The sequence below is a fragment of the Pistacia vera genome, unplaced genomic scaffold (genome assembly GCF_008641045.1).
Source record: "Pistacia vera cultivar Batoury unplaced genomic scaffold, PisVer_v2 Contig479, whole genome shotgun sequence".
Classification (NCBI taxonomy): domain Eukaryota; kingdom Viridiplantae; phylum Streptophyta; class Magnoliopsida; order Sapindales; family Anacardiaceae; genus Pistacia; species Pistacia vera.
In genome coordinates, this window is record NW_022196311.1 from 164,254 (window position 1) to 236,342 (window position 72,089).

The 72,089-nt window shown below is 32.1% G+C and overlaps 6 protein-coding genes and 1 pseudogene across 12 annotated transcripts in view; 2 read left to right on the forward strand and 5 right to left on the reverse strand.

Moving 5' to 3' along the window:
• LOC116146527 (probable polyamine aminopropyl transferase) overlaps positions 1-3,432 on the forward strand; it is a 4,739-nt gene extending 1,307 nt beyond the window's left edge. The window contains exons 5-9 of one of the 4 annotated variants that reach the window (XR_004130522.1): positions 484-613; positions 1,126-1,178; positions 1,838-2,005; positions 2,844-3,160; positions 3,234-3,432. Coding sequence is in view for 3 of the 4 variants with exons in the window: in XM_031431939.1 (XP_031287799.1) it covers positions 484-613; positions 1,126-1,178; positions 1,838-2,005; positions 2,844-2,993 (501 nt within the window). In the remaining variant the exon portion in view is untranslated. Of the gene's footprint in view, positions 1-483; positions 614-764; positions 890-1,125; positions 1,179-1,837; positions 2,006-2,843 lie in introns of those variants that run through there. The other 3 variants (XM_031431938.1, XM_031431939.1, XM_031431937.1) reach the window with 3 other exon arrangements.
• Positions 3,433-3,670: 238 nt separating this feature from the next.
• On the reverse strand, positions 3,671-9,094 carry LOC116146536 (CTP synthase). Of its 2 annotated transcripts, XM_031431947.1 has the most exons (22): positions 8,774-9,094; positions 8,530-8,689; positions 8,044-8,123; positions 7,578-7,664; positions 7,396-7,446; positions 7,182-7,299; positions 7,018-7,074; positions 6,852-6,916; positions 6,670-6,753; positions 6,525-6,575; positions 6,363-6,425; positions 6,226-6,272; positions 6,057-6,123; positions 5,913-5,975; positions 5,427-5,516; positions 5,300-5,338; positions 4,970-5,197; positions 4,790-4,875; positions 4,635-4,683; positions 4,475-4,555; positions 4,278-4,371; positions 3,671-4,194 (listed from the first exon to the last, which is right to left on the reverse strand). In XM_031431947.1, exons 2-22 carry the CDS (start codon positions 8,645-8,647, stop codon positions 4,001-4,003), a joined length of 1,812 nt encoding a protein of 603 aa, XP_031287807.1. In that variant the 5' UTR covers positions 8,648-8,689; positions 8,774-9,094; the 3' UTR covers positions 3,671-4,000. The 2 variants fall into 2 exon arrangements, with proteins under 2 accessions (XP_031287807.1, XP_031287808.1); XM_031431948.1 differs by lacking the exon at positions 8,774-9,094 and having other exon boundaries at positions 8,530-8,728.
• Positions 9,095-42,057: 32,963 nt separating this feature from the next.
• Positions 42,058-46,098, reverse strand: LOC116146552 (membrane-bound transcription factor site-2 protease homolog). 2 transcript variants are annotated; one of them, XM_031431974.1, is made up of 8 exons: positions 45,749-46,098; positions 45,255-45,343; positions 44,988-45,135; positions 44,735-44,815; positions 44,149-44,610; positions 43,683-43,916; positions 43,149-43,318; positions 42,058-42,371 (listed from the first exon to the last, which is right to left on the reverse strand). In XM_031431974.1, the coding sequence occupies exons 1-7, from the start codon at positions 46,085-46,087 to the stop codon at positions 43,157-43,159; spliced, it is 1,515 nt and encodes a 504-aa protein (XP_031287834.1). In that variant the 5' UTR covers positions 46,088-46,098; the 3' UTR covers positions 42,058-42,371; positions 43,149-43,156. The 2 variants fall into 2 exon arrangements, with proteins under 2 accessions (XP_031287834.1, XP_031287833.1); XM_031431973.1 differs by having other exon boundaries at positions 43,683-44,003.
• A 1,149-nt stretch (positions 46,099-47,247) lies between these two features.
• Positions 47,248-52,439, forward strand: LOC116146526 (actin-related protein 2/3 complex subunit 2A). Its single transcript, XM_031431935.1, has 10 exons — positions 47,248-47,426; positions 47,576-47,642; positions 48,081-48,288; positions 49,410-49,579; positions 49,752-49,829; positions 50,101-50,233; positions 50,311-50,402; positions 51,630-51,686; positions 51,829-51,900; positions 51,991-52,439. Exons 1-10 carry the CDS (start codon positions 47,365-47,367, stop codon positions 52,033-52,035), a joined length of 984 nt encoding a protein of 327 aa, XP_031287795.1. The 5' UTR covers positions 47,248-47,364; the 3' UTR covers positions 52,036-52,439.
• Positions 52,440-57,214: 4,775 nt separating this feature from the next.
• Positions 57,215-59,078, reverse strand: LOC116146566. Its single transcript, XM_031431989.1, has 3 exons — positions 58,937-59,078; positions 57,769-58,189; positions 57,215-57,619 (listed from the first exon to the last, which is right to left on the reverse strand). The coding sequence occupies exons 1-3, from the start codon at positions 59,041-59,043 to the stop codon at positions 57,584-57,586; spliced, it is 564 nt and encodes a 187-aa protein (XP_031287849.1). The 5' UTR covers positions 59,044-59,078; the 3' UTR covers positions 57,215-57,583.
• A 3,901-nt stretch (positions 59,079-62,979) lies between these two features.
• LOC116146573 lies at positions 62,980-70,429 on the reverse strand (annotated as a pseudogene).
• Positions 70,305-72,089, reverse strand: part of LOC116146551 (transcription initiation factor TFIID subunit 11-like) — a 3,123-nt gene continuing 1,338 nt past the window's right edge. For both annotated transcript variants that reach the window (XM_031431971.1, XM_031431972.1), the window contains exons 3-5: positions 71,623-71,710; positions 70,873-70,972; positions 70,305-70,614 (exon numbers count right to left, since the gene is read on the reverse strand). In XM_031431971.1, the coding sequence (XP_031287831.1) occupies positions 70,487-70,614; positions 70,873-70,972; positions 71,623-71,710 (316 nt within the window). In that variant the 3' untranslated portion in view covers positions 70,305-70,486. The remainder of the gene's footprint in view (positions 70,615-70,872; positions 70,973-71,622; positions 71,711-72,089) is intronic.

Sequence of the window (72,089 nt, forward strand, 5' to 3'; positions counted from 1 at the left end):
ATTGTATGGGAAATTAACTATCTCTTTCTGCTAGATTAATGTGTCAAATTTTGATTCAATTACATTGGTAGTGTTGCTTTTGATCATTTTTGTTTATTGAATGTGGAATGTTGGACTGTCACTCACTCATTGATTTCATGGTTATTTTCATTGTTGTGTCGAGGATCAAGGTGGTTTCTCCTTTAGGGCTGGAGGCCAGATGTATATTTTGAACTTCTGAATACTCGGTGCACAAGTTTTGAAAAATATGGTTCCAGTAACTGAGCATAACTAGAATTTGTTTATACACTGAAAGTTTTATGAAAGATATAATTGGTAATCATAATATGCATGTGTTATAAGGCATCTGGGATTATATATTGGGGTCAGTTATCGGAAATTAATCTGAATGGTTGATGAATCATATGTAGTTATATTAATGATGAATCTGCAGTTCTAGTTCATTTCCCTATTAACTGGAATTTGCTATGTTTGGCAATCTAGTTAATTGACAAAGCAAGAGATTATTTTGGGTTATCTGATCTGGAGAAGCCTACTGAAGCTGGTGGGGTACTTCATGTTTGTATTGGTGATGTGTTTTCTCCCTCAGAAACTGTTCCGGGAGGATATGCTGGTGAGATTTCCATTGAAATCTGTAACGTAAAGATCAGAATTTTTCTAGCTTTCTTATTTTTTACTTTGTTTTTCCTGCTGTGCTATCTATTTTTCTGTCTTCCTATGTGATTGTCTGTATCTGAGATATCCTGGCAATTTTAAAAAATCAGGAAGGAAGACTTCCTCCATTTTACGCCTTGTGAAAGCTATTGTGCTATGTGTCTGTTTTCCTGTGCATTATGTTGCCTATTCTCCTTGGAGTGAGAGGGATGAAGAAATGAGATCAACCAACCAGGTGCCATATTGGAATTATTTTAGTGATTAGTCTCACTTCAGCTTTCAGGCCCATCTTTAGCCACACGTTGAGCTAAACATCATTGTTTCTGCCATGCCCTTTTGGCCTTCTTCAATTTTTATGCAGTTTCGCTTCTTTGGAAAAGCTTATTGCCGTGCGATTTCATTTATTTATTTTTGAATTTTTTGGAGCCATACCAGCTTGTTCGCTAATATGTGTTAGCGATAAACTTTCAGGCATTATCATAGACTTGTTTTCAGAAGGAAAGGTTCTGGAGCAGTTACAAGAGGTATGTTTCTTTCTCCATTACATGAAAATAATAATTCCATAGGCTCTTACTCCTTGTCATGTTCATCAATTATTCATGATTTTGTTAGTAACTTAAGACAATATAGAGTGGCATTGTCATCAACTAAATAATGCGTTGACTACTTCTGATGACTCGTGAATCCTTTTCCACACTCAGTTGGGTTTCTTACTACATGTTGAAGGGCATGTATTGCCTTTCTTATATAAAGTTTATACTTGTATTAGGAATTAATTTTATGAGCAAAAAGCTGAATTCCACCTTTTTATTTAAGATGGTGCATGAAAGAGATTTCAGTTTCATAAAAAATAAAACATGCATGTGTGTAATGTATGTATATATGGTTAAATAGAATCTTAGATTTGTAGATGCAGTGTTTGACAGAAAAGGTAACTAAAGAAACAATTACACTCATTATACTAAGGAGTGAAAGCTTTGTACCGTATAGTTCTCCTAGTTTACCTTATTGGATGAGATTGCTGAGAAAAGATGCTTGAAAAGAGTTTGAGTTTCCGGCATTTGCTTGCTTTGAAAAAGTTAGCCTTTGGTAATCCATTTATTTCCTATTCATCCTTAGATATTAAGTTTTGATGGTATTGGGACTTACAAGTTGCATTTTGTTTCATGACTGGATTTGACAGCCCGCGACTTGGTTGAAATTGAAAGAAAGACTAATGCCCGATGGTCGCTTCATGGTCAACTGTGGTGGCATTGGTGAAGCATCTGAAACAAGCCAGCCAGAATCTGAGGATGACACATGGTTGCAAAATTCTACTATCAAGGCACTATCGGAATCATTTCCAGGCGAAGTATGGTTTCGATGATTTATTCCTCCAAAGAAAAATTAACAGTGTTTATAATCTCACTCTAGATCCTGATAGAGTTGATATTACATGTAGTTTTAAGCCTGCATATAGATTACCATGATACCAAGTAGTACTGCATATTGGCTCTTTTAATACAGTTTCTCAAAACTATGCCTAAATTTATCAAACATAATGTTTTCATGATACAAAAGACGATGTCATGGAAACATAAAAACATAATGGTTACGCTAATGATAATAGGACACCAATGTTCGAAATCCAAGTATAAGTTAGGTATATCCAGTCATCAGTTAATAGGAATGCACTTGACTAGCTGAATCCAATTATTGTATTTCATATAAATGGAGTTATAATATATTTTGTGCAACGGTATGAATGTTATTGATGGAAATAAAAATACATTCATAATTGTTGTACCCTACTAGAAACAAAATTACTTCTGTTCCAACTTTTTAACTTCTCAAATTTTTCATCTGATTATTCAAATCTGAAAGGGATCTCTGAAATTTTCAGAACTTTTGAGGTTATTGCAACAGTTTGTTGTACCCACCCTCCTGCTTGCACATGGTTGCAATGTCAAATTAATATGAGGATTGTGATTATTTCATTTTACTTCTGGATAAACCATCTGTCGACATGAATTCATGGTGATGTCATGGCACACTAGATTTGCTTTAAGTCCATAAGTTATTGGTTATCATAAGTAGTTTTCTCATGCATTTGTCTGATATCTCTTATCTTTCTGCATGTGCTGAACTGTTAATTTTTTGGGGTAAGATTTGATTGAAGGAAGCTGAAAGTTTGTTTTGATTGATACCAGGTATGCTGGAAGAGAATGCCAAAAAGAAACGGTGAAAACTTTCTTGCACTGACAGGACCTATACCAGATTTGAGTTTGTGGTCTGACAATGTACCAGGTCCTTTGAGTGAAAATGTGAAACAATGGAAGCCTTGTAAACCTTTTCCATGACAGATGTTTCTCTTCACATGGTTATTACAGTTCGCGATTTTTTCACCAATTGATCATGAAGCGTGTACCACAGAGAACCCTGATTACAACGATCTTCATTGTTTTTCATACATCTAGCCATACACATTTCTAAAATCAGCTGTGAATGTGAGATGTTACTTGTTCAGGTAAATTTTTCATTGTCTTCATTTTAACATGGTGAGATATCTATAGCCTTCTGATACATGCTTCTGTAATCAGATATTGATTACATTATTTGTGCATTATTTCAACGGGGAACATCAATAACAAAGTCCTTTTCAATCTGGTGCTTGCTTTCAAAGTTTTGAAACTCCATGGAATATTATCCTGCTGCATACCATGGATTCTATGATGACACTTGTAGTAAGCTACAAGAATTTGGAATGAGAAGGTGCATTTACAATTCCCTTTGACTGCATTTCCTATGAGAACAATTTATTAACTTATTGGACATTGTCTTTTGCTGTCGTTACCGTTCAGGGAATGTTGATTCTTTTCTTGCACAAAGCTTAATATTACACATAGGCACATAGCTACAATCGATTTTTTTCGTAAACTGAAAAGGCGACATATTACAGAACACATGGGCTGCTCGGATAACATGTACAAAAAGCTTAAGCTAATAAGTAGGAGTTTGATGGGAATCTTAAGGTCGATAAATGAAAGTGGGGATTTGATATTAACTTTTTCATTGCAGTACAACTGTTAATACAAGTACTTGCCCTTAGCCATGAGGCTGAGAAAGGCTAAAATAAAACAACCATGGGATACAAGTACAACAGGCTGTTCCATTTAAAAAGCTTGGAACTCAGCTCTGTTATGTCTGTCTGCACTCCTTTCACAAGCAACCAATAACACCTATCCTTACTCAAACGGCTGTACAGAGCAATCCTAAGATACTACTTAAAGCCCTCGATAGAATCGGTTTCACTTAAATAAAACTGAAAAACAAAACAAAACAAAACAATCAAAACCAAAACAAGATCCTACAACCAACTGCAGTAATTGCCTTCATCATGCACACCATTGCAGTAACCAAATACAGCACCAGATAAAAATTTTGCAGGCCTTTTAGTTTTTCCGTTTTGGCATCCTTTCTTCATTGCCACACCATTGGCGACCTTCATGGGGACATTCCCAATCAGAGTATCTAACTGCCTACATGACGCTGCTATAAGTCCTGCATTTGACATGATAATTTTGATGATGTCAGGAGAGATTGCATATGAGATCGAGTTGCCTGTAACAAGAAAGAAATGGTACCTAAGAAAAAAGCAGAGGGTTTTCCGGGTCTTGATTTGAACTCAGGATGAAATTGAGCACCAATGTAGTAGGGATGATTAGGCAGCTCAACAATCTGGCAACATCAATGCCATTATTGACTCAGAATCATTAAATACATAAATAAAAGTAATTCAAGATACTTAGAGGTGAATTATAGTTTAAATGAAAACCTATACCTCCATGCGTTGACCAGTTTCATCCTTTCCAGTGAAAGAGAGACCAGCGTTTTCAAAGGTTGCTATCATATCAGGATTCACCTGCATAAGTTTGAAGTGTATTTCGGGAGATCAAATAGTTAATAAGAAGAAAAATTAGGAACATCTCGATGCGACATACCTCGTATCTATGACGGTGTCTCTCATCAATGAAACTTTTGTTTCCATACCTACCGTTATAAATAGCAAATGATTAGCTAATGTAAGACATCTTCATTCAACATGACACCAATGAAAACCAGTTGATCGGCGCATAATTATGCCACTACTACTCACAATTTTGCAGATTTGCAGTCCTTGACTTGGAAATGTGTCCTTCTTGACCCAAGGCGCATGGTGCCTCCCATATGAGTTTTTGAGCCCTGTTTGAATGTCAAGAGGGTTAAAAATAAGTAGGAGAGCCGGGCAAAGAATTTTCTCTCTTCAGTGTAGAAACAAATGCTATGAAGATCAAACCTCGGGCATAAATATAACACAGGGATTTTTGCAGTTGACATCGAATTCAGTGCTGTTAGCATCTCGCAGGCCAAGAACAGATCGTGCATACTCAATAACAGCAATTTGCATTCCAAGGCAAATGCCAAGGTAAGGAATTTTGTTTTCCCTGGCATACTTCGCTGCAAGAATCTTCCCTTGCACTCCTCTGTCGCCAAAGCCTCCAGGAACAAGAATACCATCTGCACCCTGAAGGTCAAGGCTAGTTAGAGGGCTATTACAGAAAGTTTCCGACACAAAAGAGGATATATAAGAAGAACAGCAGGTTGAACTGCATATTATACTACGAACCTTCAACAGTTTCCATGCAGCCTTGTAAGCATCAGGATTCTGCTAGGAAAACATTGTTGTCAAGATGTCAAACAAGGTAAACGATAAATAAAATGTACAACAGAAGGGACTTGGAATAACTAATAACCTCTTTTGCAGATGAATCTTCAAGGTCGCAAGCTGGAATCCAATAGACAATAAGTTTTTTGCGGAGTTCAACAGAAGCATGTAAAAGAGCCTGCATACAGCTTGATAACTTTAATAGCCAGCAAGAAAGCTGCATCCTTTCTTAAGCCAATATGTAGGTCATTATTCAAAAAATAAAAATTAGCGTATATATACATTATGTTTGTGACATTCCGTGCATACGTAGCATATAGAATTCATGCAACACAAGCTAATACATGTCTGTGAGAGCATGTATGTGTATATAATTGGACGGTTCTTATATCCAAATTCATATAGGAAGTGAAAGTTCAGGACATTCACAGAACTTTTTAAGCACCAATCCATCCCAGTATAGTATGTGCAGAGATTCTGAGAGATCTAGAAATCTTTGTTGAAGACAATTAGATTATGAAACTTCCGGTTGAATAATAAATCAGATTTTAGAAGTTATAACAGGAAAGTGTACCTTCAGTACAGAGAGGTAGGAATCTGAAAAGCCTGTATACTTCCCAACCATGGCAATTCTGACCTGTGAATTACGAAAACAAAAAGATTAAACTCTGCCAGCAAATCTTTAAACAAATTTGAAAAAACCTGCTCAGAGACATACCGGCTCATGCAACGTGTCACATAGTGTGGCCCTTGAAGTCCATTCCTTTAGAGAAGGTTCCTTAGTACTGCATGTCATTAAATATAATAGTGTAAGGATCCCAGATACGGAGAAACTATATGATTCAGTCCAAAAGTGAAAGGATGAGAACTGAGAGCAATAGACAAACCTTGATAGGTTCAGAGCTTTAAGAATTCCTTCATGTGCCTTCTGATCCTGACCAAGAAGGAAAAAGAAAATGAGCGCAAGCCTTAAGAATTAGCAGCTATGAATAAAAGTAAATTTCAAAAGTTGCTGCAGAATTACTTTCAAAAGCAAAGGAACGTGCCAGATGTTGGGAACATCATAAAGAGTGACGATATTTTCCAGCTGGAAATCATATGGTACTAGTTAGGTGGAATCTTGCAAGGAAGATAACCAAGTTGAAGTAAACTGCAGACAAATATTTAACCCTTTTAACTAACATACCGCAACATGGCAAAATTGAGAGAGTTTTTCCTTTACATTCTCCTCAAGTGCCTGAAACATACACCCAAAGTTCAGAACCTGAAGCCAAAACATTAAGTTGTGCACATATGCATGTATGTAAGACAAATTAAGGAAATTAATATACCATTGTGCTGCGACAAGCTAAGATATTTGGTGTCAAACCCTGGCCTCTAAGTTCCCGAACACTGTGCTGGGTTGGTTTCGTTTTCTGAAAGTGGTAAACATGAACCATTTCATTCATTAGACTGATGGAGAACTGTCATCTTCCCACAAAAATGTGCAGACAATATACTTCTTTTATCTTACTTGTTCACCAACAACGTTTAGAACAGGCACAAGGCTGACATGGATCAAGCAAAAGTTGCCAGGACCTGAAAGGAGCATTGTTGAATAGAAGTCAACTAATTGTAAAAACATGAAAGCTTGAGGAGTAACTTGTGTCATATAAGAGTTGCAGAAGAAATATTCTTACCTACACGGTAAGAAAACTGCCCTAAAGCCTCAATAAACGGCATGGACTCAATGTCTCCTGCAAGCAGGAAAGTTTTTTTTTTAACACCAATAGAAAAGAAAAAAAAATAGATGGGGAAATAGTTCATGCTACTAGGCACTGAAAACCGTTTGCTGTCAGCATACCTATAGTTCCTCCAAGTTCTATGACACAAACATCAGCTGGATCTTCCTTTCCATCCACTGGTATCCTTGCCACTCGCTCAATCCACTCTTGAATGGCATCTGTAATGTGAGGGACAACCTACAGATTGCAAGATCAAACGAAGGACATAAGTCATACACGAAACCTACCGTATGCAGTACCAAATAATGAAATATAAACAGCGTCAGAACTAACCTGAACGGTTTTTCCCAAATAGTCTCCCTTTCTTTCCTTATTGATAACTTGCTGTAGTACAACAAAAAATGTAAAAATAGTAAATTAGCAACCCGAGTATTAACTTGTTCCGAATGAGTTTTGGCATCTCTAGTAGTTGGTATATAAAATAACCAAGTAAATGTGTAATTCAACCCACTTACCTGGTAAATCTTTCCGGTAGTTATATTATTATCTCTAGTCAACTTAATATCGAGAAACCGCTCATAGTTACCAAGGTCGAGGTCCACCTATAAAACCCAGAAATAAAAAAATAAAAAAAAAGGTCATGCTCAGTTCAGTAACAACCTGTTTTAATCAAATCTTCTTACCTTTTTCTAATTTTTAACCCTTTTGTCTCCCCTTGTTTTTTCTTTTGGCTATAATGAAATTCAAAGTTTTCCTTTATAAAAGAAATAATATTGTAAAAGCTTAGCAGCCCTCTTCTCACATAGTTCCAGTTGCTAATTCAGAACAACATGAGACTGATTCAAAACAACTTTTTTGCAGCAACAGATTTAAGGACTTTGATCAACACAGAGACCTATTCAAAGCATCGAGAAGGAGATATCCCCTCAAATACAAAATTGACGTAAGGAAAAACACATCAAAAGGAGTAAATTCCGGTACCTCGCCACCATCATCCAAGACAAATACTTCACCATGCTCAAAAGGGGACATAGTTCCAGCATCAGTATTTATGTAAGGATCTACATCAACAAACAATGGTGGCCAAAATCAATAAACTAAGGTTTAACAAAAAGAAATTTCAATGTCATGATTTATACAAAAATATGCCAACATTGAAGAAAGAAATCGAGTAAAGTAAAAACGCTCCTTGAAGATTCAGCAAAGAAATCATACAAGCAACAACAAAATCAAAACAAAATTAGCAAAAAGCACATTCATCTAAACTAAGCAAGCAAAAACTCTTCTCAGTAGCATCTTCAACAACAAGACTCCACCTTTCTCAATTAAAGAAGCAAAGAATCCAAACCCAGAAAAGAAAATCGAAATGGAAGAAAAGAAAACTTTTTCTCCCACAAAGGGAAATAGAAACAAAAACAAATCTACAAGAAAAAAGAAGAACAGAAAGAAGAAGAAGAGAGTAGAGACCAATCTTGATGGAAGTAACACGAAGTCCACAGGCTTTAAGGAGCACTCCAATACTGCTAGCAGTGACTCCTTTACCAAGACCACTAACAACTCCACCAGTCACCAAAACATACTTCATTTTCTTCCTCTTCCTCTCTTTGTTTTGAACCAAACCACCCACCTGAATTATCAGCAGCCCTGTTAGAGATACATAGAGAAACAAACATACACAACAAGAAGAAGAGAAAGAAGAAAAAGCAGAAACCTTTAGCTGTTTTTTTTTTTTTTATATTATCTTGGTGCCAACTCGAAGAAACTCAACAAGGGTATTGTTAATTTTGTTAAGTTAAATCTTTAGTTATGGAGAAACAGGTGCAAAGGGCATGAAGAAAGAGAGAAACTGATTCTTGTTAAGCAAATAACAAACAAAACCAACAAGAAAGAAGAGGGTCTTTCTTTCTTTCTCTCTACTAATACTACTACTTCTACTTCAACCTCACTACTAAACTCAAAAGGCCTCAAAATGAAGAAGAGAGAATGCAAAAGCAAAAGATGCAAACCACTGAACAGAATGAGAATGGTTTGTGAGAGTGTTGGCGGCTTTTTATATACAAATTGGTCAAGTATAATGGGGGGAGCTAATTGAACAAATTACAAATATAAATCTTGAAAATGTGAAAAAGATTTTCTCTTTATCCTTATTTTTAAGTAAAATATATTTTTATTTTTATTTTTATTTTAATGTGACCTCGAATGGAAGGCCTCTCTTGCCTTTTGTTTTGTCTATGTCTGTGTCTATGTCTATGTTTATGTCTGGTCTCCTCAGAAACTGTTAGACTCCTGTGACACCACGCACGACACAACGCAAGTTCCCTATCGCTATTTTCAATTAACCCCCATCAACTGTAATAACTAATTTAATGTATCTCTCCGGTAACGGTACCCGGGTATTGGTCCACTAATATTACCAAGTATTTGGTTATATTTTTTGGACTGACTTATTGGTTCTATCGGGTCAAAGTAGGTATTAACTATCTTATATCATAGGATCTTTTGGGATTGTATAAAAGAGGTTTGAGATTTGAAGTACCTACTCGGTAACATTATCGGGTATTAGGTCAATATTATTATCAAATGAGTAGTATTACCAAATATATGGTGATATTTGTTGGATTGGTTTATTACTTCAATCAAAGTGGGTATTAACAACTTTTAATCGATCGGATCTCTTAGGTTTGTATAAAAAGCGTTTGGGATCTGAAGTACCTATTCGATAATGTTACTAGATATCAATTTAATAATATTATCAAATAAATAGTATTACAATGTATGATAACATTATCGAGTATGTGGTGATATTTGTTGAACTGGGTTTTAGGGTTGTATAAAATGTTTTGAGATCGAATTTTGTTTCCAACAAAATGGGAGACTTTTTATTTAAATTTGAATATTGAATATCAAATTAAAATGGGTTCTGTTTATTTCAATTGATTCAGATCTTTTGAGTAAGAATTCTTAGAGGCCAGACTTCTATATTTTCCCAAAAGACTATCGGAGATAACAAACAATAATTTACTATCTATTATTATTGATTTACGAGATTTGCATTTTAAAAACATAACAAATAGACTAACAGTTAAAATTTTTAATAATGTTTTTTTATAAAATTTAATGAGATTTCTTGCTATTAAAATGGGGTTACCCCAAGTTACATTTAGGTTAAAGCTTCATCCTTTAGGTTGAGGTGGGGGTTCCCTCTTTAGGTGTAATTTTTTATTCTTTATAAAATTACCATTTACGGAACAAAGCTTCAAATTATTAATTTCATCATACATGATAATTTATATAATTGGGTAGCTCAAGTCACAAACTCTTAACTTGGTTTCGAAGTCTATAGATTCTAGACTAAGTTATTGTATCCAATTATGTTACTATACCTAACAAAACTACCTTTGTCTACATTTGTTAAAGAAAAGTGACCGAGAACACGTATTATTTCATATTTAAGCTTATCCAATAAAAATTTTCGTATAATATCTTTGTTCTTTCTCGATCTAAAAGAAAGTTAGTACATCTATTTTTAGTATTTGATTGGATAGAAATGTGAGTGGTGTCGAATATTATGTCTCGCCCTAGAATGAACGATACTGAAGAAGTGAAATAAAAGAAAAAAAGAAATTAAGATAAAGATTACTATGTATAGGTAAGGAATTTATTAAATTTTATTAGTTCGAAGACACTTTTTTTATAAAAAAATAAAAAAAAAAAAAAATAAAAAAATTTGAAAAAAAAATTAAAAACCTTAAGATTTATTAATTACCATAAATTTATACAATATAAATTCCACCTTTGAATAATATATATTTGTTTCCTCCTTGGGAGGTAAAGTGTAAACATCATACTTAATGATACGTGCAATCAAGTTAATTAGTCAATTTAACTACATGTCACATTGATCTAATAACGTTAACGAATCAATCATAGTTATTATATTGACTTGAAGTGAAATCCAAGTCAATTCAACGATTGCTACAAAGTTGATAACCGAGACTTACAGTATTCTTAGGTCGTTAATATTTCGATATTGTATCTCCTCAAATTTATTCATAATTTGAAAATTTTAACCTAAATAGTAAAATATAAAATCCTTTTGATAAAAAGCATAAATCTCAGTTATATTGTAGGCCCCTTTTAAATTGGGAAGGAGAAAAGATGCCCAAAAAGAAAAAGGATGAAAATTAGTAAGGCGGTGAAGCTTTTTTGCTATAACCAATTAATAAGATTGCTTAATTAATTAATTAATAATTAATTATATTAGCTTAAGCAAGAAAGTGATAGAGCTTTAGTAATTAATAGAAAAAAATTATTAATTTATGTTTCATTTTATAAGTAGTTAATGCTATTAATGAGATCTAACTACTTTAACAACTTTGTAATTGGAACCAAATTAAAAGTATTTGGACCCATTTAATCGATAAATAATTATTTATTGACACGATTTAAATATGACTTATCAACGTGTTATATCAGTTTTATCTGTCAATAATATTTTGTACTTATGAAAATTCCTATTTTTCATTAACCAACAAAATTGGACTATTTAAACATGCATGAGTTGCATCATGTACTAATATTATATATAGTTTTAATTTTGACACGAGTAATTACGCGACTGTTTAACATATCAATAATTATTTATGAATTTCTCTTGACACGACTCGAACACGACCTGTCTACTTGTTTTGCCATCCTCATTGGCCAATGATGCTTTGCATCTCTAGAAAGTCCTTTCATTTTTTTCCCAAACCAATGAAATTAAGCCATTTAGTTATATATACCTAACTAATAAATCAACAACTTAGAAATTCAACAAAATAAAAAGGCATTAGGACCCCATGTAGCCTTTATATGTACTAATCTCCTGACATAAAACTATAGCATACAATTCAAACATTGACACGTTTAATTTAAAAGACTTACCGAAATATAATTATCATTATGTATCGACATGACCTATCAATCTCATTTTCTCACCCTTATAATGTTTTGCATCTAGAAAATTTCTCATAACCCAATGGAAGTAAGCCATTTAGGTACATAAATTATAGAACTAATGTGTTTATAAATCTCTATCAACACGACATGTGACCCATTTGTAACCTATATCTGTCGATAATGCATCGCACAGGTAAAAAGTTTTTCTCTCTTTCATATCCCAATGAAATTATGGAACTAATCTATTGAAAATTCTCCATCAACACGACCTGTGAACTTATTTTTTCATTCGAATATGCAGCCAATAATGGTTTGCATATCTTAAAAGTTGCTTTCCTTCTCATAACCCAATGGAATCAAATTATCAAGAAAATGAGGTCCATCCATGGATGATAGGAACAAGTGAAGAGAAAAGCAATAGCAATGGAGAAGGAAAGGATATTCCATTGCCAAACAAATGGAATTGGAATGAAGAAAAAAAAAGAAAAAAAAAAAAAAAAAGGGTTTCATCATCTTCTACCAACTTTCGGAAAGAGGAAAAAAAATAAAGAGAGGGAGACAAAGAATGTTATCTATAGAAAAATGGTCAAAGTTGAAAAGGGGGATCCAAAGAGAATCCTTTCGTTTCAAGAAATCACTAACCGCCAAACCAACTTCCAACGAAACACATGACCTCTCCCTCTCTTCTCTCTCTCTCTTATTTCCCCTCCTTCTCTACTAAATACATTAACCATAACTAATATTATTATATAATAATATTAATACCTATATTATAAAAATACGATACAAATATTATAATTAGAATAACAATACATAACAATCTCGCTCTCATAAGTTTTCTTTCATAATAATAACATGACAGTTCATAATTGGTCAGTTCACAACAGATCCCACATAGGTCTCACATGGGTCTCACTAATTAATTATAAACTGACTAATTACACCCTATCACGTAAAGATTGTGAGAGAGGGTTGTTAGTGTAATATTATTTTTATAACAAAGATTACATTTCATTATGTCATATTATATTTTTTAAGTAACTGGTTAATTTTTCACACCCGTTATTTTAAAAAAGTATTATGTATCTCTTTATCAAAGGGATTTTAACTTTTTTATACCTAGTTTTAATAATTTAAAGAGGTATTTAATAAAATTAGAGGATGATAATATTTACTAAAAATATCAACAAAATGAAAGAATCCTACAAATGGGTATAAGTCAAGTTTTTTCATTTTTTTTTTTTTTTATTCTTACCCAAAATTTCAAATGGGGGTTTTTTTTTTTTTTTTAATTGTTGTTGAGAGTTTTAATAATTTTAAAAGGTTTTTAATAATCTCGAAGAATCATAATATTTACTGAAAATATGAAATATTAACGAAATTAATAATAACCCATAATTGAGAGTGTATAATTTTTTTAAAAATTATTTTATTATTATCCAGAATTTCAAATGGTTTTCCATTTTAAATATATTTTTAATAATCCCTTACGTAAGCAGGAAATTCATGATTTTTGTCATAATTCATGCTTTGTTTTGTACCAACCATTCAAAGGGGACCCATGCCTATATAATCACAATCAAACCACAAAAAAGAGAAGATCTTTTAGTCAAAACTCACTGTATGGATAAAGGGCAACATCCAATGAATTTATACACAAAACTTTAATTCTTTTAATTAATTATTCTATTTGTTGGTACTCGGCGATTAGGATATATCATCTAACCCTAATTATAATTTATTATTCACATTTTTTATTTAAAAGCCCAAAATCAGCTCCTGTAAAATAATACAAATGGATTAAAATTGAAGCTTCTATTTGAAAGGATAATATTCTTTTTAATACATACAAAGTTAAAAAGTATTCTTTTATATACATGTCTTAGAAATATCTACTTTATTTAATTATTTATTCCACAAAAAAATAAAATTTTCTTGTAAGCAATGTCATAATCAAAAGGCTTATTTTATATCGCTCTAAAAATTCCTAAACACGCAGAGCGACTAAACTGGATAAAGATGATTTAAAATCTTATATCGAGTAGCTACATATAGTTAATAGAGATAATTAATAAGTGGGTTTAGTTTAATTAATTTTTAACCTTGTTCAACGCTTGAAATAATTGTTTAAATTATCTGAAATTTAATGTAGTGAGACAATCCAATAAATAATGTCATATATGGTGAGTTTTTGAAACTGCTCATCAAGTTGATCGATATTATTATTTTATCAAACAATTTCACCTAACATGTAAAGAAAATAAGTACAATTGTTTCATAAATAATAAACTAAATACTATATTTTTCATAAACTTTCTCTCACAAATCTGACGTGACAGTTCGAAATTGGTCAATTCATAATTAATTAGTATGACTCATATGAGATCTATTGTGAACTAACTAATTACGAACTATCACATCAGAATTGTGAGAGAGAGAGAGAGGAAGTTGTTAATGTAGTGATATTTTCATGTGTTCTAGAAGCGTCAAAATTTTGGATAATTTAAAATTCAAGCATTGATTTTAGTGTTATTTTAATTAAATAATAATTAAAACAAATGTATAGGGGATGTTTCAAAATCAAAACATTAAAAGAAATGGAAGGTAGTTGAGGGAAGGTGAGAGTATACGTGGAGCTGACTGCTGAGAAGCTCTATCTTCGCCTTTCGTTACGCCGCTTCGACGAAATCGGAGGTGGTCCCTCCACTAAGAAATATACAGTCAGTTTAACATGTCACCACGTAAGCTACGGCGGTTGCTTCTACAAGTCAACGTGGAAAACTATGTTTTCCTTTTCTTTTCTTTTTAGAAAAATAATAATTACGCATGCTTTGTTAATTATCAATCTTTAATTTATATAATTATTTATTTACTAGAATAAATCTCCTCTGTCTAATTTTGGAAAAGAAGGTTATTTAATATAAAATGTGTTTAGTAGAATGAGTCACATATTTTCAAAATACTTTTTTTATAAAATCCAAAAATTTGTGTAAAATCAGAAAATGCCTATAAAAATATTATATCAACTATTTTTTAAATATCAAAATTTTGAATCATATATGTATTTAGTTTTGAAATTTATTTTTGAAACTGAAAAACATAAAAATTCTCAAGATAGGGTGATGACGAATCTCATTCTCATAATAAACTACATATCAATTTTTTAGACTTTTAGTGTAGCCATTTATCTGGGACGAATGAAATTACGCTAAAAAGAAAAAAAAAATGCTTATAAGAATTTTTAAAAGTGCTTGAAATATATTAGAGAAAACCATTTCAGTCAAACACATTTCCAGTAAAATGCTTCAAAAATTCTGAAAAGTGCTTTCCCAGAGAAAAGCCGGTAAAAAACACATTGTTTTGTTGAAAATCCCAAACACAAGGTAAGGTTAGTTAGGTTAAAGATTATTTATTAATATTATGACTTTAGAATTGATGTTGTATTAAGTTTGGGAGGCGTGACATAAGGAATCATGGCTTCTATTTGTCCATAAATATAATTATGTTAATTAATTAAGCTACAAATAATCTATTTAATAAATGTAACTATAAATGCTAGTGGGTGGGTAATTAATTAGGTAAGCTAGATGAGTACTAGCATCATTTTGGTGGAATTTAGTAACCCTATTTTATTATTATATTTTTTAAACAGGATGTTTACATAATTAATGCGTATATTAATTGTCATAACACTTACTAAATCTCGAGAGCTAGGAGGATTCCAATCTGATACGTACACCTTAATTACACATTTCAATACTTGCTTACCACTTGAACACCCAAGGGATATATGTTGAATATCTATTTAGTGCGATTTCTATATCTGAGTTATATTATTAGATGTACGAATAATATTTACTTATTTACCTTAATTAAACTTATAAAAACAATTCAATTAAGAAGGCAATTGAAACGTATCAAATAGGTAATGCAAAATGAAAAGAAAAAACAAAAATTTGATAAATACATGTATAGGTTAAGTTAAAGAGGTGGGTGGTGGGGGTGTCTTTGATAATTTAAAATGGGTGGGACGGTTGGGGGGTTATCATAAATGTCGGTTTCTGTCAGTTTGCCAGTCAGGGCACGTGCTTTTCTCGTCGATTTGACGGTTGACCGTCACCTCAACTGTACGGTCTCTTTGGTCCCCACTATCCTAACTCCTGCCGCAAATTTTTATTATTTTTTTTCAATTTCTCGTTTTAAATAAAAATTTTATGACTTAAATTTTTATAATACACGTTTATTTTGGTTTGAGCCGCTTGATATAAGTCGGTGTGGTAATTTGAGGTGTTCGAAATACTTGATGTATGTTTTGGTTTAGAGAATATTATATCAAGAGAAGGATTTTATATTTAAAAATTTATATATAAAATAAAATATTTTATTATAAATTTTTTAAAATAAGAGTATTTTATAAAAAATTAATAATTAAAGATAAAATTGTAACAAAAATAAGATTATCAGATAATCTTAGAGATACTAAAAAAAATGATAATATTTAGATTACTATCTATATAACTAACAGTAATATTATTAGTTTCGAAGATACTAAATATTTTCATTGACAATCAAATATGAAATGTAAATAATATAAAATGATATTAATCACCAATCTCATATCCTTTCAACCAAACGCTCTCTTATGATTTAGTCGGTTACTAATCGATTTATACGTTTGACGTACCTATAAGGGATAAAGTTTTATTGACTAAGACAATATATCAAACCGCTCAAAAAAAGGTAATTCAAGGCATTTTCAAATGTATCATGATTCAATGGTATAGAAGTCAAGATTATTTGACTTCGAAATATTTTGGATAATGAAAAATTATATTTTTTTCTAATACTTTAAAGTGTTAATAATGTTATTTACGGTATTTTAATAATTTTTGGCTAATTTATAAATATCATAATTAAAATTTACACATCAAGAATGTATACCGTGTCCTATTAAAAATACGATAAAATAATACTTACACACAGTCCACTCTAGAGATTAACTAGTATATAAATAAAACTTCTTAATCAATATACGTGTCCTATTAAAATGTACGATAAAATAATAATTTTTAATTTATATTAAATAGTGTATTTTTATGAATATATTTTTTATTTGGTCAAATAAAGTGGGTTCCATGAAATTATTTTTATCCTTTTGCCGACAACATAGGGGATTGACTATTTATTTTCTTTTCACCGAGGATTGTGTGTGTTTCTGGTCTCTTCATCAAGAACATGCATAAATAATTTAATTAATTAATTAATTAGTTTTTTTTTTTTTAAACATTCTTGACAATTTAAAGATGGCTGATCCTAGCAGATTAGGTAAGTTTTAGGTCCATATAATGTTTTGATTTCACATTTGAAATTCCATTGCTTTTTGCCTTTTCAAAAAAAAGTCCAGGTTAAAAGAATCCGGATACGGTACAATACTGGTTTATGTTCCATGTTATGAATCTATGTTTCCATGTTACTCGTTTTGTGCTTTTGTTTTGTTGCAATGTTACGTTCAATCATTACAATATAGGTTTTCAATTAAGCGTTTTGCGTTTTTTATTACTTTTTTTATCTATATATAAGTTATATGAAAGAACTACTTATTGTTGTCAGTTATTTATGAAAGAGAAAATCTTAGCGAAATAGGTATATATACATGATATCCACAAACTGAATGATATACTTTTATTAATCGGATTGATGTAATTAACTTTAATAATTATCTTGCAACAGTATCGTAATAATACCAACATGAATACTTCAACATAAAACATTTTTTTTAAATAATTAAAAAATAAATAAAAAAAATTGTTGATGAAGAAGAAGATTTTGAAACTGTGAAGGGCAGAGAAAATGCCGTATTGAATATTCTAAAAGATTTGAATGGTCAAATTCTATCACATGACCGACTTTCATGACTTGAATTGATTCAACCTCGGTCTCTACTCTCATGTCCCTTTTCCTAATTCAATTTAATTTAATTAATTATATCCATTAATTAATTATCATCATTGATAACTGTACCCTTAATCAATAATAAATTTGCAATATGGTTAGCATTTCCCTTAAATTAAGGTACCAATCCCTCAACTTAAGGGTCCTAAAACTATATGAAACAAAACATTATCACCCTCAGAAATAATTTTATAATCTTGACGTTTTCTATTGCACGAGGACATTTGTATTATTTTAAACCCTAAGTATTTGCCAATGATGGATGACTCGTTGATGAATCAATAACGGATCTAGAAATTCTGTTAGAGTGTGGCCAAAATAAAACTAATTGTACATTAATATTTTTGTTAGGGTAGTATTTAAAAAAAAGAAAATTGAGGGTGGGCCAAAAACTGGCTGAATCAGCCCCTGGATTGAATTGATATTGTTTTTGAATTTCACGCCAATACTTCTTCAATAAAATGAAATATGACGCGTCGTGTGATATTCTAGATTTGTAGGAACATTTTGATTAGATAGAGAATGTTTTAGATTTCACTTATGTCATTCACTAACGATACGAAACTAATAAGTGAAGTCTTTAGTACTTATTAGATTAGTGTATGTACAAAATAAACCCAATAGAGAGATATTTAATTGATTAGCTCAGACAATTAATACAATAAGAGATTATGAAATCAAATCCCTAATTTACTTATTGAAAATTTGATATAAACGTAGGAAAGTAAAACACATGGGGAAGAATAAATTTGAATAATAATTGAAATTCAAGCAACGTTCTTTAATACATAAAATTAATTAATAAAATATGAGAATAGGAATAATTGATGGTGCTTTGTCCGCAACAGCACAGTTAAAACGGTGCCGTGGTTGACTGTTTCATAACCTTTCCTTAATTTCTCGCCACGTTTATCTTCTAATTAAGGCTGCAAATAAAAGTCTTCAAAACCTAACCTTACCTTTTAATTTAGATAATATTATTCAAATAGTCTAAAGTAAGAATCAAAATTTTTGTTCAATTCATGCAAGCAAAAGACTTTAAAAAAAAAAAAAAAAAAAAAATTATTGAAATTTATTAAGGTTAGATGCATGTTTTATTTCCTCCATTGATCTCATTTATCCGTCATTTCTCCCACGAATGTCGTTCTTTTCTTTTTAAGAAAATTGGTGCCAACTAACTTGTTATATAGAATAATATTGGCGTTTGACACGAAACGAAAAAAGATTTTTCCTTTAGATTGAAAATGAAAACTATTAGTCTTAACAACGTTTCTTCATCGTCATCAGGTTATTTAAATAATTAGTTATTCTTTAATGCAAATATTTTTTCCGTGTTCATCATATAAAACTAATTCCACGAGATGAGAAAAAATGAAAACTATTATTGCCTACACGAGCTTGTAAATAAATGTTTATATACTAAAAATAAGAAATTTATTGAATTTTTCCTTTAAAGTAGGTAGACGATAATAACTAAACTCGTTTGGATTTAAAAAAATAATAAATTAAAATATGGATTAATGAAGGGAGAAGTTTTTTGTACTGTGTTGTTATCAACCAGCTAATGATAGAACAAATTTGTTCGACTTGACGTAGATGTGTGACATATTCTCTTGATCGGTTGTAAACTAAGGTAATATAATAAGGTTCAGGAAAATATTTTCGTCGTATAAAATGATGTGATAGGTTGTATTAAATCGAGGAGTAAATATTGGAGTGTTAACTACCATGTTTACCTAAGTACCTAACCCAATCTCAATGTGGAAGATTTATGCGCATCTCTAGGCAAGGCCAGTGGGTATTGATACCCCTTGGTTGGTTTTTTCTGTCCAATAATGCCCCCTTTTAATACATATATCAATACAATACGTACATAAATGATCACCAGACTGCGGATGCATTGGAGTTCTATCTATTACTATCATGTTAAAATTTAGCCTCTCGTGAAGGGCTTTGGACACTTGTAATAACAATAATATAATAATAATAATATGATATTGAAAGCCAATCATGAGGACAAATCCCATTGATTACATACATAATAATGGTTTTTTTTTTTTCTTTTTGTTATCAAGGAGGTGTTAGACCAGTTTGCACGTACATCATAAAATCCGGAGTTCTGGAACTGTCTGTCAGGTAAAAACTTTAGTGATCATTCCATCAATGTCTAACGTCTTGAGAGACTCGAATCACGTAATATGAAACCTCATTCTGTTCTTTTACTATAGACTACCCAGTAGTAGTTGATCTTGGTCATAATATGTAATAGCTAAGAGTAAGATAAAATAATCACAAGATTGCGCATGCATGTGGGAATCTATCTATACTATTTCATGTAAAAATTTAGCCTCTCGTGAAGGGCTTTGAACACTTTGTAAAATAATAATATAATAATATAATAATAATAATAAAATAATAATATGCTTAATTGAAAGCAAATCACGAGGACAAATCCCATTGTTATATACAGTAATAGATCCAGAAATTTGTTAGGGTTGACCAAAATAAAAATTAATTGCACATTAATATTTTGTTTGGGTGGGTCAAGATCTAGATTGTACATATTAGTATTTAAAAAAAAAAAAAAAAAGAGGCTAGGTGGATCTGCCTTGATTACATACATGAAATTGGATTTTTTTTTTTAATTATTATAAGGAGTGTCATGTCAATTTGCATGTGCCTTAACTTATCTTCGAGAGTTCAGAAATTACGACAAGTAAGAATCCAATGATCATTCCATTAGTGCATGAGGAACTGAACTTAATAACTCATAGAATCTTTTTTACTCTTTATTATACATCATTGGTGCTAGTAATCTGGGGTTATAAATATAATTAGCTTAAGAGTAAGATAAAGAATTAATTCTAGATATGTGTGATGAATTGTACGTCTAATTACATGATATAATAAATTCAGAAGTAAATTTCGGTAACATGTTATGAATTAGTTCTTTGTTTGATTCGAAAGCGAATTCTAAGCACATGTATCACTCTAGAATAAAGGGTAGCGAGCATATTGTGGTGTTGTCTCTCTAGAACATGGCTCTAGAAACTGTGTTTAGATTTACAAGAAAGAAAAACAAAGAAAAAAAAAGCATGCCATAGAATAGCATTAGAGAGCATTAATGTGGTTTTTCATGACTCTGAAAGATTGATCTTCGTAAACTGTGTTTAGATTTACAGTTCATACTTTAGCGGCATTCAAATAGGAAAGAACTATATATAATATAGCAGACGGTACAGGTGTCAGACAGCGTTTTCTTCAGAGTTGTATGGTTTAGGATTAATCTCTCGACGATTATTTTAAGTCATCAGTCTTACTTGTCGAGTTTTTGAAGATTTAAGAAAACTCAGAGGTTGGGGTGACGCAAATAACTGTTTAATAAATGTTTGAGGGGATCACACAGGGCATACATAACTACGATTTGTCATACTGTGGAACGTATGATCTTCGCAAACTGGTTTAGATTTACAGTTCACACTTTAGCGGCAGTCCAAATATATGTACAGAAAAGGGTTACAGGGTATACATAACTACGATTTGTCATGACTCAAAACACAATCTCCGCAATATGTCAGAAATTTACAGTAGATACTTTATCGGCGCTCAGATAGAAAAGAAGCATATATATATATATTATAGAGAGAGAGAGAGAGAGAGAGAGAGAGAGAGAGAGAGAGAGAATAAGGTTATAGAAATAAAGAAGGTTAGTGTGGGATCCGTGATGAGTCAAGAGCATGGTCTCCATTGAAAGAGACGAGAGAGGAAGAGATAAAGTGAGAGCATGTGATGAGAAATAAAGAGGGGGAATTGAAGACCATAAATAGGAGTATTCCTAAATTCAAATGAGTAGGTGAGGTGTTTTTCTGTTCTGGGACTTAATTTCTCAATAATATATATATTGAATCCCAAAAGAGATTTTATTACTTTGTGGGTAATAGAAGAGAAGAAGAAGACATTGACGGGTGATGGCAACTCCATGTGTTCTCTGGAACTATCCATGTGAGTTTGATTAAGCTGCCTGGTAATATTGGTAATTCTGCCGACAACTTCATTCATTGTGATTGTGAGTTCTTCTGTGTGGGATTATGCCACGTAACAAAATGGTTTTTTACGTTGTTTTTGTTGTCTAATAAATCTTATCCAAAGATTACACGGAAATTCTTATGTTTGAAATTCTAACGTGAGATCAAAGACTAGTGATTGATTGTCTTGACTTTGATTTTTGTATATTGTGAAGCTAATAAATAGTTCCATCCTTCGACTTACATGTAAAAACTTTAAGATTTTTGCACTAACGATTAATCGTATATAAATATGTACTTAGTCTATATGTATTTTTCTTTTTCATCAACCTGATTTACGAATATATATGGATTTAACTGCAATTCTTGAAAGCACTGATACTTTTCAACGAGTTAGTAATAGCAATCGTTATTTATTAGTACAAGTTCTTGTCACAAGTCATCGTTGTTGTTACAAGATTCAATGGTAAATTTACAAAACAGACACTAATTAGCAGTTTTGCCATTACTTTTTTAGTGAAATCAATTTTACTCAACAAATCGACTGTTTGTTGATACAAACCCATCATTATAATCTTATAAAATTTAACTATCCATGTGAGTTTGATATAAGCTGCCTCGTAATATTTGGTAATTTTGCCAACAACTTCATTCATTGTGATTCTAAATTCTACTATGTGGGATCATGCCACGTAATCGAAATGCTTTTTTTACGTTGTTTTTACGTCTGTCTAATAAATCTTATCATAAAAATTTACACAGAAATTCTTATGTTTTGAAATTTCTAACATGAGACCAAAAACTAGTGATTGATTGTCTTGACTTTGATTTTTGTATATTGTTAAGCTAATGAATAGTTTCCAACCTTCAGACTTACACTGTAAAAACTTTAATATTTTTGCACTAACGATTAATTGTATATAAATATGTACTTAGTTCTATATGTATTTTTCTTTTTTCATCAATCCGATTTACGAATATATACGGATTTAACTGCAATCCTTGAAAGCATTGATACTTTTTCAACGAATTAGTAATAGCAGTTGCTATTTATTAGTACAAGTTCTTGTCACAAGTCACCGTTGTTGTTACAAGATTCAACGGTAAATTTACAAAACAGACACTAATTAGCAATTTTGCCATTACTTTTTTAGTAAAATCAATTTTACTCAACAAATAGACTGTTTGTTGATACAAACCCGTCATCATAATCTTATAAAATGTAACTATCCATGTGAGTTTGATATAAGTTGCTGGGTAATATTTGGTAATTTTGCCAACAACTTCATTCATAGTAATTCTGAATTGTACTGTGTGGGATCATGCCACGTAATCAAAATGCTTTTTTTTTTTTTTTACGTTGTGTTTATGTCTGTCTAATAAATCTTTGAAATTTCTAACGTGAGACCAAAGACTAGTGATTGATTGTCTTGACTTTGATTTTTGTATATTGTGAAGCTAATGAATAGTTTCTGACCTTCGACTTACATTGTAAAAACTTTAAGATTTCTGCACTAATGATTAATTGTATATAAATATGTACTCAGTTCTATATGTATTTTTTTTTTTTCATCAATCCGATTTATGAATATATACGGATTTAACTGCAACCCTTGAAAGCACTGATAGTTTTTCAACGAGTTAGTAATAGCCGTCGCTATTTATTAGTACAAGTTCTTGTCATAAGTCATAATTGTTGTTACAAGATTCAACGGTAAATTTAAAAAAACAGACACTAATTAGCAATAAATCAACTGTTTGTTGATACAACCCCGTCGTCATAATCTTATAAAATTAAACGATAAACTTATAAAAACGACTCCGATCACTGTCTTTTAAAAGCAGAATAATCAACTCCAACAAATTCGCAAAATAATAAGACTCTCATTCATTGTGATTGTGAGTTCTCTGTGTGGATTATGCCACGTAAGCAAAATGGTTTTTTACGTTGTTTTTGTTGTCTAATAAATCTTATCCAAAGATTACACGGAAATTCTTATGTTTGAAATTCTAACTGAGATCAAAGACTAGTGATTGATTGTCTTGACTTTGATTTTTGTATATTGTGAGCTAATAATGTTCCATCCTTCGACTTACATGTAAAAACTTTAAGATTTTTGCACTAACGATTAATCGTATATAAAATGTACTTAGGTTCTATATGTATTTTTCTTTTTCATCAACCTGATTTACGAATATATAGTTGATCTTGGTCATAATAATGTAATTAGCTTAAGAGCAAGATAAAATAATCACAAGATTGCGCATGCATGTGACGTTCTATCTATTACTCTATTCATGTAAAAATTTAGCCTCTCGTGAAGGGCTTTGGACACTTTGTAGAAATAATAAAAATAATAATATCCTTAATTGAAAGCAAACCACGAGGACAAATCCCATTGATTACATACAGTAATAAATCCAGAAATTTCTGTTAGGGTAGACCAAAATAAAAACTAATTACACATTAATATTTTTGTTTGGGTGGGTCAAGATCTAGAAATTGTACATATTAGTATTTAAAAAAAAAAAATTGAGGCGAGGTTGGATCTGCCCCTGTTTACATACATGATAATTGTATCTTTTTTTTTTTATTATAAGGAATGTTCATGCCAATTTGCATGTGCCTTAACTTATCTTCGAGAGTTTGAAAATTATTGACTAAGTAAGAGCTCCAATAACCATTCTTATTAGTACATGAGAAAACTTAAACTCAATAACCCATAGAATCTCTTTTTACTCTTTTACTTTTAAATCATTAATATGGGGTTATAATAATATAATTAGCTTAAGAGTAAGATAAAGAGTTAAATTCTAGATATGTGTGATGAATTGTACGTCTAATTACATGATATAATAAATTGAGAAGTAAATTTCGGTCACATGTTATGAATTAGTTCTTTGTTTGATTCGAAAGGCGAATTCTAAGCACATGTATCACTCTAGAATAAAGGGTAGCGAGCATTATTGTGGTTTGTCTTTCTCTAGAACATGGTCTCTAGAAACTGTGTTTAGATTTACAAGAAAGAAAAACAAAAAAGCATGCAATAGAATAGCATTAGAGAGCATTAATGTGGTTTGTCATGACTCTGAAACATATGATCTTCGTAAACTGTGTTTAGATTTACAGTTCATACTTTAGCGGCAGTTCAAATAGGAAAGAACTATATATATATATATGATATATATAAAGGAGCGTTAGAGATGTCAATCTTATGACGATTATCTTAAGTCAGTCTTGTTCACTCCAGCTTTTGAAGGTTTAAAAGAACTCTAGAATGTTGGGATGACGTACATTAAATGTTTGATAAAATATTTCAGAGATCATATAGGACATACATAACTACGATTTGTCATTACTGTGGAACGTATGATCTTCGCAAACTGTGTTTAGATTTACAGTTCACACTTTAGCGGCAGTCCAAATATATGTACAGAAAAGGGTTACAGGGTATACATAACTACGATTTGTCATGACTCTAAAACACAATCTCCGCAAATTATGTCAGAAATTTACAGTACATACTTTATCGGCGCTCCAGATAGAAAAGAAGTATATATATATATATATATATAGAGAGAGAGAGAGAGAGAGAGAGAGAGAGAGAGAGAGAGAATAAGGTTATAGAATAAAGAAGGGTTAGTGTGGGATCCGTGATGAGTCAAGAGCATGGTCTCCATTGAAAGAGACAGAGAGAGGAAGAGATAAAGTGAGAGCATGTGATGAGAAATAAAGAGGGGGGAATTGAAGACCATAAAATAGGAGTATTCCTAAATTCAAATGAGTAGGTGAGGTGCTTTTTTCTGTTCTTGGGACTTTAATTTCTTCAATAATATATATATATATTTTGAATCCCAAAAGAGATTTTATTATTTTGGAGCTAATAGAAGAAGAAGAAGACATTGACGGGTGATGGCAACTCCATGTGTTCTCTGGAACTATCCATGTGAGTTTGATATAAGCTGCCTGTTAATATTTGGTAATTCAGGATTTCACATTTGAAACTTCATTGCTTTGTTTGCCTTTTTCAAAAGAGATTTCACATTTGTGTTTTTATACTTTTTTTTTTTTTTTTTTAATTTATATATAAGTTATTATGAAATGAACTGCTTTGTTGTTGTCGGTTATTTAATACTTCAACATAAAACATTTTTTGAAATAATTAAAATAATAAATAAATTGTTGATGAAGAAGAAGAATTTTGAAACTGTGAAGGGCAGAGAAAATGCCGTATTGAATATTCTTAAGATTTGAATGGTCAAATCTGTCACATGACGACTTTCATGACTTGAATTGATTCAACCTCGGTCTCTTTCTCTCATGACCCTTTTCTAATTCATTTAAATTTAATTAATTATCATCATTGATAACTGTACCCTTAATCAATAATTAAATGCAATATAGTAGTATTCCTTAAATTAAGGTACCAATCCCTCACAACTTAAGGATCCTAAAACTATATGAAACAAAACATTATCACCCTATGAAATACTTTTCTATTGCATCGAGGACATATGTATATTCAGATAGAAGAGTATTTATCGATGATGTATGAACCGTCTGATTGGATCGATATGTTTGTTGGATTCACGTCGGTATCCTATTCAATAAAATGATTGATGGTCACGTGAATTTCAAATTTCTGTTAAGGTGGCCAAATAAAAACTAATTATACATTATATTTTTATTAGGGTGGTCAAAATCTAGAAATTATACAATTAGTATTTAAAAAAAAAAAATGAGGGTGGGCCAAAATAGGCTGGATCCGCCCCTGGATTGAATTGTATTGTTTGTTTGAATTTCACACAATAACTCTTCAATAAAATGAAAATAATGCCTCATGTGATATTCTAGATATGTATGAACATTTTGATTAAATAGAGATTATTGTTTTAGATTTACGTAAGTTCATTCACTAACTATACGAAGTAATAAGTGACGTCTTTAGTACTTATTAGATTAGGGTATGTACAAAATAAACCCAATAAGAGAGATATTTAATTGATTAGCTCATGTACAATAATACAATAAGAGATTATGAAATCAAATCTAATTTCAACTCTTGAAAATTGATATAAATGAGAAAAATATAACACATGGGGAAGAATAAATTTGAATAATAATGAGAATTCAAGCAACGTTCTTGTTAATTACATATAAATTAATAATAAAATATGAGAATAGGAATAATTTGATTGGTGCTTTGTCAGCAACAGCACAGATAAACGGTGCGTGGTTGACATGTTTCATAACCTTTCCTAATTTCTCACCACGTTATCTTCTAATTAAGGCTGAAATAAAAGTCTTCAAAACCAACCTTACCTTTTAATTAGATATATTATTCAAATAGTCTAAAGTAAGAATTCAAAATTTTGTTCAATTCATGCAAGCAAAGACTTTTTTTTTTTTAAAAAAAAAATTTATGAAATTATTAAGGTTAGATGCATGTTTTATTTCCTCCATTGATCTCATTTATCCGTCATTTTCTCCCACGAATGTGTTCTTTTCTTTTTAAGAAAATTGGTGCCAACTAACTTGTTTAATAGAATATGGCGTTGTTTGACACGAAACGAAAAAGATTTTCCTAATTGAAAAATGAAAACTATAGTCTTATACAACGCTTTCTTCATCGTCAGGTTATTAAATAATTAGTCATTCTTTAGTAAATATATTTTTTTCATAATTCCATAGATGATGAGAATCAATGAAAACTATTATTGCCTACACAGAGCTGTAAATAAATCCGTTATTATACTAAAAATAAGAAATTTTATCCTTTAATAGTTAGTTAGACGATAATAACTAAACTCGTTTGGATTTAAAAAAATAAAAATTAAAATATGGATTAATGAAGGGAGAAAGTTTTTGCAATGTTGTTATACAACCAGCTAATCTAGAATAAATTTGTTCGACTTGACGTAGATGTGTGACATATTCGATTGATCGGTTGTAAACTAAGGTAATATAATAAGATGTAGGGAAAATTTTCGCCGTATAAATGATGTGATAGGTTATATTAAATCGAGGAGTAAAATTGGAGTGTTCTAACTACCATGTATACCTAAGTACCTAACCCAATCTCAATGTGAAGATTTTATGCCATCTCTAGGCAAGGCCATGTGGGTATTGATACCCCACTTGGTTGGTTTTTTCTGTCCCAATTAATGCCCTTTTAATTATATTAATAAAACATACATACATAAATGATCACCAGACTGCGGATGCATGTGGAGTTCTATCTATTACTATATTCATGTTAAAATTTAGCCTTCGTGAAGGGCTTTGGACACTTAAATAATAATAATAATAATAATAATAATAAAATAAAATAATATGCTTAATTGAAAGCAAATATGAGGATAAATCCCATTTGATTACATACATAATAATGGTATTTTTTTTTTTTTTTTTTTTTTTTTTATCATGGGTGTCCAGACCAATTGAGACGCAACTTAACTAATCCTCAAGAGTTTTGGAATGTTTGCTAGGTAAGAACTTCAGTGACCATATTATTGTTTGACTGTCTAGAGAGACTCGAACTCAGTAATTTATGAAACCCTATTTACTTTTTTACTATTAGACTATCTAATAGTGGTTGAGAAAAACATAAAAATTCTCAAGATAGGGTGATGACGAATCTCATTCTCATAATAAACTACATATCAATTTTTGAGACTTTTAGTTGTAGCCATTTATCTGGGACCAATGAAATTAACACTAAAAAGAAAAAAAAAATGCTTTATAAGAATTTAAAAAAAAAAGTGCTTTTGAATATATATTAGAGAAAACCATTTCAGTCAAAACACTTTCCAGTAAAATGCTTCAAAAATTCTGAAAAGTGCTTTCCCAGAGAAACGTTTCAGGTAAAAACACATTGTTTTGTTGAAAAATCCCAAACACAAGGTAAGGTTAGTTAGGTTAAAGTTTGACAAAGATTATTTATTAATATTATAAACTTTAGAATTGATGTTGTATTAAGTTTGGGAGGCGTGACATAAGGAATCATGGCTTCTATTTGTCCATATTAAATATAATTATGTTAATTAATTAAGCTACAAATAATCTATTTAATAAATGTAACTATAAATGCTAGATGGGTGGGTAATTAATTAGGTAAGCTAGATGAGTACTAGCATCATTTTGGTGGAATTTACCTATGATGAGTACCTCTTTTTTTTTTTTTCTTAAACAGGATATTTACACCAACTAATGCGTGTCTTAACTGCCATAATCACTTATTTAAATTTCGAGAGCTAGGAGGATTCGAACCTGATATTGTACACCTCAATTATACATCCCAATACTCGTCTTACCATTTGAACCACCTAAGAGTGATATATGTTGAGTATCCATTTAAGTGCGATTTGCATATCTGAGTTATATTATTAGATGTACGAATTTGACGAGGGGATTTATGAATAGAAAATTTATCTTATGTTAAACGATATATATTTACTTATTTACTCTAATTAAACTTTATAAAAACAATTCAATTAAGAAGGCAATTGAAACGTATCAAATAGGTAATGCAAAATGAAAAAGAAAAAACAAAAATTTGATAAAATACATGTATAGGTGAAGTTAAAGAGGTGGGTGGTGGGGGTGTCATTGATAATTTAAAATTGTGTGGGGACTGTTTGGGTGGTTAGTTCATAATTGTCGGTTTCTGTCAGTTTGCCACGTCAGGGACACGTGCTTTTCTCGTCGAATTGACGGTTGACCGTTCCAACTCTAACTGTACGGTCTCTTTGGTCCCACCTATCCTAACTCCTGCCGACAAATTTTTTATTATTTTTTTTCAATTTCTCGTTTTAAATAAAAATTTTATGACTTAAATTTTCTATAATACACGTATTATTTGGTTGAGCCGCTATGATTTAAGTCGGTGAGTAATATTGACGTGTTCGATAATACTTAATGTATGTTTTGTTCAAGAAATATTATATAGAGAGGAAGGATAATTATACCTTAAAAATTTTGTATATAAAAATAAAATAATTTATTTATAAATTATTTTCAAAATAAGAGTATTATTGTTAAAAATTTTAATAATTAAAAGTAAAATTGTAACAGAATTAAGATTATCAGATAATTTTAGAGGTACATAAAAAAAAAAAATATATTTAGATTACTATCTATATAATCAACAGTAATTATTATTGGTTGTCAAAGATTACCAAACTGTTATATTCATTAACAACCAAATATGATAATGTAAGTAATATAAAATGACATTAATCCGACAATCTCATATCCACTCCAACCAAATGCTCTCTTATGATTTAGTCGGTTACTAATCGATTTATTACGTTTGACCTACCTATAAGGGATAAAGTTTTTATTGACTAAGACAATATTATCAAACCGCTCTAAAAAAAGTAATTCAAGGCATTTTCAAATGTAATCATGATTCAATGGTATAGAAGTCAAGATTATTTGACTTTGAAATATTTTGGATAATGAAAAATTATCTTTTTTTTTTTTTTTTCTAATAACTTTAACATGTTTAATAATAATGTTATTTACGGTATTTTAAACTAATTTTGTGCTAATTTATAAATATCATAATTTAAAATTTACACATTAATAATGTATACACGTGTCCTATTAAAATATACGATAAAAATAATACTTACATACACACGTCCACTCTAGAGATTAACTATGTATATAAATAAAACTTCCTAATCTATATACGTGTCCTATTAAAATCTACGATAAAATAATTAAAAAAAAAATTTGTTTAATTTATATTAAATAAGTGTATTTTTGTGAATATATAAATATAATTTTTTATTTGGTCAAATAAAGTGGGTTCCATGAAATTAATTTTTATCTCTTTTGCCGACAACATAGCGGGATTGACTATTTATTTTCTTTTCACCGAGGATTGTGTTGTGTTTCTGGTCTCTTCATCAAGAAACATGCATTACATAATTTAATTTAATTAATTAATTAGTTTTTTTTTTTTTTAAACATTCTTGACAATTTAAAGATGACTGATCCTAGGAGATTAGGTAAAGTTTCAGGTCCAATATAATGTTTTAGATTTCACATTTGAAACTTCCATTGCTTTATTTGCCTTTTTCAAAAAAAAAATAGTCCATGGTTAAAAAGAATCCGGATACGGTACAATACTGGTTTCATGTTTCCATGTTATGAATCTATGTTTCCATGTTACTCGTTTTGTGCTTTTGATTTTGTTGTCAATGTTACGTCTCAATCATTACAATATAGGTTTTCAATTACGCGTTTTGCGTTTTTTATTACTTTTTTTAATCTTATATATAAGTTATTATGAAATGAACTACTTTATTGTTGTCAGTTATTTATGAAAGAGAAAATCTTTAGCGAAATAGGTATATATACATGATATCCGACAAACTGATATGATATACTTTTATTAATCGGATTGATGTATAATTAACTTTAATAATTTATTATCCTTGCAACAGTATCGTAATAATACCAAACATGAATACTTCAACATAAAACATTTTTTTTTAAATAATTAAAAAAATAAATAAAAAAATTGTTGATGAAGAAGAAGATTTTGAAACTGTGAAGGGCAGAGAAAATGCCGTATTGAATATTCTAAAAGATTTGAATGGTCAAATTCTGTCACATGACCGACTTTCATGACTTGAATTGATTCAACCTCGGTCTCTTTCTCTCATGACCCTTTTTCTAATTCAATTTAAATTTAATTAATTATCATCCATTTTAATTAATTATCATCATTGATAACTGTACCCTTAATCACTAATTAAATTTGCAATATGGTTAGCATTCCCTTAAATTAAGGTACCAATCCCTCAACTTAAGGGTCCTAAAACTATATGAAACAAAACATTATCACCCTCAGAAATACTTTTATAATCTTGACAGTTTTTCTATTGCATCGAGGACATATTGTATACTTTTAAACCCTAAGTATTTGCCAATGATGTATGAACTCGTCTGATTGAATCAATAACGGATCTAGAAATTTCTGTTAGAGTTGGCCAAAATAAAAACTAATTGTACATTAATATTTTTGTTAGGGTAGTATTTAAAAAAAGAAAATTGAGGGTGGGCCAAAACTAGGCTGGATCCGCCCCTGGATTGAATTGATATTGTTTGTTTGAATTTCACACCAATATACTCTTTCAATAAAATGAAATATAATGCCTCATGTGATATTCTAGATTTATGTATGAACATTTTGATTAAATAGAGATTATCTGTTTTAGATTTTACGTAAGTATCATTCACTAACTATACGAAATGTAATAAGTGACGTCTTTAGTACTTATTAGATTAGTGTATGTACAAAATAAACCCAATAAGAGAGATATTTAATTGATTAGCTCATGTACAATTAATACAATAAGAGATTATGAAATCAAATCCCTAATTTCAACTCTATTGAAAATTTGATATAAACGTAGGAAAGTATAACACATGGGGAAGAATAAATTTGAATAATAATTGAAATTCAAGCAACCGTTCTTTGTTAATTACATATAAATTAATTAATAAAATATGAGAATAGGAATAATTTGATTGGTGCTTTGTCAGCAACAGCACAGATAAAACGGTGCCGTGGTTGACATGTTTCATAACCTTTCCTTAATTTCTCGCCACGTTTATCTTCTAATTAAGGCTGCAAATAAAAGTCTTCAAAACCTAACCTTACCTTTTAATTTAGATAATATTATTCAAATAGTCTAAAGTAAGAATTCAAAATTTTTGTTCAATTCATGCAAGCAAAAGACTTTTTTTTTTTTTTTTAAAAAAAAAATTATTGAAATTTATTAAGGTTAGATGCATGTTTTATTTCCTCCATTGATCTCATTTATCCGTCATTTTCTCCCACGAATGTCGTTCTTTTCTTTTTTAAGAAAATTGGTGCCAACTAACTTGTTGATATAGAATATTGGCGTTGTTTGACACGAAACGAAAAAGATTTTTCCTTTAGATTGAAAAATGAAAACTATTAGTCTTATACAACGTTTCTTCATCGTCATCAGGTTATTTAAATAATTAGTTATTCTTTAATGCAAATATATTTTTTCCGTTGTTCAACTCATAATAAAAGACCTAATTCCACGAGATGAGAAAAAATGAAAACTATTATTGCCTACACAGAGCTTGTAAATAAATCCGTTATTATACTAAAAATAAGAAATTTTATTGAAATTTTATCCTTTAATAGTTAGTTAGACGATAATAACTAAACTCGTTTGGATTTAAAAAAATAATAAATTAAAATATGGATTAATGAAGGGAGAAAGTTTTTTGTACTGTGTTGTTATACAACCAGCTAATGATAGAACAAATTTGTTCGACTTGACGTAGATGTGTGACATATTCTCATTGATCGGTTGTAAACTAAGGTAATATAATAAGGTTCAGGAAATATTTTTCGTCGTATAAATGATGTGATAGGTTGTATTAAATCGAGGAGTAAAATTTGGAGTGTTCTAACTACCATGTATACCTAAGTACCTAACCCAATCTCAATGTGAAAGATTTTATGCCATCTCTAGGCAAGGCCATGTGGGTATTGATACCCCACTTGGTTGGTTTTTTCTGTCCCAATTAATGCCCCCTTTTAATTACTATATATCAATACAATACGTACATAAATGATCACCAGACTGCGGATGCATGTGGAGTTCTATCTATTACTATATTCATGTTAAAATTTAGCCTCTCGTGAAGGGCTTTGGACACTTTGTAATAACAATAATAATAATAATAATAATATGCTTAATTGAAAGCAAATCATGAGGACAAATCCCATTTGATTACATACATAATAATGGTTTTTTTTTTTCTTTCTTTTTTGTTATCAAGGAGGTGTTCAGACCAGTTTGCCCGTACATCAATAAATCCTCAGGAGTTCTGGAACTGTCTGTCAGGTAAAAACTTTAGTGATCATTCCTATCAATGTCTAACTGTCTTGAGAGACTCGAACTCAGTAATTCATGAAACCTCATTCTGTTCTTTTACTATTAGACTACCCAGTAGTAGTTGATCTTGGTCATAATAATGTAATTAGCTTAAGAGTAAGATAAAATAATCACAAGATTGCGCATGCATGTGACGTTCTATCTATTACTATATTCATGTAAAAATTTAGCCTCTCGTGAAGGGCTTTGAACACTTTGTAATAATAATAATAATAATAATAATAATAATAATAATAATAATAATAATAATAATATGCTTAATTGAAAGCAAATCACGAGGACAAATCCCATTGATTATATACAGTAATAGATCCAGAAATTTCTGTTAGGGTTGACCAAAATAAAAATTAATTGCACATTAATATTTTTGTTTGGGTGGGTCAAGATCTAGATTGTACATATTAGTATTTAAAAAAAAAAAAAAAAAATTGAGGCTAGGCTGGATCTGCCTCTGATTACATACATGATAATTGTATTTTTTTTTTTTAATTATTATAAGGAGTGTTCATGTCAATTTGCATGTGCCTTAACTTATCTTCGAGAGTTCAGAAATTACCGACCAAGTAAGAACTCCAATGATCATTCCTATTAGTGCATGAGGAGACTTGAACTTAATAACTCATAGAATCTTTTTTTACTCTTTTATTATTACATCATCTGGTGCTAGTTAATCTGGGGTTATAATAATATAATTAGCTTAAGAGTAAGATAAAGAATTAAATTCTAGATATGTGTGATGAATTGTACGTCTAATTACATGATATAATAAATTCAGAAGTAAATTTCGGTAACATGTTATGAATTAGTTCTTTGTTTGATTCGAAAGCCGAATTCTAAGCACATGTATCACTCTAGAATAAAGGGTAGCGAGCATTATTGTGGTTTGTCTTTCTCTAGAACATGGTCTCTAGAAACTGTGTTTAGATTTACAAGAAAGAAAAACAAAAGAAAAAAAAAGCATGCCATAGAATAGCATTAGAGAGCATTAATGTGGTTTTCCATGACTCTGAAAGATATGATCTTCGTAAACTGTGTTTAGATTTACAGTTCATACTTTAGCGGCAGTTCAAATAGGAAAGAACTATATATATATAGATGAATATATAAAGGAGCGTTAGAGATGTCATCTTATGACGATTATCTTAAGTCAGTCTGTTCACTCAGCTTTTGAAGGTTTAAAAGAACTCTAGAATGTTGGGATGACGCATAAATGTTTGATAAAATTTTCAGAGATCATATAGGCATACATAACTACGATTTGTCATTACTGTGGAACGTATGATCTCGCCAACTGTGTTTAGATTTCAGTTCACACTTTAGCGGCAGTCCAAATAGATGTACAGAAAAGGGTTACAGGGTATACCACTACGATTTGTCATGTCTAAAACACAATCTCCGCAAATATGTCAGAAATTACAGTACATACTTTATCGGCGCTCCAGATAGAAAAGAAGTATATAATATATATATATATATATATAGAGAGAGAGAGAGAGAGAGAGAGAGAGAGAATAAGGTTATAGAAATAGAAGAGTTAGTGTGGGATCCGTGATGAGTCAAGAGCATGGTCTCCATTGAAAGAGACAGAGAGAGGAAGAGAAAAGTGAGAGCATGTGATGAGAAATAAAGAGGGGGAATGAAGACCATAAAATAGGAGTATTCCTAAATTCAAATGAGTAGGTGAGGTGCTTTTTTCTGTTTCTGGATTAATTCTTCAATAATATATATATTTGAATCCCAAAAGAGATTTTATATTTTGGAGCTAATAGAAGAAGAAGAAGACATTGACGGGTGATGGCAACTCCATGTGTTCTCTGGAACTATCCATGTGAGTTTGATATAAGCTGCCTGTTAAATTTGGTAATTCTGCCGACAATTCATCATTGTGATTTGAGTTCTTCTGTGTGGATATGCCACGTAATCAAATTTTTTTTACGTTGTTTTTACGTTTGTCTAATAAATTTATCCTAAAGATTTACACGGAAATTCTTATGTTTTGAATCTAACTCGAGACCAAGACTAGTGATTGATTGTCTTGACTTTGATTTTTGTATATTGTGAAGCTAATAATAGTTTCCGACCTTACTAATGTAAAAACTAAGATTTTGCCTAACGATTAATCGTTATAAATATGTACTTAGTTCTATATGTATTTTTTTTTCATCAACCTGATTTACGAATATATAGGATTTAACTGCAATTCTTGAAAGCACTGATACTTTTTCAACGAGTTAGTAATAGCAATCGTATTTATTAGTAAAGTTCTTGACAAGTCATCGTGTTGTTACAAGATTCAATGGTAAATTTACAAAACAGACACTAATTAGCAGTTTTGCCAACTTTTTAGTGAAATCAATTTTACTCAACAAATCGACTGTTTGTTGATACAAACCCATCATTATAATCTTATAAAATTAAAATCCATGTGAGTTTGATATAAGCTGCCTCGTAATATTGGTAATTTTGCCAACAACTTCATTCATGTGATTCTAAATTCTACTATGTGGGATCAGCCGTAATCAAAATGCTTTTTTATGTGTCTTACGTTGTCTAATAAATCTTATCATAAAAATTTACACGGAATTTTATGTTTTGAAATTTCTAACATGAGACCAAAGAACTAGTGATTGATTGTCTTGACTTTGATTTTTGTTTATTATTAAGCTAATGAATAGTTTCCATCCTTCGACTTACACTGTAAAAAACTTTAAGATTTCTGCACTAACGATTAATTGTATATAAATATGTACTTAGTTTTATATATGTTTTTCTTTTTCATCAAACTGATTTATGAATATATACGGACTTAACTGCAATCCTTGAAAGCACTGGTATTTTTTCAACGAGTTTGTAATAGCAGTCGCTATTTATTAGTACAAGTTCTTGTCACAAGTCACCATTGTTGTTACAAGATTAAACGGTAATTTTACCAAACAGACACTAATTAGCAATTTTGCCATTACTTTTTTAGTAAAATCAATTTTACTCAACAAATCGACTGTTTGTTGATACAAACCCGTCATCATAATCTTATAAAATTTAATTATCCATGTGAGTTTGATATAAGCTGCCTCGTAATATTTGGTCATTTTGCCAACAACTTCATTCATAGTGATTCTAAATTCTACTATGAGGGATCATGCCACGTAATCGAAATGCTTTTTTTACGTTGTCTTTACGTCTGTCTAATCAATCTTATCATAAAAATTTACACGGAAATTCTTATGTTTTGAAATTTCTAATGTGGGACCAAAGACTAGTGATTGAATGTCTTGACTTTGATTTTTGTATATTATGAAGCTAATGAATAGTTTCCGACCTTTGACTTACACTGTACAAATTTTAAGATTTCTGCACTAACGATTAATCGTATATAAATATGTACTTAGTTCTATATGTATTTTTCTTTTTCATCAACCCGATTTACGAATATATACGGATTTAACTGCAATCCTTGAAAGCACTGATACTTTTTCAATGAGTTAGTAATAGCAGTCGCTATCTATTAGTACAAGTTCTTGTCACAAGTCATCGTTGTTGTTACAAGATTCAACGGTAAATTTACCAAACAGACACTAATTAGCAATTTTGCCATTACTTTTTTAGTAAAATCAATTTTACTCAACAAATCGACTGTTTGTTGATACAAACCCGTCGTTATAATCTTATAAAATTCAACTATCCATGTGAGTTTGATATAAGCTGCCTGGAAAGATTTGGTAATTTTGCCAGCAACTTCATTCATTGTGATTTTGAATTCTAATGTGTGAGATCATGCCACGTAATCGAAATGCTTTTTTTACGTTGTCTTTACGACTGTCTAATAAATCTTATCATAAAACTTTACACGGAGATTCTCATGTTTCGAAATTTCCAACATGAGACCAAAGACTAGTGATTGATTGTCTTGACTTTGATTTTTGTATATTGTTAAGCTAATGAATAGTTTCCGACCTTCGACTTACAGTGTAAAAACTTTAAGACGTCTGCACTAACGATTAATTGTATATAAATATGTACTTAGTTCTATATGTATTTTTCTTTTTCATCAACACGATTTACGAATATATACGGATTTAACTCCAATCCTTGAAAGCACTGATACTTTTTCAACGAGTTAGTAGTAGCAGTCGCTATTTATTAGTACAAGTTCTTGTCACAAGTCATCGTTGTTGTTACAAGATTCAACGGTAAATTTACAAAACAGACACTAATTAGCAATTTTGTCATTACTTTTTTAGTAAAATCAATTTTACTCAACAAATCGACTGTTTATTGATACAAACCCGTCGTCATAATCTTATAAAATTCAACTATCCATGTGAGTTTGATATAAGCTGCCTGTTAATATTTGGTAATTTTGCCAACAACTTCATTCATTGTGATTTTGAATTCTAATGTGTGAGATCATGCCACGTAATCGAAATGCTTTTTTTACGTTGTCTAATAAATCTTATCATAAAAATTTACACGGAGATTCTCATGTTTTGAAATTTCCAACATGAGATCAAAGACTAGTGATTGATTGTCTTGACTTTGATTTTTGTATATTGTTAAGCTAATGAATAGTTTCTGACCTTCGACTTACACTGTAAAACCTTTAAGATGTCTGCACTAACAATTAATCGTATATAAATATGTACTTAGTTTTATATGTATTTTTCTTTTTCATCAACCTGATTTACTAATATATATGGATTTAAGTGCAATCCTTGAAAGCATTGATACTTTTTCAACAAGTTAGTAATAGCAGTCGCTATTTATTAGTACAAGTTCTTGTCATAAGTCATCGTTGTTGTTACAAGATTCAACGGTAAATTAAAAAACCAAACACTAATTAGCAACAAATCAACTGTTTATTGATACAAACCCGTCGTCATAATCTTATAAAATTAAACGATAAACTTATAAAAACGACTCCGATCACTGTCTTTTAAAAGCAGAATAATCAACTCCAACAAATTCGCAAAATAATAAGACTTTATTAACCGAACAAACGAATTATGGATAACGTGGTACACCTGTAGCTGTATTATCGTCCAAAGACTTTGTGGTGAAGGAAAATAAGAAACAGTCAACAGTAAGTGCATGTGGGGGTTCAAATCAAAACAGCGGTAGTTATGGAAGTTAAGTGTCAACAAATGCCATCATAAAAAGCAAAATATCAAACTGGCCCCACCACTTTAATCAAACAAACAAAATCACTCATAAAATCAATGGAAGCGTGCATAAACATTACTTTTAACTAGCTATATAAATATTTTATATATTTCAAATATTTCAAAAGCAAAAAAGGATTCTTATTTTTATGATCAATTTTATATTCAATTCTTTCTCGATGATAGTAAACATCGTATTACTATCATCTAATATTAAAAAATAGGGATTCCGTCCGAATTTTTTACATCGAAAATCGTAAAAACGATTTATTACTACCATCTAACATTGAAAAATAAAAATTAAAACACAATTTTTTTATTGCAAAACTTTAAAAACGATTTGATACTACCATGTATGTAATATTAAAAGACAAAAATTCAATTAAAATTTTGTATATCGAAAACTGTAATATAACATTAAAAAATAAAGATTTAGTCAGAAGTTTCACACACACCATATATATATATATATATATATATAGACTAGTCATTCTTTCACACGAACGTCTTTACGAAAATTATTATTCAAAGTCTGGAAATAATAATTATTGTTATCGTTATTATTATAGTGGTTGGTCTTTCTCATGAAGAAGCTTGATTTTAACAAGAAAAACGGTTTGAAACCAAAGGAAACTAACAATGGAGTCGTGTGAGAGATAGCCAGCCCACCCAAAGAATTTGATTGGTCCACTAGGATTCCATTCAAGTGATGTGAAAATTGAATTTTTAGTATTGAGAATGTGAACAGATCATCAACAATATTATCATATATAAAGTTTGGCATGCAATTGAGATTAGATAATTTATTCCTTTTTTATCTTATTCTAAACTTGTTTGTAGATTCGATATAGAATAGTTTCGGCTGCTGAGCTAGTTTTCCAAAATCTTTTATCTTTTTCTGGGACAGTAATATCTGATCTGTACTAAAGAATGACTATACATATAAAAAGCTTCTTAGCAGTTCGTTTAATCAGTGTAAGTCGCATCAACGTGTGTGATATACACATACGACGTGATTACTCTGGATATCTATCTAATTAGTATAGATCACGTCAACGTGTGTGATATGTATGCATAATATTGTTAAAAGGGCATGCACATATTAGTTTCGACTGTGGAAAGCTTGTATTTCAAGGTTCGAAACCAGTTTCCAATCTTTATCTTTTTTTGGGTTAGTATTTTTTATCCGTACTAAAGAATGACTATACATTTAAAAAATGTTTTAGCATCAACACGTGTGACATACACATACGGATGTGATTACTCTGGATCTGTTTTTTTTTTTTGTTCATACTAAAAAAAACCAGTTTAATATCCATCTAATCAGTATAGATCACGTAAGCATAATATGGTTAAAAGGGCATGCACATACTTAGTCTAACCGACACTTAAAAAAAGCCTTTGGTATGAATGGAGAGTCATTAGGGTCAAAGAAGATTCAAGAGAGCAACAAAAAAACAAATAAATAGAAACATATCTTATCTTAAAACACTTTGCCTTTTGTAATTTTTTATGAAAAGGACCATGCACTAGATAGCTAAATTAGCTTAGATGAGAGCTTTTGAAAAGCAACAAAGGAGATTGGAGAAGAACCCTAGAAATTCATACAAATAAAACAAACTAAATGGGAGGGGTGTGAGCAAGCAATTGGGGATTTATATAAAACAATATCTTAAACCCCAAATCAGATTCGTTTACATTTTTGTAAGTGTTCATACAGGATTAACTAAAAAAAACATGATATGATATGATATCAAATAGTTGTGTCATCCATATAAGACATATAGACAGTGACCTCAACTTGGAAAACTTTAAAGTTTATATCGAAAAAAGATGAACACAAATCTAGAGTTCTACATGTGTACCCAGACAAAATTTATGATTTACCTAACTTTCACATCAAAATTAGTAGAAGGAGCCAACTAGGTTTCAATAGACCTTAGAGATTAGTTGAGATACACGTAAACTGATCCAGACACCCCAATTAAAAAAAAAAAACAAAGGAGCGAACTAGGGATGTTAAAAACCCGGGCTTTTTTTTTGGCCTCGGGCTAATACTTTATAAATACACTTGGTCTAGTTTGGGCGAGCCCGACCTGAACCTGAGATGTTCAGAATCCTAGAGCTAACATTCCTCTCATTCTTGAAGAGAGAAAATGGGCCTTGAAAATGTTTCAAACAGGCCAGCCCATTAGACCATTGAAGGACAAAGATACATATTGGGCCTAAAGGCCCAAGGACAATCGGCAGTCGGAGTTATGGTAAGGACAGATGTAAATAGATAACATAAATATGTTAACGTGGTACTCCATCGGCAGGGTTTCAGACAATCGATTCGCATGGTTCGGTTCGGTTCGATTCAGCTTGCTTAAACCAATAAGCTTAAAAGTTTGTTAGGTTTAGCTGTTCAAACTGAACCAATCTGCCTAAGGCCCAAAAAAGTGTCACAAAGGCAGATAACCAAACCCACAAACTATACAAAATTTGGAATTATATCTAAACTTTAAATGTAATGTTTTAGTGATACTACCCAACCAACACTAGAGCATTTCAAAGATATTAGGCCATTGAAAAGGGTACAGTTCATGTATATATCCATAACTATTTATCTGAGAATCTGAGATGAGTCCAAAAAGAGTCGAGTGACGATTCTTTGGTATGACGGGTTTAATAACTTGAAAAGCTGATGTGATACTCCCGTGGTTAGGTTTATGGTTCAAACTAAACAAACCTGAATAAAGCCAGACAACCAAACCCGGAAAACTGAATCAGGCCTCCTCAAACTAAAACAACATGGTCAATTTGGTTCTGTTTAGATAAGTTCACTTTGGTAGTGGTTGGTTTCAACCAAAACCAATGAGTTGGTTTTGTTTCATTTGGGCATAAACCAAATTGAACCGAACCGAACCCACTTAGAGAATAGGGAAATATACAAGAAATGTGCAACATAAGACCCTTATCATATTTCTGATATAGGCAAGTGTATCCTGATTCATGTGATTCAAGACATCCATATATAGTACAGCATCCAAAATCACCGGTTAAAATCTCGTAGTGCGTGGATATTGAATTCAACAGCTTTGGCAAACAAATAAGTTAGTATTTGATATTCTATAACAATTTAGTTAGCAAGTATTTCACGAGTAAATACATGTTTACAGTGGATTTAGATCCTCTTCTGATCGCCTAATTAGTGTCAAGAGTCAACTAGGTTGATCAAAGCTCATGTTCATATGTTATCTTGGTAGCCTAAAATCCACAGGGTTAGATGAACCTGTGGAAAAAAATGCCACCATGAGAATCACAATGCAAAATGTGGGATTACAACCAGATTAATGGATATAGACAAAGCATCTATAACTAAATTCAAAGTCTGTAGTAGCGGTAAGCAAACAACAGCAATAAAAAACATTTGGTTTTAAATAGTATGAAATCCAGTGGTACATTTCAAAAAGGCAACCACATAGGAACAACTAAAACGGAGGTAAAAGAGTTGGCAAAAATTGTTCATCACTATCACAATAAGACCTCGATTACATAGATGTGCCATAGAGACCTTGGTTGAGGAAAGAAGCAAACACAGATAAAATAACCAGAAGAAATGACTACAATTCTTTGTGGATTTGAATGAGAATAATTCAACTGAGTTCCCAACAAAAAAGTTTGCATCTCAAATTTTATTACCAAGTAACGAGGCTGACAGTAGCTCTATCAAAAATTCAGATTTCATATTATGAAGATATCTTGGTGATCTTACATCGAAAGTGTTGTAGACAGAAATAATAAAATTACAATCAGTTCTCTGTTGTTCACAGAAAGATATGTCATGCTTATATCTATGTGATTGCATTTCTATCGCTAAGTTGATAATAATTAATTTGTATTCATAATAACTAAGAATTCAAGTAATAACAATTGCCAAATTAATAGCAGAATCATCAATTAAACACTAGTAATATACATTTGAGTGAAATGACGGTGTATATGCAAGAAGAAAAAGTAGAGGTAAAACGGTGAAGCATAACTATCAAAAAGAAAGAGCATAGATTACCTTTTTATCTACCACAAAATAAGGAAGAACATCCGCAAAAAGGCAAGGATAGATATGAGTGTCCCTCCCAATAGAGACACTTGAAGAACCTTTTCCCTCTTCCTTGGGCTCAAAGAAGTGATGAAACATAGAGTCACCTCTAAAATAGATTCTCCATCTAGGAAATATACCTAATAAATGATATTATCATCAGAGAAAATGAATATTGATGAGTGTTAAAAATAGGATCACATTTTGCAATAATCTGATGATTGATTATAGGAATTTAGCCTCTGAACTGTAAGCTACAGTCATACGGCTTCCATGAAATTGATTTTGAAACAATTTGATAGAACGTTTAATAAATTATGTAAAATCACTCATACTAATTAATTTGATAACAAGATACCTGTATCCTCATCATTTTTTGTAATATTGACATAATGCTTGTGCTATCACATTCTTTTTCTAAACAGATGAGTGAAAATGTTTTATCATTACATACATTTTGATCATATTTTTAACAAATAAAATGCTAAGGATCCAGGAACTTACGGGCAAACTGTTAAGAAGAGCTAGGGTTAGTGAGATATGGAACACGCACATCAAAACCTTTTCCAGCATATTTGGAAGATACGCAACAAAAGCAAATGTCCAACGAGGTCGATATGTAGTTAACTGAATTGAATGTGCCATGGTGATCAAATCACCAACAAATACAAAAGTCCCACCACAGCCATGTTTGACAAAGTCAGCAGTACCGGAATCTGAAATTGAATCTCTTCCAAGCTGCAAGCATTCAGGAGAAGGTCTTGAATATGTGATCTCAACCCATACTAAACCCACCAGCTGAACTGGACTTAAGCAGGACTCATCCTATAACATATTTCAAATATATATTACTGTTACAAAGAGCATTACTTTCCACCAGGTTCCAAGCAAAAATGACAGTAAACAAGAAAATCTGTAAGAAATTGCTACGCTTGAAATTTTTTTACTTGCCAGACATAGAAATATCTACCTTCGAACATATGCAGCTGCTTTGATTTGTTACAGTGGTCATCCATCCATCACCACATTTATTGAGCTTGACAATATCCTTTGCATTTAAGCAGTGCCTACTCTCTCTTTTGTTAGACTGGCCATCTTCACTAGTAACATCACTTGACGTACTTGTATCAGAGCATTCAACGGTTACAAATGCAGTAAATTCACCAGGACAACCAGACTGGCTGTCCACCAATTGAATCTTCTTGCTTTCTTCGATCATAGAATTAGGGACACAGTACCCCTTTCTACCATTTACAGCCCTCAAACCTGTAAATCCAGAAAGATTTGAATTTTGAAGTGTTTGTCTATCTAGTAAGGAAGCCATCTCCATCCAATCATGCTCATTATGGATATGTGTGCCATCCAACGACACAATGACATCCCCAGGAGACAAATAACCTGACAAAGGCGATGTTGAAGGTACATCCAAAACCTATTCAAGGCAGCCATATAAACCATATAAACCAAAATTAATGGAAGAAATACATATTGTAAATATATCTATTATGCATGCATAAGGAAGAAAATGAAACAAGTTCATGTTTGTGATTATTTACCATGGGGCTGTCACCATATGTGTAAAAGGGAAACAAGATCACAGGCATGAGGAATAAAGCCAACCCACAAACTGCACAGCACTAGAAAGAAATTCAAGCAATCAGCACTGGATTAAGCACTTCGTAAAATAACACAAAACATGAAAAGTTTGACATGACCAGAATAGTTATCGACTAGAACGAACTAATGGCGCAAATTTTTTGTTGAGACAGTGAGAAATAATAAATTTGACCTACTGAGCAAGCGGCTTACTGCTGCATTGTGCCAAATGCCAGCACAGTACACACGGAGAACAGTAAAGCGTGGCAATGCCTGAAGCAAGTCATAATTGAGAGCAACGAGAGCACCCGGAAATAGAATAGCAATGAAAATAGCGATATACTCCACTTGTATGCCCTCACTGCTCTTCAAGAACCATAACATTCGTTCACAGAATATATCTTTGCTATACCGATCATAATCATACTCATATAGTTAAAAAAATAGGTAAATAAACATTATATAGAAAAATATAAAGACCTTGCAGCAGCAACAGCATGACCAAACTCATGCACAGAAACAGCAATCAAAGAAGAAATTATAACATAAGCAGCATCACCAACTGATACCTGCAATGACAAAACCAGAAATCAAATCAAATGCATGATGGTTTACCATTCTTAAATTTGCTCACACCTCAAAGCCAAAAAAGCACTTATCAGAGAAGTTCTAATTTTTTGGCCTCTTCACTGATAAATGAAAAAACTTTTTTCAAACCCACCAAATATTCTTGAGATACAATCAAAATGAGACAAAAACAAAATGTAAAAAAGTGCTTCTGAAAAAAGTGCTTTACACCTCAAAAACAAAATATAAACTTACTGAAGAAAAGCTCAAATATTTTTGCTTCTTCACGTAAAAATTAAGCAACTTTCTTTAAACCCAGAGCTCTTTTTAAGTTACAATCAAAATAAGATCAAATAAAGACAAATAAAAAGCGCTTTTGACATTAAGGAAAAAGTGCTTTAGCTTACCGAAGGCGAGAAGCCGAACAAGAAGAAGAAAGCTGTGTTATTGGAGTCTCGTCCATAAAACATAACCCAAACGAGAATGAAGATGACAGCAAAGACTAAGGAGAGGGCGAAACCGACGCCAATGGAGAACCAGAACCTGAAGAAGGCGGCGTGTGTTCGTCCAAATCGAAAGAGGGGTTGATTTAAAAAACGGATTTTGAAGTCGCAGTAGCAGCAGGTCACTGTGGCGTTCGCGGTGGTGACGGGGGCAGCGGTGGCAGTGGAAGCGGAGGCGGACACCGGAAGGAAGGAGGAATGTGGTGATGGTCGATCAAATCTTCTCAATCTCCGACCTTCCATCTCTGTGTACTCGTCTGAACTCCGCGGCGAGAAACGAGCCATTTTGTAGTTTAAGGACAACTTTTTTTCTCCCTATTTTTTGTATAATTCAATTACATCCCTAAGGGTTTCCAGAATATGAATTATCTCCTTGGTAGTGATGGAGTGAGTTAAATTGAGAAGGGCAATTGAGTCATATCACTTCAAAACAATTTTATAAAGATTTTTTCATGATTATAAAAATATCGTTGAAAAGAATTTACATAAAATAATTTTACCATCTCCCTTTGTCAACATAATAAGACTATCTGGTCAAGTGTTATTGGTATATATTAGAGATAATGAATAATGATAGATATAATAAGAATAATACTGTGCGTACTAACGGATTTTACTAACCAGTGTACTAACCTTTGTTAAAATCAAATATAGTACCTGTACTATGCGCATGATACCCATACTATGTTTTAAGTTAGTACACTGGTTAGTAAAATCTGTTAATACCCATAACATTACCCGATATAATAAAAGAGAAAATTTGATATATATATATATATGTTACGATATATACGATTATGTTATGAACAGTCTCATAACGTTAAATAACAATTAAAAAAAAAAAGTCGAGTATTTTTCAATTACGTTTTATGAGTTATTTTCTTAGAAAAATGATTTTAAGTTTGATAAATAATATATACTCAAGTTTTGGGAGTAATTAGTTGAGAAATGTTTTATTTAAGAAATTATATTTTCTAATAATTTATTACCGAAAAGAAAGACAAAATAAACACTAATAAAAACATTCGTTTATGATTCTTTATAAAGTTAATAATACATTAATACTCTTAAAATATGATAATATAATAAAAATTATTTTGTTATTAATTTTTAAATATTAAGATAAATAATATGAGGATAATTTGGTAATATTTATAATATTGTAAATTTTAACGTATTTATTAACTATTGGAGGTATTTGATATTTTATTATAACATATTTTTGCGTCTTCAAAATCTGTCTTTAACTTTTCCTTTTAAATTCAATAATATCCAATAAACCCCTAATATTACATATTGTTTTAAAAAACCCAATACATTTTAAAATGTTGACGCGAAGCACACGGTCGCGGGTCGTCAATAAAATGAACACCGATAAACAATAAATAAATAAAGAATCTCTACCCTTCAACTTCAACACGTCTCCTGTCCCCTCTTTCTCTCTCAAAACAAAACAAACAGATCACAATTCATTTAAAGTCAGCCATTGTTGCAGAGGTTGAAAGTGGACCCATAACCAGATGTTGCTTTTACAGTCTCATTCGAGGTTCCTTCTTCAGACCTTGTTGAATAGGGTTCAAAAGTAAGTTTTTTTTTTTTTTAAATAATTCATTTGCGTACTTTGATAAACGGGTGTTTACTTGTTATGTAAATACACTTAATTTTATAACCCAGAAAAAAAATGTGGTAAAAAGATAAAAAATTTTTATGTTTTGATGGATTTATTTGCAGTTTGGATAAAGCAGTTGAGCTGGATTATCAGTGGGTTGAGTTTGACGATGTTCGTTACCACGTTCAGGTCAATTTCACTTGCTTTTTTACTATTTGTTATTGATCCACTTCAATTTTGAAAATTTTCTTAAACCCCCCCTTTGAATTGCCAAGATTTGTTTGCTTACAGGAGAGGTTATTGATAATTTTAGAAGCATGAGGTTAAGGTTTGTGTTTAGGTTATACTATAGCTTTCTTTTTGTTGGCTATCTTAAGTTAGGTTAATGTTTTTAATACATTTATGCAAGTAAACATGGTATAGGATAGAGGCATGGTTAGTCGTACTAGTTTGTTCGGCTGGTTGGATCTTTTGGGGTTGTATTAGAGATTTTGGAATTGAATCACACTCACACCGGGGTGAGGAGGGGTTTGGTTTGCATTTGCATTTGCAAGTTTGACAAAGTAAATTTTTTTAAAATGAAATGATATAGAGCACGTCTAATAAGGAGACATTATTGTTTTGCAGGTTACGATGAAGAATCCACATCTTGTGTTGTTATCAGTGTCATTGCCCATTCCACCTCCTGAAACCATTTTCCTTGGGGGACTTCCATTTGGAGCTATAGAAGCTATAAAAGCTGCATATGGTTCGGTTGTACAGATTCTTGATCCTCCTCGGGATGGCTTTAATCTCACATTGAAACTCAATTTGTCAAAACTTTCTCCAGATGAAGGTTCAACGAGTTTCTTTTCTAAGGTCATTATGAACTTGCTATGAATATGCCACAAAAACTTAGGTTTAGCTTGAAATTTTTCCAACTTCATTTTGCTTCTCGAGATTGTGATTTTTTAATTTTTTTTTTTTTTTTTCCCAGAATAGGAATGGATTTCCTTGTTTTGTTTAGATTTAGATGCAAATTGGACTTGTTGACCTTTCTGATCTAAGACATTGTGAAGAACCTAGAGTACCTTCTAGATAAGAGTACGGACCTATCGAGCTCCCGATCATTAACATTAGCATCAAACTAGTAGTTGCAATGCCAAGGAACTATGTCAAAGCTATAAAAGTAGCCTTAAAGCAAGCATTATTGCTTCTAATTAAAAATAGCTATAAAAGTAGCCTTAAAGCAAGCATTATTGCTTCTAATTAAAAATCTATGAGAAGCACAAGCAGACATAAATGAAAAATATCCATGATGGCCTATTATCTGGAAAAAAAAAAACTTTATTGGAATTCTAGAAATTGGTTGGTGAATGCATCCCTAGTCTATGATGGCAAGAATGATAGGCTTATTTTATGCAAGATCTGTATGTTTGATGCTTCATGGTCAAAATTGGGTGATTGGTTGAGGTTCAGCACTTTTTGGAATTTTGTTCTTCATTTAAATATGGACTCCAGAACTGTTGTGCAGGCTTTTAAATTTATTTCATCTTAATCTTAAATGCAAGCGAATGCTATGAGCATATTGAGAGTTCTTTCCTGTTGAATACATATGTGTGGAATAGCATACAAGTGCATAAGCATTGAATTCTCTTCGTGATTTCTTAGGTTTCACTTTTTTGTTTTTTGGTTTACTCTGTTGGAACCTATTGTGCACGTGGACTCATGATAGTTAAGCCAAATTTACCTTTTAAATCCCCATTCTTGGTTTGAGTGGAATTGATCCTTGGCTACTTGTAATACACAACTCCACTAACAGAGTTTGCTAGCCCTGGCATTTGGGTTCACTTGTGTTATATTGTTATAAAACAATGGCTTCTATATATATGTAGTGTAGTAATTGAATTTGAGGTTGATTTCTTCCATGTTTGTGAATAATACTTTTGACAGTTTTTTGTTGTTGATGTTCTGCAGAGAACAGACAAGCTCTGTTGATGAAGGTTGCATCTGTAAGAGAAGTGGTATTAGGTGCTCCATTAAGAGTAGTGCTAAAACATCTTGCTACAAGGACTGTTGCTCCAGGTATGAATCAGCTTCTTGCCCTTGTGCATCGACCAAAGGAGTCCTTTTTCCTCATCCCTAAGGTATTCTGATAAACTTTCAATCTTTTGTTATTATTTTGTTATTTTTGAAGTCAAGCTGGGAGATTTAGATCGTGTTCATCTGGATATTCTTCCTTAATTTTTCCCTAATTTATGTATGAGAGATGGACTAGTTGTGATTTAGCTGAGTGAATAGACGTAATTGTTAATGCAGGCAGAAAAGGTGACTGTGGTATTTCCTATGAGATTCAATGACTCCATTGATACTATTCTTGCAACTTCCTTCCTACAGGTACAGTGTAAAATAATTTTCCTTTTCTAACTTCAAGTCTCATAAGTTTCCAACAGTGGTTCACTATTGGCTATAAATATATATAAGAATCTATTTTTACTTCTTTAAAATCAAGCCTTAAAGGATTTCAGAAGCTAAAATTAGTCGAGTTTGCAGTGTTTACGGCAGTTCTGAGTTGGAGCTTTTGACTGTTACTTTTTTCTAGAATATTTTCTACTTTCTGTTCTTGGCTTATTTCTTGTTTTCACTTTCCATGTTTGATTTTATTCAGGAATTTGTAGAAGCAAGGCGTACAGCTGGACTTAATAATGCGCCTCTTTGTTTGTGGTCTCCTTCCCCTCCTCTAGAACTGAAGGAAGCTCCTTCTGAAGCATTATCTGCCAATGCAGGATTTGTTACTTTCGGTAATATCAGAACTAATAGGCTTATTTATTTCTCTTTCATTCTTGTTATAATATTTTAATATTTTCATTTAATGCAGTCATTTTTCCTCGGCATGTGGAAGGAAAAAAATTGGACCGTACGGTTTGGAATTTGTCAACTTTCCATGCATACGTTAGTTATCATGTCAAGGTGGTTTTCCTTTGCTTAACTTGGTTCAATACTTAGTATTTTATCTCAAACTCTTACATACGACAGGATAATGTAGATCTCATTATGCCAGCAGCCTAATTATAATACTCTTGGCACAAAAAGATAACCAAATAGTCTGCTAAGCTAGGAAAAAAAAACACTAGCACTTAGTGCCTTGTATTGCTTGCGACACTGTTTGCGGTGAAGTGCCAAACAACAATAAATTGTGAAACACAAATAACTTCCAAGTGTAAAGAACAAGATAATTTATGTGGTTCTGTGTGGTTGTCAATGTCCACAGAAAAGAGAGAGACCAAAATTTACTAACATCAATGAACAACTGCACGAGCTCTCAAAATCTCTCAACTCACATAGCCATCCCTAAACCCTGATAACACTGGATAATAGAATTTTGAGAAAATACTAAGTCACTCCTAATACAAGCTACGCCATAAAAGACAGTTATGACCTGAGTTTCTGAATTTAGATCTGTGCTTGTAGTATATATAGTAATTATAGGTTAGAAAGGATTGAATAGGTGTAATCAGTATCAAAACAGAGATTTCCTTATTAAAAGTTACGATTTTTGAACCATTTGTTTTACCTTTTATGTTTTACAGCTGAAATAATTTTAAATGTTTGCCTCACATCATCAGTAAGTCATGTGGTAGATGTTTCTAAGTATGAACTACTCTAAAGTTATCACACAAAGTAGAGTGCATAGGAGCATTGTTCAAGATACATATGACCATCTGCAGTGCACCTGACTCTATTTCTTTAATGTTCTGGTGCGACCATGCTCACTTAGAGCATAATGTGAGCATCAAGTGTTCTGGCTAGGCATTATCTAGCGTAAGAGCACTTTTGATAGTGAAAGAACCATGGAAATACCATTAAAGTTATTTTTCGAAAAACACTATCAATCTCTTTTTTGGATTCTATAATATGATTTCTGTTTTGAAAAAAAGATATATGAAATCATTGTTCACTCTGATTCTTTGACTTGTCACATTATACCTGGGATTCTTGTTCTATTATTCCATTTTAATTAAATGCCGTTTGATAGCTAATGAATAAGGTAATCTTCTGTGGATTTCTTGTGGAGCTGCTGCACCTTCAAGTTGTGACTCTACTATTTTAGTAGCATTTCAACTCTTACTTCATCATTTGTATTCAGTTTCTTGAATAATTTGTTTGATCTCAATGTATTCCTTCAATATTCCTCAGTGCTCAGCGGGTTTCATGCACACACGGATGCGGCGCCGTGTGGAATCTCTGATTCAGGTATTATTTCCAATATCTTCAGCTACTGGCTATATCTTTTTCTACCTAATTATATTGTTTCTGTTTGGGGGCATTATTTTACCTGCAAAGTTTCTTGCTGATCTAAAGCTTACAAGAAATATATATATTTTTTGTTCCACAGACCCTGGATCGTGCCAGACCAGATTTAGATAAGGCAAAAAAGTCAATAAATAACAGATCGTTCAAACGGCTGGTATGTCATGAGAATTCCAATCACAATACTTTGATAAATTATGTTCATGATTTTCAGTCAATACGTTTTAATAAGCATCCTTGATTGTAGACACTCAAGGAACTCAGGGATGGCCGGTCAAATTCAATGCACTGAAGGCAGGGATGAGTACGTTTTCTGTTGGAAACTCAGAAAAGTGTTAGTTGATTAATTTTTCTTGCATATATCTGGAAAAGCTTGCTCCTGGTGCTTGTAATTTATTCATTACTGAAAATGGGGAAGAAGGATTGGGCAGGATGCTTAATGTTGGTGGCTAATGGAAACAATTTTGTTTGTAGATGGTCTTTGTTGTAACCAAAACTTCCATTTTGTTAGGTAAATTTTGGAGTTTCTATTGGTAAATTCTTGTGTTTCCAAGTTTTGAAACATTGATTTGTTGGTCCTTTGCCAAGCAAGGTTACACCTGGTTTTGCATCCCAAGTGACATGATGGCATTACATAATATTTTGTTAGGGGTAATATCATTTAGAGGACACAATTTGTATTTTTATCACGGCAATACTACACTTATAATATAATTTCACAATTTTTTTCTTACAACTTTGACGTGGCAGCTCGCAATTGGTTTCTCTTGCTCAATAATGGGTCTCGTTTTCCTAATAGGAGCTGCGACGTCGAGGTTGTAAGAGAAAATTTGTAAGATTAAGTTGTAAGCCAATCTTTATTGTTTTTATCACTCAAAGAACACTAATATCTTGAAAAAAGTGTATGTAGAGAAGTGGAAGTGGTTGTTGAATGATAAAAGTGTATGTTTATTAAAAAAAAAAAAAAAAAAAAAGCAGCGTAATGTTCTTTACTTCTTTTTCTTTGAGTTTAAAATAAGTGCCCTTTGAATAATAATACCCTATTTTCTTATCATTTGTTGCATCATCTTATTTTGTTCATATTAAATATGTTTTTTATTAATACTATTATTATTATTTATTATTTGATGATGATGTGTAAAATAAAAATTTTGAAGGTGTTTGAATAAGATGTGTCATGGCCTCCAAAACTAAAGTTTTTAACCACCCACTTATGGTTGAATGAATAGAGTGGTGCATGGTTGAAAGCATTATCTCTGGTCTTGAGTTTGAGTTGTACCAATGGGTGACCAATTATTGTGCCTATTCGTAATTTGAATGTCAAAGATGCACATTACAAAAGAATCCATCATTGTTTTATTAAAATTTTACATGTTACAAAAAAAGAATTAACGACCATTGTAGGCGTGATTGTTGCTAGCATGATTTGAAACGATGAGTTATTGCTTTATTTAAGAAGTCATTTAAAAAAATAATGTGTTATTGATGAAGTCAAAGACAAAATTATGATATTTAAGAAGTCATTTAAAAAAATAATGTGTTATTTATGAAGTCAAAGATAAGATTATGATATTAGATTATGAAATTATTGTTTTATTTGAAAAATATGTGGAAATCTCTCCCTTCTAAAAGATATTATAAGATATTATTTAGATTTTAGGAGATAACTTTATATTTTTCAAATTTTATAGTATTTTTCACACAATTATAGAATTTTTTTTTAATTATTTTAACTTCAAGATAGAAGAGATCAATAAATATATGAACAAAATTGCAAGAAAGTCCTTAATGTTTGTCTATGATTACATACAAAGGTGTCTATAGATTAAAAAATCAATACAATTGTTTCCATCATTACAAGCTTGTGATTCAAATTTATGAGAAAATTTATATTTTTAAAATTTTGTTATATTTTGTCATATAAAGTAAATTTGTGTATGGATTAATAAAGCAACACTACTATGGTATCAATAGGGTTTTCCATGCAAAAGATCATGGTCTAAGGATTGGTGTTAAAGGCTGATTATTACCATTTGAACCTTTGGTGACCTCTGTTTTAAAAACTAGACCGGACCGGTCGGTCGGACTGGTCCAATTGAGATTCGACAGCTTCTCCGGTCTGATTCAGGTCTTATGGGGATTTTGTAATATTTCAAAATTATAAGGATTAAATTGTAATTTTATAGGGGTGTTTTGGATATATGTCAAAAGTTCAAGGATTAATTGGTCATTTTTTGGGGTATTTTTGAAATAAATAAAAATTTTATGGACTAATTTGAACTTTTTAGGAGATTTTTTGTAGTATATTAAAATTTAAGGGATTAATATGTAATTTTTTAAAAATAAAATTGTCGTTAACGTCATCGGTCCAACTGGCTGGTTAGACCGATTGACCAATGACCCCGACAGTAAAACAGGTTACCCTTCGGTCCGGGTTTTAAAACAATGCTGGTGACCTTATTGACAAGATTTCATCCATAGGATCATGGATTGATGTTAAAGGTTGATGATAGTCCCATTAAACTTTGAACAATAATTCTACGAAACCATTAAGGTTATCAGAGGGTAAAATAGTAATCTCATATTAAAGGGTAAAATAAATATTTGAAGGATTTCAAATAAAAATGTGTTAGTTGACATAATAAAGTTGGAGACTTTAATGATGTCATGTAAGCGTTGGAAAGATTTAATTTTGGTGGTGTCACTTGTTAGGGGGTGACCCACTAGTATTTTTTAATTATCAGGCACTCACTGAAAATTTAACCCCAAAAAAAAAACCTTTACTTTAGTCTCTTAGTTTACCATCTATGGGTCATTGACCCTCCCAAATCCTAAAACCTTGCTCCCAGCTCCATGGTCGCTCTTGCTTTGGGTGTTTTTGATCCAATTTTAAATTATCCTGTGAATGATGAAATAATATGTTGAATTAGATATCGATCATTGAATTATTTCGTTAAATTTTTTGTATTAGGTTAGACAAATATTGCTAATATAGACTCACAAGTTGTAAGTATCAACTAAAATATGAACTATTTTCTCGACTTATACTTTGTATCCAAATTTTCTATTTACAAAATTTGTATCTTAAATATATGAATATTTAATTGTCATGTGGATGGTGAAATAATGTATTACAATTAAATATAATTAATCGATTATCGTCATATCACTTAAAATATAAAAGTTGGGATATGAAAACTTTAGAAATATAACGTTACTTCTACGGATTAAAAAAAAAAAGGTATTTCTCTACATTGAATATATATACATCCAACCAATTACAAGATGTTAGTCTGTGCATCTAGGATGCACTCCTCTCATGATTGGTTGATCGTATTATACACAACCATTCTATGAAATATTCTCTCCATCACTGTTTTAAAACCTGGCCTGACTTAGTCAAATCGATTTAACCAGTTCAACCGAGACCCGGAAGCTTCAATGGACTGGGTTTATACTTTTTTTATTCACCCAAAATCCTAGGATTTGGGAGGATGATCGGTGAATAATTGACGACTGGGATGTTGGGGCTTTTGAAGAGAAAGCGCCGGTGAATGCAATGGTGGTGACGGAGTTGATTTCTGATCAGTAAATCAATCAAAAATCAAACTAAACTGGCAGCAGCAACAACTGGCTTTTGCCGACGATTGGCGAGGCTAACAAGGATGGGGTGAGGTGGGTTTTGGTCAGGAGGAAGAATGGATTATTTTCTGGGTGATGGGGATGTCGACGCTAGCGTTGATGAGATCTGGCCTGGAATGCCGACGCCAATATCGGTGACATCTAGCTAAAATCAAACCTATTTCGGTCATATCTTGGGTATATTTTAAAGGGAATGGGCTTAAGGGACGATTGGGGTTGCATCTGGGGTGTCGTCGCCGCCAACCAGTCGTCAACCAATTTGTATTTGGGGTGTGTTTACTAAATTTCAAACTTATAGGGACTTAACGAATTTCTAGGTGTATATTTGTTGAATTTTAGAGGTTTTTGTCAACTGGTTTTACAGTCGGTTAAACCGGTCAAGCTGGGACACAACAAATTTATCGGGTTTCACCCCGGGTTGGGTTTTAAAACATTGCTCTACATTGTATAAAAGATTTTTTAGACGATTAGAGCTAAAAGACATAAACCCTTGAGGTATGGTAAATAACAAGAATCCCCTTTTAGTTTTTGAAATAACAAAAAACCCCCACGTTGTTAATGAATTGTTAAATTTTACACTATTATGAGTTAGTAAATATTGCCAAATTGCCCACCTATTATTGTTTATTTTGACACCTAAAATTTAACGATAACGGATTTTTGTTATTTCCGATACCTCAAGGGGATGTTGGTTATTTTATCATATATGAGGAGGGTTATAATATACTATTTCATATTGGAGTTGTAAAAAACGTAGACATACTAAGTAACAAATGTCAAATAACCAAAGCACCATTTTCTTGATTAAGAAATGAATGCAATTGGGTTGACTTTAACAACGATTGAGAGAGATGACAACGGTTTTTTTTTTTTTTTTTTTTTTTTTGACAACTTAACTAATTAAATCACCTTAAATACTCTCTTACTTTCATTGGATAATTTCCTTCCTAAAATTTTCCTACTTCCCAAACAAGAATGGAATCAATATAATCATCTAATATAGAGGTTATTACTTGTTATATAGATTTTATACAAATTATTACTCAGCTTTTAAGGAAAAAATACTTCTGTGTATTGTATTAAATACCAAAGAAATAAAGACGGAAAACAAGTATACTACTTTGTTTGATATATATACTTTCTTTTGACAGACTATTTTGTTGATTGTATATACATATCGAATATTACGAATTTAGCCAAATTTTACAGAAATATTATAATCCTCCATTGAAGGGCAAAGTCTTGGTAAATGTTTTTGTATAAATGAAGGATGAAAGAAAAACTGGGAAAAAAGCAGCTTTTGTCATTGATGAGTAAATAAAAAAAAAAAAAAAAATTGCTGCAGCAGCAGCTTTTGTACAGAAGAGCTGCGTGACTTTCAAGAAAACAAAGAATTCAACTAAAAAAAAAAAAAAAAAAAAAGAAAAGAGCCTGCTGCTTTGTTGATTTCCTTGTTAAAATAAGAAAGAGTTTGAGGATTTGGTGGTGGTGGGCAGCTCATGCAATTTCTTTGCAGAATTCACCAAAACAAACAACAACATGGTTGAATGGCACGGCAGAGACTGACTCATCATCATCCATCATAAATCAATCATTCATTCATGCATAATGGCATGGCTTTTGGTTGTTGCAACTAAAGTTCAAACTTCTGCAAATGCCATCAAAATTGAGACGAATAAGAAATTTTTTAACATTTTTATATCTTCTCTACTCTGAATCACTTTCCATGTCTCCATTCCTTTCAACCCTTTCTCTTTTGCTGTATATCCAACCAATTCATCCAACCAAACAACAAAAACAAAAACAAGGAAAACATTCAGTTCTTGTTGTGATAGATATAATAATATTTTCATAAACAATATTAAGAAAAGAGTCATTAGGTGGAAGTAGGACCATCCAGAAGGTGAAATGTTCAGTCAAGCAAGCAAGATGTGTTTTCTTGCCATAAAGTCAAGTAGTTGTGGTGCCACTACTACTAACATAAGGAGAAAACATTCCCCACATGCGACCGCCCAGCCAATCACATTGCCATATCAGCAGACATGACTTTGCGTGCTTGATGATTGGCTGGATGCATATTGTTGTTGCAGAGAACGGGAAGTTCTCCGCACATAACCCAAAAGAGAATGGCAATTAAAGGCGGATTAAAGATCTTTACCTTCTTAACATTCTTCTTTTCTCTAACCTCATAGCGACTCTTAGTCAAGTCCGAAGCCACATCCCTGGAAAACATACTGCAAAAAATACCGAAACCGAAAAATAATTGATAAGACTGGAATATAGAAAGTAGAGAGAAAACTATAAATAAAAAAATAAAGAGAAAGTAAAGAAAACCAACTAAAAAATGAGCAGATTTTTTAATTATTTTTTTTTTTTGTGGTACCTGAAGAGCTCTATCAATATTCTTGGCCCTTTTCTTTGGTCTATGAGGTAGCTTTGTGCCTTTCATTGCTAGAAAATCATCTTCTTTCTCCTTCCTAGACAAGGAAACAAAAATCTTTGGCCATTCAATCACTTCAACATTCACCTTTTCTACCACTGCTCCTACTCCTCCAACCTCTTGTTCGGACTGAACTGGTGCAGAATCAACATGATTGTTGAGATCATGTCGAGTGGATGATCCATTCAGCTTCTCATCTTTTCTTGACCCTGAAGATGTAATCTTCTTATCAATTTTATCCGGAGAAGGGGAAGACCATTTCCCTGCTGTCGCTGTAGATCTAGAAACCGCCCTCGAAGTATTACCACTTGTACAGTTTCGTGAAGGCAATCCATTTACCGCACCAGATCGCTCTTCGAGATTCCTGGTCATGGTCAACAAAAGAAGATGATGCTTGATTTGGTTTGGATGAAGCAAAAGTGGGTTGTTTTTGTCAAGGGTTTTAAGCTTAGATGAAGTTGTATGTACACAATAAGAACATAGATTAAGGGAAGACAGTTGAAAAGACAGAATTTAATACCCACCTAAAAGAAGAAAAAGCATATGTACAAGTATCATAACAATCTTCAACAAGTGAAATTAAAAAAATTTAACATAATTTACTTTTTTTCTTATTTTATTTTTCAGAAATCACTATTTGCAAATTCCAAAACAGAAAAAGCAAAAGTTAGGAGAATGGATATCAAAGTATGGTATCAGTTTCAAGATCTGCACAAAAGCATTAACCAAAACGGCAAAACCTAGAAAAAAAAATTTAATATGTACTCAACAAGAAGAGGCTCAAAATAAACAAAAGAAAATAAAAGAAAAAAATTACAACCCCATCGACATTAATACAGCACACAAGAAAATGAAGATGAAGAAGAAGATGGAAGGAGTTGACAAATGGCCATAGACTCCTTCCTCGTCCTTTAAAGGGTAAAAAAGTAAACTTACTTAGAAAAGTTGGTAGTTGAATTCAGTAGAAGCTAAAAATAACATAGGGTTTACAATTTTAGATCCACCAGAGGAAATAAAATCAATAAAAATTCAATATTTCATGTAATGAACAAAAGGAAACAACCCAGAAAACATAATCACAAGAACAAAAAAAGAAAATTTATTTTGGTACCTGCTAGGAATGAATCCAGAATTCCTCTTAGAAGTAGAAGAACCATTAGAAGGAATTGAAGGCGGAGGAGGCGGCGGCGGCATGGGAACACTAGAGAGCTTATCCATCAAGCCCGATCCTCTTCTTTGAACTTTGTTAATGGGGTGTTGTCTGAAATTGAGAAGATGAGGAGGAAGAAGATGAATCATCAGTGAGTGAACGGATCTCAGTTCTGGAGAGTCTAGCCCTCTTTTTCTGACCCCATTGAGGAGGACATCACCGGGATAGGACTCATATCAAGTCTTTGACTTTGGTGACTTTGGTTGGTGTTTTCTGAGAGTGGAGGAGAATTAGCATTGATGTTGTCTTGAGATTGGATGGGATTGAATCTAAAAGCCTTGTGTGTGCTGTTGCTGTTGCGTGTGTTGTTGTTCAGAATTGTAGGATCAAATCCAGTCGAAGCAGTGGTTGTGGTTGGGGTTGTGAGCTTGCCATTTTCACCATCTTCTTACAAGTTGGTCTAAGCTTTTTTTCCATTGCAAAAAGGAAGATAATCGGGACTCAGTCTCTGAAATCTGCAAAAGACAAAAACAACATTCATCATCATCATCAAATCAGAACACCATTAACAAAAGAACAAAAAAAAAAAGTTTAAACTTGCAAGCTCAAAACACTACAGGAAGAAACCCATATGAGAAAAAAGTGAAGCGAAGTTTTTCCCGTGGCGAATCTAGATAAATCTGATAACAAGACAACCCAGGAGGAAAACAAAAGAAAAGAGGTGAATGTATAAAAAATTCAAGAAGCACAAGTGAAAAAAAAAAAAGCTTAAGTTTTTCTTTTTGTTTTCATGGTGGAATCTGGATGAACTGATGAACAAAAAACAAGCGGTAAATAAAGAAACAAAAGGGGGGAAGCGGATCCAGTGACTCCAGTGGGAAAACGAAGAGTGGATGAATTGAAGAGGCGAAGGGAGAGAGACCTATCATTATATTGGTTTTGAACACGCGGCAATGAAAAGGAACAATCTTGTGTGTTGTTGTTGTTTGGTTAATGGGAAACGGCGTGGTGGTGGTGGTGGTGGTCATTCTTCTGATGGAAAAACAATGCAGGAAACCAGGAATGAATATAGTGGGAGAGACGAGAAACATATATGATTTATATATAAATCTATTATAATAATATTAATTAAAATAAATAAATAGTGTTATACGTTTCAATTGAGTATCATCTCATTTATTTTTTAATAAGTAAAAATAGTTTATTTGTAGTTAGTTTGTAGGGTTTATTTGAGTAGAGTTTTAGAAAATAGTTTTAAAAAAAAAAAATGTTATTTTATAAGAAATATAAAAGAATTGTTAGTGTATAAATTTTTGAAAAGCGTTTTAAATTGAAAATAGAACAAGTTAAATTTATAAAATAAATTGAGATACTTTGAAATTTAACATTTTAAATAAGTGAAAAAAAAAAAAAACTGATACTAAAAAAGACACCAACTAAAGTGATCTTATTGACTTGAAGACGGATGTGTACGTGAATAATGAAAATCAACAAATAATAAGCAAACGACCAAATATGAAATGACTCAAAAGAGTTTTAAACGGTTGGCGAGTTGATCCTAACTTACGTGCACGGTTGTTTTTCCGAATAATAATGTTAACCTTCTACACGTTTTGGGGTATTTATGCATGAATTTGAAAATGGTAAATGAATTAAATCGGGATAGTACCACAGATGATTGTGTGTCAAAGTGACCTAAAGGATATTGGCAATATCTCTCCAAGATACAAGAGATCACCGTTAAGAGGTCATGACAAAATTCATTGGTCGAACTAGCTTGTCTTCAAGCGATCTTTAGTCGCAAACGAGCTTATGGCAACGAGATTCATGTTTCACGAACTATTGACATTTTCGAGCTTACGACAAAATTCACACGCAAAATAACTTACATTTCTTTTATATTTAAAGTTTTTTTTTTTTAATTTAAGATCAAAAAATTGTTTACATTTTTCTGACCAAATAATTAAAAATTTCTCGTAAAATCTCTACTTTGTAAGCTATACTCTAATAAATTCTACATCCATAATGGACGTAAGTCCTCCTACTTAATTTATCGTCAAAATTACCAAAAATGACAGTTTATGTGTAAGTTATTACTATTTTTTTTTTTTTTTTAATTTTAAACTTTTTAAATTCAGACCATCAAACTCACTTCTATTTATAATCGAATTATTGGTTTAATAATTTATTTTATAATTAAAAATAAAAAAAAAACCCTATTTTTGTTTACTTTTATAAAATAAGTTTAAATCACAAATTGTTTGGGTAAAATTATCTTTTATTTTTCAGAAGAAATAAACAAATAAAAAGAAAAAAAGATTATAGTGTATAATCAATAACAATTACTTTATAATGAAATATGTTGTTGTTAACTAATATATATAAATATATATTAATGATCACTTCATTGTGGTTGAATGGTAGCCTTTTTACGTGTTATATCTCGATATTATTTCAAATTTAAGATAATCGTCCTCCGCTAAAGAGTGGTTATTTATTATTTATTTTTTGGTTATTTTTCATATTTGACAATTTTATTAACTCATAAATTTATGATTAATTTTGTTTTTTTTTTTAATCTTATATTTGAAATTTGAATAGTGAGGCGATTATACAAGATAATTATCTAAATATTTAGCAATTATTATACTACCATAATTATTATTATATTTTGTAAGTAAAAAAATTAAATACACCTAAGTTTTTCGAAAATGATTAAATATACCCTATAATTATGAATCTCCAGTAAAACCCCAAATAGGCAAATAGGAGTTTTAATAATTGTAAAGTTTTTGAAGCTCTTAAAAGCTTGAGTAACTTCAAATTAAATTTCTCGTAAGAGTTATATAAACAGTGTTTTGAAACCCGACCAACTTGAACGGTTAACTGGGACCCAAAAGCCTCACTGAGTTACCACTTTCTTTATTCAATAAAACCTTAGAATTTGGGTGTGATTGATGCACATTGAAGGTCGGGATGTAGCTTTGAAGAGGAAGTGTCAGTGATGGCAATGGTGACGACGAAAGTGATTTTTGGTGAGTAAATCGACGGAAATTTAAAAAAACCAACGACGACAACAACTAGGTTTGCGAGATTGGCGAGGGGAACGGGTATTTGGCCAAGGGTTGAAAGGAGTATTTTGTTTTTTTTTTGGGGGGGGGGGGGGGGTGGGGAGGACTAGGGTGTTAACGTCGACGGTGGTAATTGGCTAGTTATCGATGCTAGTGGTGGTGAGATCTAAAAAAATTGAACCAATTTCAACCAAATCTTGGTAGATTTTTTTGGAGAATGGTCAAGGGATCATTTGAATTACATTGTGTGTCGTCGTCGCCAACCAATCGACCCCTGATTTGTATTTGGGGTGTGTTACTAAATTTTTAAACCTATAGAGACTTAACATATTCTTAGGGTATGTATTGTAAATTTTAAACTTTTGAAACCCATTTGACCGGCGATCAACCCAAGACCTACAACTTTGCCGGGTTGGTTATTAAAACAATATGAAATAGACCCTTAAAATTTGATATATTTAAAAAAAAAAAAAAAATTTTCAAAATTCAAATGAAATCATCCTTCACTAAAAAAGAGGTGCAAAAATATTGCAATGGGAACCAGATGAACGTAAAAATCTTGAGTGATGAAATTATGAACACGTCCGTCGCGTCGGGTGCACACCAAGTCTAAAAATGTGCATGCATCTACAACTGATTAAACGAACGTACATACATATCCTACTAAAACTTACTCCACTCCAGTCGATATAAGTACATGTGGAAAATTCAAGTATCTAATCAAACAAAAAATTATTACTATAATATCAACAAAGAAGGAAAAAGAAAGTATCAATCTGCTTCCACATCAAAGAGTTGTTTATTTCAATCCTCAAAACTTCATTAATTGGCTGTTGGCTTCCAAGTTAAACTACCTCATATACGATAGGCATCAACATGTAGTTAACAATGAGAGCCTGAGTAGAATCAGCACAACTTTGCATTTTGGTCCATCTACCGGAAGAGCCTTTGAACTGATCTCCTTGGTACTTTGCCTTCAAGCTTTATCTTCTATAAGCTTCTCTGATGTGGCACGGGCTGATTGGTCCGGACTCTTCCTCTCTGCCATGACCATTCTAGCTGCAAAAAAAAAAACAAAGGGGCAAACACACAAGACCAGCTAATCAAACTTCTATATACAAACGTTTATGTGGACTCAAACATGCACCAAGTATAGCTTTCAGGAAAACATCAGACTGACGTGGTCACAAGGTTTTTGCCGCAATATATGCATTCTTACCCATTTCTCAAGTCGTAAAAATAGGGTTTACTTGAACTTTGTTTTGGAAATGAAATTAGCATAAAGATTGACATGTGTAAAGTTGTAAGCATACCTGTTAACAAGTTCACCAACAAACATTTTTGCTATGCCACACACTACAATGTCATTGGTAAGAAATTTTCTGGCTTCCTGTGATGCTCACTAACAACTGCATTCATACAAGTAAACTTGACATATATATGGAAAACTCAATACATAAGTGAATCAAAATCTACAAGCATTAAACGCAAGAACAATGCACTCAAGAAGGTTCATGGAAAGAAATAGGCAAGCCAAGTGAATATAATACCAGCCTAAAGGAATCTTTCACCAAACTTACTCCAAACAGGTTGACAGAGTGACAACAGCCAAACAAACACACTTCCCTGTAGCCTAAGGACCCAAAAAAAATTAAAAATTTGTGGTACATCATTTTCACTTCTCTAAAGCATAAAACAAACATACGTGCTGAACTAGCTACATGCAAACAAAGTATAGAAAATGCAACAAGCTCCTAACAGTCCATCTTAGATGAGACAATGTGGGGAACAAAGTTTTGCAAAGAAAAGAATGGAGAGAAACAAAAACATTTCTAGTCATTATCTTCAAATCAACAAGCACAACTCGCGAGAATATAGAAAGGAGGAAAAAGAAGGATGGTCACAAATCACCATCTTCAACTCACAAAATAAGAGGGGAAAATAATTCAGGTACCGTTGTTCAAGTCAAACAATTAGCCAACAGCAAGGGGTAACATAGAAAGGAGGGAAACAAGGGGCGGAACAAGAAACAAATAGGAAGCATACCTTCTCATGTTAGCCTTCTGAAGTGCAGATCTCCGAAAGGATTCATACCGATTATCTGCTCCTCTGTAAATTGTGATAGAATAGCCCTGGAAAAACAACAGTGATATCAAAAGGTTTTTTTTTTTTTTTTTAAACAAATCAATCATGTTAGTTGGATATATGAAAGTAGAAGTCAGTAAGCTTTTGACGGAGGAAAAGACAATCCACTGTTTTTCAAACGACACTTAAGGAATTCCAAACAATTTTTCTGCAGTCAACAAATCAAGTCCATTTCCTATTATGATGCGATTCTAAAATCCTCACTCTAAATTGCACCATTTAGTGTCCACGCCACCTTTCTCTTGTGAGATAGCTCCAAGCATCAAGGACTCTAAAACGTGATAAACTAATTGGAAGCATCAATGGATGAAATATATACCACAATTCGACTTCACCACATACAGCCTAGAGTAAAAACAAGTCCCTTCCTACCAAGCCCCAGCTTTCTATCACTTGAATCCTTGAAATAGTGGAATATATGTGGTAAAAGATGATTTCGGATATAAAACTAAAATGCAATAGCCAAGCTCCAAAAGTTGAATGGAGGCAAAAGGAAACTTGAGAGAATGTTACAAGCATTAAACCATTGACAGAGCCACATAGTACTAAGGCACTTTGTTGGTGGATATAGATACTGCTTTGTGAATACACCATAAAAGATGACATTGACATACCAAAGAAGAGAATATCACAGATGTATTATGACACTAATACGTGAACCATAGTTACTAAATTCATTTACATATAAACACTGAGGATGCCTTGAGGAAAGACACTTGTGAAATGAAAGACCAAAAAAAAGTTTACAAATAAGTGAAAACAAAAACTCATAAAGATGAAACCAGGAGGACTCACAAATGGTCATGCTTCACATAAGCATACACCATTTGGCATAATCTAAGTCTTTATAAAACCAGCATGAAACTTATGAAAGTACAACCTTTAATATTGCCAGTAAAAGGTAATATGAAATTCAGAAACAAAAAAAAAGTGCATCTAAAGTCACATAGGGCCAACCACAGACAGAAGACCACAAAAGAAGCAAAGAAAAAAGAAAAAGGTTAAAATCACTGCATCTTGGCCATTTTAGAAGGGTGGCACTAGACGGGAACTTAGCGAGTTCAACATCCACATTCCTCCTCTTCTTCCTCTCATCATCTTTGCTTGGTGACAGCTGCATTTACATTGGGCCCACCAGAAACCTGGACGGGTGCAGGTGTACTTTCAAAGTCATTTCTAATCCACCAGAAGCAGGAGCACCCTGAGTTGACCCTCTAACTCATCCACTCCAATGGGGAATCGGGCGGCGATCCTCTGCTACCCAATGCAGCCTCAAATGCGTCCTTAGATTGCTTCATTAACTTCCCTGATTTCAATTCCCCTTCCCAAAATTCAGTAACAATTCATCAAGAAACCAAACCAATTAACTAAACCCTAAACTCTAATCCCAGATAGAAATTAATTAAGTAACTTAAAAAAAAAAGATAACCGTAAAAAAGAAATAGGGTTCTAATTTAAAGTCTTTTTCCTCTAAATTACAAAAATAAAAGCGTAAAACTGGAATCAAATCATGATGATTCAGTAATTAGAACAGCACAGAACACTTACCTAGACGATAGAGAATCGAAGGTTTGCAGAGAGAGTTTGCGAGGGAAAGCTCCGAGGAGGAGTCTTCGGTTTGGGTTTTAAAGAGAACGAGCTCGAGCGAAAATATTCAAGATTTAGTTGTTTTGGCTAATGTTATATAGCCCCCGGTATTTTCAAGAATATCTTTACCAACCTTAACCCTCTAGAAAGTACTCAGAGTAGAGACATAACCCAGGAAGGCGAAGGGTAATCACGTCATTTCAGCTTTCTTTGGTCTCTCATTTTATTGTCTGAATAACTTTTCTCACCCAAGGTTTGCCTTAATAAATTCCCATCCAAAAAATTTTAAAATACCACTTTCACACCCAAAGTTAATATTTCATTATTATCCAAAGCCGATTTTAGTGACGAAAATTCTCTTTATCACCACCATCTAAACCTCTGGTCTTCTCTCTACAAAACCCCTCTCATTCTGGCACTTGATTTCTCACCGATTTTCGACCACCATGAAGCTAAAGTTTCTTACTCTTAGGTAATTTTCGACTGATTCCGACAACGAATATTTAATCAGTCATCACCATTCGATTCACCGACTTCCACTTTACAAAAACTCTCTTTAACCTGTCGAATGCTGGATTAAAAAATAAAATGTATTTTGAATATTAACAAAATATAAATGATAGGTGAGAAAGTAATATTTTAAAATTTTTTTAGTAGGAAAGTGTCATTAAGACAAACGTAGGTGGGAAAAAAGCGTTTACTCATAATTTTGGTAAAATGATAATTTCAACTCAATATTATAGAAACCGTTAATTTCATCCACCATAAGGAATCAAAAAGTATCAAATGTCCCCATTGATTTTTGAAAACTATTAAATACTCTATAAAGATTATCGAACACACAAAAGTATCCAAAATGGCCCTCACAAGGAGTATTGAATAAGTCTATCCTTACAAAAAAACCTACAAAGAAGCTTACAAAGTGAAGAAAAGACGGAAAAAGAAAAAGAGAGAAATGATGAAGATAAAAGGTAAAAGTTGTCTTTGTATACTTCTTTTGTAAGCTTTTTTATAAAACTAGCACGGCTGAAGGAGTATTTTATAGTTTTTAAAAACCATTCAGAAGGTTGAAACTTACCAAGAATATAAACCCTATCATTAATGATATTACACACATGAAACCGAAAGATTGATTCAGCCAAGAAATTTCATATCCACCTTCCTTACCATTAGTTTCAACAAACAAAATTCAACATAAAGATGTAACGGATTGAATTTATTTAAAAGATTTTTCTCGACAACCCCTCAATATCGACCTAATAACATTATGGCAATAACTCAACCCTTAGGTATCAAAGATTCTTGGGCAAAATTTGTGTCACATTATACAAAACATAAAGCCATAAGGTGAACTTTGAGCAAAAATAGCACTGATATAAAATGTTTATACACATAATTGCTTTTCTTCTCAAAGACATTTTTTTTTTCATAGCAGTAAGAAAGAATCCCTGTCAAGTACTGCTACAAAGAATTTTCCTCCTCTATCTCTTTCCTTTTTTTTTTTTTTCTTCTTCTTCTTCTTCTTAAGGTAGATACTATCCCATTGTGTAAACCAGATGAACAAAGTGCACATCCCATAAAAATGACCAGCACATCTCTATGATCTTCCAGCTTCAGCTGTATCACTATCGGCATCTTCTGTTTCTCCGCCTAACTTCACGATATCTTTGACAAGTATTTTCCCTTCTGTTGCAAGAAAATAGAAATGTAAACAATCGTACCATATATACAAGATCTTTGAATTCACCACATCACCATCTTCAACTCACAAAATAAGAGGGGAAAATAATTTCAGGTACCGGTGTTCAAGTCAAACAATTAGCCCAACAGCAAGGGGTAACATAGAAAGGAGGGAAACAAGGGGGGGAACAAGGAAACAAATAGGAAGCATACCCTTCTCATGTTAGCCTTCTGAAGTGCAGATCTCCGAAAGGATTATACCGATTCATCGCTCCTCTGTAATTGTGATAGAATAGCCTGGAAAAACAACAGTGATATCAAAAGGTTTTTTTTTTTTTTTTTTAACAAATCAATCATGTTAGTTGGATATATGAAAGTAAGAAGTCAGTAAGCTTTTGACGGAGAAAAGACAATCCACTGTTTTTCAAAGACACTTAAGGAATTCCAAACAATTTTCTTGCAGTCAACAAATCAAGTCCATTTCATTTATGATGCGATTCTAAAATCCTACTCTAAATGCACCATTTAGTGTCACGCCACCTTTCTCTTGTGAGATAGCTCCAAGCATCAAGGATCTAAAACTGTGATAAACTAATGTGAAGCACACGTATGATATATATACCACACTTTGACTTCACCACATACAGCTAGAGTAAAAACAAGCCTCTCCAAGCCCCAGCTTTCTATCACTTGAATCCTTGAAATAGTGGAATATAGTGGTAAAAGATGATTTCGGAATAAAACTAAAATGCAATAGCCAAGCTCCAAAAGTTGAATGGAGCAAAAGGAAACTTGAGAGAATGTTACAAGCATTAAACCATTGACAGAGCCACATAGTACTAAGGCACTTGTTTGGTGAGGATATAGATACTGCCTTTGTGAATACACCATAAAAGATGCATTGACATACAAAGAAGAGAATATCACAGATGTTTATGACACTAATACGTGAAACATAGTTACTAAATTCATTTTACAATAAACACTGAGGATGCCTTGAGGAAAGACACTTGTGAAAGAAAGACCAAAAAAAAGTTTACCAACTTAAGTGAAAACAAACTCCTCATAAAGATGAAACCAGGAGGACTCACAAATTGGTCATGCTCACATAAGCATACACCATTGGCAATATCTAAGTCTTTATAAAACCAGCATGAAACTTATGAAAGTACAACCTTTAATATTGCCAGTAAAAGGTAATATGAAATTCAGAAACAAAAAGTGCATCTAAAGTCACCATAGGGCCAACCACAGACAGAAGACCACAAAAGAAGCAAAGAAAAAATGAAAGGTTAAAATCACTGCATCTTGGCCATTTTAGAAGGGTCGGCACTAGACGGGAACTTAGCGAGTTCAACATCCACATTCTCCTCTTTCTTCCTCCTCATCATCTTGTGCTTGGTGACAGCTGCATTTACATTGGCCCCACCAGAAACCTGGCAGGGTGCAGGTGTACTTTCAAAGTCATCTTCTAATCCACCAGAAGCAGGAGCACCCTGAGTTTGACCCTCTAACTCATCACTCAATTTATGATTAATTTTGTTTTTTTAAACAAAACCTTAGTATTTGAAATTTAGAATTAGTGAGGCGATTATACAAGGTAATTATCTCTAATATTTTAACAATTATTAATACTTTACCACTAATTTATTATTATATTTTGTAAGTAAAAAATTTTAAATACACCTAAGTTTTTCGAAAATTATTAAATATACCCTATAATTATTGAAATCTCCACTAAAACCCCCAAATAGGCAAATAGTGAGTTCTCGTAAGAGTTATATAAAACAGTGCTTTAAAACCCAACATGGCTTGACCGGTTCAATTGGGACCCAAAAGCCTTCACCGGACTGAGTTGCCACTTTCTCTATTCACTAAAAACTCTAGAATTTGGGGTGATGATCAATGAACAATTGAAGGTCAGAATGTTAGGACTTTTGAAGAGGAAGTGGCGATGAGTGCAATGGTGACGACGAAAGTGATTTTTGGTGAGTGAATTGACCGAAAATTGAAAAAAACCAACGATGACAACAACTAGCTTTTGTTGGCGATTGGTGAGGTGAACGAGCGTTTTGGCCAGGAGGTTGAAAGGAGTATTTTTGTGGTTTTTTTTTTTTTTTTTTTTTTTGAGGGGGGTGGGGATTAGGGTTGTCAACGCCGACGGTGGTGAGTTTTGACCTAGGTTATCGATGCTAGTGGTGGAGAGATCTAAACAAAATCGAACTGATTTCAACCAAATCTTGGGTAGATTTTTTGGAGAATGAGTTCAAGGGATAATTTAGATTGCATTTGGTGTGCCGTCCGCCAACCAATCGACCCCTAGTTTGTATTTGGGGTGTGTTTGCTAAATTTTTAAACCTATAGAGACTTAACATAATTCTTAAGGATGTATTTGCTAAATTTTAAACTTTTTGAAACCCAATTTGACCGGCCGATCAACCCAAGACCTAACAACTTTGTCGGTTTCACCCTGGGTTGGCTATTAAAACATTAATATAAAATAGACCCTTAAGATTTTGACAATATATTTTAAAAGAAAAAAATTATTCAAAATTCAAATGAAATCATCCCTTCACTTAAAAAAGAGGTGCAAAAATATTGCAATGGGAACCAGATGAACGTAAAAATCTTGAGTGTGATAAGAAAATTATGAACACGTCCGTCTGGTCGGTGCACACCAAGTCTAAAAATGTGACATGCATCTACAACCTGATTAAACGAACGTACATACATTTATCCTACTAAAAACTTACTCCACTCCAGTCAATGAATATAGTACATTGTGACAATTCAAGTATACTAATCAAAACAAAAAATTATTACTATAATATCAACAAAAAAGGAAAAAGGAAAAAGAAAGTATCAATCTGCTTCCACATTCAAAGAGATTGTTTATTTCAATCCTCAAAACTTCATTAATTGGCTGTTGGCTTCCAAGTTAAACTACCTCATATACGATAGGCATCAACATGTAGTTAACAATGAGAGCCTGAGTAGAAAATCAGCACAACTTTGCATTTTGGTCCATCTACCGGAAGAGCCTTTGAACTGATCTCCTTGGTACTTTGCCTTCAAGCTTTAATCTTCTATAAGCTTCTCTGATGTGGCACGGCCTGATTGGTCCGGATTCCTTCCTCTCTGCCATGACCATTCTAGCTGCAAAAACAAAAAAGTGGGCAAACACACAAGACCAGCTAATCAAACTTCTATAAACAAACGTTTATGTGGACTCAAACATGCACCAAGTTATAGCTTTCAGGAAAACATCAGACTGAAGTGGTCACAAGAGTTTTTGCCGCAATATATGCATTTCTTACCCATTTCTCAAGTCGTAAAAATACGGGTTTACTTGAACTTTTTGTTTTGGAAATGAAATTAGCATAAAGATTGACATGTGTAAAGTTGTAAGCATACCTGTTTCAACAAGTTCACCAACAAACATTTTTGCTATGCCACACACTACAATTGTCATTGGTAACGAAATTTTCTGGCTTCCGGTGATGCTCACTAACAACTGCATTCATACAAGTAAACTTGACATAATATATGGAAAACTCAATACATAAGTGAATCAAAATCTACAAGCATTAAACGCAAGAACAATGCACTCAAGAAGGCTTCATGGAAAGAAATAGGCAAGCCAAGTGAATATAATACCAGCCTAAAGGAATCTTTCACCAACTTACTCCAAACAGGTTGACAGAGTGACAATCAGCCAAACAAACACCTTCCCTGTAGCCTAAGGACCCAATAAAAATTAAAAATTTGTGGTACATCATTTTCACTTCTCTAAAGCATAAAACAAACAGATCGTGCTGAACCTAGCTACATGCAAACAAAGTATAGAAGATAATGCAACAAAGCTCCTAACAGTCCATCTTAGATGAGACAATGTGGGGAACAAAAGTTTTGCAAAGAAAAGAGAATGGAGAAACAAAAACATTTCTAGTCATTATCTTCAAATCAACAAGCACCAACTGCGAGAATATAGAAAGGAGGAAAAAGAAGGATGGTCACAAATCACCATCTTCAACTCACAAAATAAGAGGGGAAAATAATTTCAGGTACCGTTGTTCAAGTCAAACAATTAGCCCCAACAGCAAGGGGTAACATAGAAAGGAGGGAAACAAGGGGCGGAACAAGGAAACAAATCAGGAAGCATACCCTTCTCATGTTAGCCTTCTGAAGTGCAGATCTCCGAAAGGATTCATACCGATTCATCTGCTCCTCTGTAAATTGTGATAGAATAGCCCTGGAAAAACAACAGTGATATCAAAAGGATTTTTTTTTTTTTTTTTTTTTTTAACAAATCAATCATGTTAGTCGGATATATGAAAGTAAGAAGTCAGTAAGCTTTTGACGGAGAAAAGACAATCCACTGTTTTTCAAACGACACTTAAGGAATTCCAAACAATTTTTCTTGCAGTCAACAAATCAAGTCCATTTCATATTATGATGCGATTCTAAAATCCTCACTCTAAATTGCACCATTTAGTGTCCACGCCACCTTTCTCTTGTGAGATAGCTCCAAGCATCAAGGACTCTAAAACTGTGATAAACTAATTGGAAGCATCACTTGTATGATGAATATATAGCCACACTTCTGACTTCACCACATACAGCCTAGAGTA

Bases quoted from the DNA above. Each gene is read 5' to 3' on its own strand.
- LOC116146536 (XM_031431947.1), bottom strand. From the start codon at position 8,647: ATGAAGTATGTTTTGGTGACTGGTGGAGTTGTTAGTGGTCTTGGTAAA. The intron at 6,576-6,669 runs GTATATTAATTT...TGTATGTTTCAG, and splicing joins TAGCTTGTCGCAGCACAATG to GCACTTGAGGAGAATGTAAA. The intron at 4,684-4,789 runs GTGAGTAGTAGT...TTATAACGGTAG, and splicing joins GACTGCAAATCTGCAAAATT to GTATGGAAACAAAAGTTTCA.
- LOC116146552 (XM_031431973.1), bottom strand. From the start codon at position 46,087: ATGGAAGGTCGGAGATTGAGAAGATTTGATCGACCATCACCACATTCC. The intron at 44,611-44,734 runs GTAAATAATCAC...TGCCTTGAATAG, and splicing joins CATATGGTGACAGCCCCATG to GTTTTGGATGTACCTTCAAC. The intron at 43,319-43,682 runs GTAAGTTCCTGG...ATCATTTATTAG, and splicing joins CTCTTCTTAACAGTTTGCCC to GTATATTTCCTAGATGGAGA.
- LOC116146526 (XM_031431935.1), top strand. From the start codon at position 47,365: ATGTTGCTTTTACAGTCTCATTCGAGGTTCCTTCTTCAGACCTTGTTG. The intron at 48,289-49,409 runs GTTCAACGAGTT...GATGTTCTGCAG, and splicing joins AAAACTTTCTCCAGATGAAG to AGAACAGACAAGCTCTGTTG. The intron at 50,234-50,310 runs GTAATATCAGAA...CATTTAATGCAG, and splicing joins TGCAGGATTTGTTACTTTCG to TCATTTTTCCTCGGCATGTG.
- LOC116146566 (XM_031431989.1), bottom strand. From the start codon at position 59,043: ATGGATAAGCTCTCTAGTGTTCCCATGCCGCCGCCGCCTCCTCCGCCT. The intron at 58,190-58,936 runs GTACCAAAATAA...GACCATGACCAG, and splicing joins TCTGGATTCATTCCTAGCAG to GAATCTCGAAGAGCGATCTG. The intron at 57,620-57,768 runs GTACCACAAAAA...TATTTTTTGCAG, and splicing joins ATATTGATAGAGCTCTTCAG to TATGTTTTCCAGGGATGTGG.